Below are 60,948 nucleotides of genomic sequence, written 5' to 3' on the forward strand. Positions count from 1 at the left end.
TGTTGATCAGGGGGAACTTGCCCTGGTTACAGAATGTGCCTGTGAAGTCATCCATGTCAATGGCCCAGACCATGGCACCTCCAAAGTTGTTCTGTTTAAGCCACTCAGCCTGTTTAAGGATAGAGGACACCAGCAGTCATTTTATTTCGGGGGACTCAGGGCTGAGCTCACAGCACATTGGAGGGGCTGACCTTACCTTGATATTAAAGCTCTTGACGTTGTCATAGCCAACCCACTCATTGCCCTTATAGGTGTAGGGCACGTACTGAGAGGCATCCCATGCCTGAGTGGCTCCATCTTTCAGGAAGGTGCAGATCTTTAAAAAGTCAAGAGATTCAAATCCTTTAAGTATGACTCCCCAAAAAGAGAAAACATACAATTTCCTCTTTGATTTTTTTTTCTGTCATGCCTGCAATAGGGGTTTTCCTCAGATTTCTAATTATGGGTTTTTATTTGCAGTAAATAAGATCAAGTTGTTTATGAAATACTCAGATGTTATCCCTATTTTTAGTGCTTGATTTTGAGAACCCATGTTAGTATGGGAGATACAGTTATTTAATTCCCTTAAGTGCTAATATAAATGACCTTAAGTATGTAGTCTGTTGTTTGAAGGGATATTGCACACTACAAATGTTCTTCATACTGGATTAGGTAAATGAATAGGTTACTTAAACACCTGAAGCATTTGGAGTAATATCTGTGTTACAGTAGGTAAGTAGTGGACAAAATGAACATTCAAGCTTTACACAGATTCTAGCCCTAAGGCTACTGTGCAGCACAGGGCATGAAATTCACAGAATTTCAACTGTAAAGCCCAGGCTACCTACCTCATAGTAGGCCAGGAACCCAGCCTGCCTGGTGTAGGGCCCAGCAGGACCAGCACCAGAAGTGGGGGCACCAATGCCATTGTTGGAAGGGTTGCTTAGGATGTAGTTGTGTCCATAGGCAGGGAATCCAACGATGAGCTTCTCAGCTGGAGCCCCATTGTTCTTCCAGTAGTTCATGGCATAATCCTGAAAATGTAGCAGGTGAGTTAGAGGCCCACCCAGCTGATGACCGATTGCTTAGTTATGCTAGTCCACTGTCCTAAAAGGTAAAATTGAATGATGCTAATAGCAGATAGATTAGTTGGTATTTTTGGAAATATTTTGGTGAGGTTATAGTTAATGAAATATGATCAGCCACTTAAGAAGAGAGTTGTCCAAATGAGACTTTTGCAGAATTTATATTTCTTTTGTCTCTGAATCTCCATGTGATTTACAACATCTCTGGTCTGAACCTGCATCTGTGTGGGTACTCACCACATTGAGGTAAGCATTGTTGCCAGTGTCAGTTGGGTATTTGTAGAGGGGGCTGTTCTCTCCAGTGTAGCCCTCCCAGGGGCCATAGAAGTCATAAGTCATGACATGGATGTAGTCTAGGTACCTGAGGTGGGATAAAGCGTTTAAAAGCATTTCCAATTGTTATTTCCCACACCTGTGCAGACAAAAGATACCACTTCCAATGCCTCTTAAACAAAGTCCCTGAGTGGCAAGACAGACTAAGGACGAGTCTGCTTTGCAAAACTGATACCTATAGGAGTTTGAGGATAAGGTGAGTCACTCACTGGGACAGCTGAGGAACCTCATAGCCAGACTGGATGTTGGAGATGCCAGCAGCTACTGCAGCAGTGACCAGCAGCCTGGGCTTGTTGGTTTGGATGGCCTCCTGCTCAAAAGCTTCACGCATTTCCTATAGAATAATCAAGTACAGTAGGACATCTATGAAACTGATTTCACCTCCTTAAATATTAATAAATATATGTTTGTATAATGCTTTTCTTTTTCAAAGTGCTTTCACATATTTTATCTGTAGTTTCTGCATATCCCTATAAAGTAGACAGAATTGATGGTATTCATTTTATAGCTAATATGCATAGAAGTTAGACAATTTCACCGAAGTCTCACAGCAAGTTAGTATCCAGATCATGACGAGAACCCAGGTCCCAGATGACCAGTCAGAGCTCTACTTATATCACTACACTTTGAAGTTATACTTGCTACAGTAACCTATATCCAGCTTTTAGCAATATAGAGATTTGCTTCCCTTTGTCCAGTAAATGAGCTACTTAATAGGACTGACATCCCATCAAATGAAATGCTGAATTGGCCAGTGAGGAAGGTGGTAACAGCCAGGTGATAGGTTCCCGTTCAATGCTAGGGGTTAATCCACTGTTATTTTGTGACTCTAATCTTACCCGGAGCACTGGATTCAGTTTTGTTTTTTGTTGTTTGTTTTTTTTTTTTGTGGTACGCAGGCCTCTCACTGTTGTGGCCTCTCCCGTTGCAGAGCACAGGCTCCGGACGCGCAGGCTCAGCGGCCATGGCTCACGGGTTCACCCGCTCCGCGGCATGTGGGATCTTCCCGGACCAGGGCATGAACCAGCGCCCCCTGCATCGGCAGGCGGACTCTCAACCACTGCGCCACCAGGGAATCCATGGATTCAGTTTTTATAACTGCATTATTAGGGTGTACCAGAGTGTGTTCCAGTGAAGAGTGGGTCTGAAAATTGTTGTATGGGTACTTGTTAAAGGAACTGGTTATTTAACTGGAAGGAGAAAAACTATAGGCAAGATATAGCTGTCTTCAAATATCGAACTAATATATTGCAAAAGGTGCAGCTTCATTCTATGTTACTTCAGTGGGCAGAGCTAGAACCACTAATTGGAAGTTATTAATTATGACTGGACGCATGTATTGACTAAGAATACAGATGTTCTTTTTGATCTCTAGAGCTGTTCAACAAGTAAGTAGGTTTATTTTTCAACCAGTGAATTACTTAATATTGAAACTATTGGAGGCTGCCTGACAATCTGGTATACCAGATGGTATAGGAAAAAACCCTGTCTTGGGGGAGAGTAAATCTAAAAGCCATCCTTGGCTTTTCTCACTCCATTCATTTTTCCTTGGTGATCTCTTAATTATTTACCTTTGCTGATGACATCAATACAGTATATCAAATCAAGTCCTTTGTTCTGAACTCCAGCTTGGCATTCACCCAATATCTATTCATCCAGTGTCTATTAGGCAAAACTATAGGATGTCCTACAGATTCCTCTCACTCAGCATGTTCAAAGACAAATTAATGAGCCCTTTTTCTTGCTCCAAATCTACCTTGTTTCCTGTATTTACCATCTTAGTTAACAGGACCATAGTCAAACTAGTTCTCAAGGTCAGAAAACTGGAAGTTCTCTTTTTCCACTTCCAATTGGTCTCCAAATCCTATTGATTCTACCCTCCTAATATCTCATATACTTCCTTTTTCTGTTCTCACTGTTAGGGTATTCGTTCAGACCCTCAGCATCTCTTGCTGGATTTATTGCAATAGCCTTCTAACTCGATCCCTGACTCCTTACCTTCTAATTCGTCCACCATGGTTAAAGCCAGAGTGATCCTTCTAAAACATGAGCTTTGTCATATCTTTCCATTACTTAAAAATCCTTCAAAGTTGTCTTGAACATAATGTCCAAATTACTTAACATAATATACAAATCCTACATGATCTGATTCTTGTCTCTGGTGCAGCCTCATAATCCATTACTCACATACCTGCTCACACATATCTACATGTCTTCATTTGTGCAATCCCATCGTCACTTAATTGGTTAACACCACTTTCAAGACTAAGCTCTTCTTGATCCTGCCCCAGAGCAGAATTAGGTACCTTCTCTCTGTGCTGCTTTTGCACTCTGAATACCTCTATCATGACATTTACCTAAGTGTACTGTAATTGTTGGTTATTTTTCAGGCTTCCACCTAAGATGGTGTATTTTTTAAAGCCAAGGATTGTGTCTTATTCTCATCTTTAGCCTGACACTTAATGCAGTGTCTGGGATGGTGTAAGTGCTCAGTGATAATAGGCAGCTAGTATAAAGGTTAGAAGCAATGGGCTCTGTAGTCAGACTACTTGGGTAGTTATGACACCTATTAGTTGTGTGATATTAGGCAAGTTCCTTAAACCCGCTATATATTAGCTTCCTCGTCTGTAAAATAAAGGTTATGGTACTTACAGTACCTATATCATAGAGTAGATACGAAGATGAAATGAGTTATGATTCTAAAAACAGCTTGTAGAATTGTGCCTGACACATAGCACACATAATAATATTATTATTATTAAATGCTGTTGAATGTAGGCATGATATCTAAGAATCTTTGCAATGTAAAGTTTCCAAAATTCTAAATTCCAGTTTAGTTTCACTCTGGAACCACCAGGTTCTCCTTGAAAAGAACAGGCTTTGAATTTTCTTGGGCTAAACACTGCCACCTCCCTCCTCACCTGCACCAGGACAGTGAAGAGATGCTTGTCCTGAGAAGGGCTTCCACGAGAGCCAGGGTACTCCCAATCGAAGTCCAGCCCATCAAATCCATACTGACGCAGGAATTTGATGACTGAAGATATGAAAGTCTTGCGATTCTCTGGAGTGGAAACCATGGTAGCGAAACTGAAGGAGATCCAAAGAAGGCAGGGTGAGGCCTTGGTAGTCCCAACACCATGTAGCGAAGTCAAACTCCTATATTTCTGCCTCAGAGCTTTACACCAAGACCCACATCCCAGATAAAACTATGTTCCTGGCTTTCTCCTGTGCTTGCTTTGTAATCACTGCTCTGTCAGCCATGGTACCTCAGTGTTTTCTTTGTTTTGTTATCCACCCAACTCTGATCTTTCTCCCAAATTGTACCTGTTGCTTTGAACACCTGGCTACCTTGGCCCACTGTGTTGTCTCTCCAAATAGTCCCTGATGTTCGTATACCCTCAAAAAATTCTTCTTGTTTATTTGCATGACTTTCTCTTCCCTTCTCCCAGAAGGTAAATAGACAGAAGTGCTATAACACTCTCCTCAGGGGTTGTACTTCTGAAACATTTTGAGAAGAGGTTGTTTTGAAATCTCAGTAACTAAGCTTCTGTGAATGTAGTCCCAGAATATCCAACTAAATGTAAACGTACAAAATAAATGGTGTTCTAATTAATACTGAGATTCTGGTGTAGTAATTTATTTAAGTAGCATATTTGTTTAATGTATATCCTTAATATCCTGTCTTAAGATGTGAAATCTGAAGGAACATAGGTCACATTGGGCTAACTTGTCTTCTGTAACAAATGAACACCAGGCTCTCTCGTAGAGGACTTACGGGGCAGTTCCAAACTTCCAGCCTCCAATGGCCAGGAGAGTTTTCAGCTGGCTGTTCCTTTAAAGCAAAGGATAGAAAAGAAGAACTTCAAAATCCATGAGTCCCTCAATTTAAAATAACATTGCTTCGGTATTGGGCCTGGTCAGAAACTTTGATGTTGCCTTGATAAAATATTCTGTATAATACTTTTCCTTCACTACTGAACACTTTATAAAAATTATTTGTGTTATCATTATGAATGCACTCAGAGTTCTTTAGAAAAATCTAAATTAAGCAACCGGGTTTTTTTAAAAATTGGAATGTATTGGCAATTCTTACATTCTACTCTATCAGATGAAATGGTAAATATTGCTTGAACATAATTACTTTCTCAGACTTTATGATAATTAATATAAATCAGTTGGCTTAAAATCATGCACATTTTCTGGAATAGTGGTTCTCAAACATCAGTTTATATAAGAATGAAGTACAAGGACCAGAGTTGGAGGACAACATTAAAATTCCAGGTTTTTAACCCCTTTCTCAGAGATGGTGATTCAGTTGGATTAGGGAATTGAGATTTTTATCAAGTGACTCATGTGAATTTGTTGCATGGTCAATGGATTACACTTTGAGAAATACCGCTCTGAAGGGGTTTATTTCTTCTTAGGCATCATAACTCAAATTCTAGTGGCTGCATTCAAGATACTGCCACTACTGAAGGTAGCAATGGCCTGTAGCCTGACTTCTCCTGGATTTAACTAACTGAACAAATTAGAAATTAAAAGATACCAGGGTTTTTGTTTGTTTTGTTTCATTTTTACACAGAACAGAACTCTTAAAATACAGCAAACTCTTCTGATTTCTTGGGCTCTTTTATGTCTAATCTTCGGTATCCTCTGCCTCCTGTTCTCTGATGCAAGTAGCTAAGATGGTTTGAAGTTTCCTGAGTCATAAAAAAGATAATTACAGTGAAAGGAAGATACAGAACTATTTTTTAATACTAGCTAGAGCAGGCAACGTGCTACGTTATCTATATCCTCGATACTTAAAGTGTAGCTCCTGGACCAGAAGCATCAGCATCCTAGGGAAGCTTGTTAGAAATACAGAGTCTTGGTTCCCACCTCAGACTCACTGAACCTGAACTGCAGAGATACCAACTTAGAAATCTTCCCGTTCTCTTACTTGTTTTTCAGGCTATTGAAAGATTGGTAGAGAGTCACATCATTCCATTCAATGGTGGTGATCTCGTTGTTTCTCATCCCAGCAAAGGCATAAATCAGGTGAGTACAGAGGCAGGGGTCGATGTTGTCAGGCTTGAAACTTCCCAGGCCTGGTCGGTACTGGGACCAGTTGGTGAAGTAGCACATCAGCTGGTAGGCAGAACCTGAGAGTAGTAAGAAGTAAGAAAAATGGCCTGACTTAGGTGCCACTGAAATATGCTGTAAGTTTTAGCCCTGCTTCTGTTTCCCTCCCTTTGCCTCAGATACCTGATCTCTGTGTAAGGGTGGTTAATAGGAACAATCTTGCATATGATTTCAAAGCTTCTAACTTGGGAACTAGTCACTGACTTTCAAGTTGGTTATTTTTAACTTTGACAGATTCACTTTGGGATCTTGGTGAAGCCTAGGAACCACTGAAGAAAAAATGCCCAGTAGTCCTATGAAGCCCAGTGAATACAACTTACAACTCTCAGGTGGTCATGCTGAAGAGAATAACAGTGGCAGCCAATACAAAATAACAGGTTCTCCCAACATCAAATCCATCTGTCTGTAAAGAAGACAGTAGCTTTCTTTCCTAGCATAGCTTATCTATCTCTTGATATGCTTTTATTTTTATTTATTTATTTTTTGGGTGGTACACGGACCTCTCACTGTTGTGGCCTCTTCCGTTGTGGAGCACAGGCTCCGGACGCGCAGGCTCAGTGGCCATGGCTCACGGGCCTAACCGCTCCGCGGCATGTGGGATCTTCCCAGACCGGGGCACGAACCCATGTCCCCTGCATTGGCAGGCGGACTCTCAACCACTGCACCACCAGGGAAGCCCTTGATATGCTTTTTAAAAAGTAATATTAGAATATGAAAAAATCACATTTAATACATTAAGCAGACAATTGCATTATGAGTAATTTATAAAGATTTTAGGTTTATTGTAGGAAAAAATTATGTCAAGGATATAATACAGAGTCCATGACTTACCTAGCTGAGCACCCAGCAGAAGGGCCAGACCTAGAGAGAAAGAAAACACATGTATTCTGAACCAATTGTCTATATCTTGTAGAATACAATTCTGAGGCCTTCGGTACCATCCTATGGGTCATAGGTTTTTATACCCCAAGTGGCACTTAGGGGTTATGCCAAAGAGTAGGCTTTTCAGTGAAGGCACCAATAAATCTGTACTTCCCTTCTCTTAGTCAAAAATGAGCATGGCTCTCTCTTCTTCCTTCTTCCATGTCAGTAACAAATGTTACGGAAGACAGAGTTGGAAGTCTACCACCTATGGGAGATCTACGTACTGAAACTACCCAAAATTTACTCTACTCAATGACTACACACCCATCCATGCTTCACCACCCTTAACTGGGATGAATACAGCTTCACACACAAAGCATCCTCTAAATCAGTGAATTCAGTATCTCTTGGGGCCTTCGAGTTTTTTTATAACAACTTTAAGGGCCCTTACGGTAGAAGAGAACTAGAAACTGTTAGACAAGGCTCCAGATGCTGTTCCCTGGCTTCTACCAGGACACTTTTGACCTGATTGCTTTATAAATTGAGCTAGAGGTTTCATTTGGAAAAGGTTCTGAAGCTATAAAAACTTTGTAAATCTCAGCTCTAGAGCAACTAATAAGCTATGGATATAAATTGGCTCTAAACAATGTACTGAATCAACCCCTTTAAATGATTGAATTATAACTGATATTTTTATAATACATCAGCAACTCAGTAAGACAGTAAGGGATTAAAGAGAAATAATTCTGAAAACAGTAGAACAAAGATAACTTGCATAACTCTGTCTCAGTTCCCACTGATTTTCATCTCTGAAAAAGATAGACCAAAAACACAAACATGTAAATTAAAATAAGATCAATTAAAATGAGGTGGTGCAGAAAGATGAATAGAGAAATGGGAACAACTCAACAAGGAATGGGAGTGTAAGACAAGCATTGGAAGAAAACTAGCCTTTCTTTTAGGACCATGCTTGTGGCATCAACAAAGGTAGAAATGCTGCCAGAGTCAATTGAGATTAAAAGAATCAGAAGTAGACTCATTTGTGTATGTCTGGATTCTCTTGGAAATTTGAAATAATGAAAGAACAATAGAAAAGCATAGAGGTGTGTGTGAAGACTATTTCATGCCTGTCAGATGCAGAGAGAAAAAGAAATCAGGTAAGAACAAGGCTTTATCTCCAATTACAGACTCACCTGTGAGAATAAGCTTTGCCATGGTTGCCATTGGCTCTGGTCTAGCAGAGCCTGGATTTTCTTTTTATACCATCTGAGTACCAGGTTATCACAAAGGATATCTTCCAAGTGGAGAGCATTTAACCCAAATGTGTATATAGCTAATCAGTAAGTCAACAGATCTCCTCCCCTACAAACACCACTTTGTGTACCTCCAACCCGCACTCCCCTCACCACCACCTTCTCTGCTCAATAAGGACAAAATGTCATGGCTCCTAACAGGGTGGTAGAGACCAATCACCATGAAAAGCACCGGCTTATTAGCTTTTTTGGCAGTTCTCAGGGCTGATAAGCATCTGTTTAAACATTGTGGTTTTCATGAGGTGGACATTTTGTGCCTGGCATCAAAGCATGTTTTTATTGGAAAATAAACAATAAAAACCCTTGGAAGGTATTAGCTGTTCTTAAAACTTTTCTTAACCCTCAGAATGGGAGAAAATATTTGCAAATGAAGCAACTGACAAAGGATTAATCTCCAAAATCTACAAGCAGATCATGCAGCTCAATAACAAAAAAACAAACAACCCAATCCAAAAATGGGCAGAAGACCTAAATAGACATTTCTCCTAAGAAGATATACAGATAGCCAACACACACATGAAAGAATGCTCAACATCATTAATCATTAGAGAAATGCAAATCAAAACTACAATGAGATATCATCTCACACCCGTCAGAATGGCCATCATCAAAAAATCTAGAAACAATAAATGCTGGAGAGGGTGTGGAGAAAAGGGAACACTCTTGCACTGCTGGTGGGAATGTAAATTGATACAGCCACTATGGAGAACAGTATGGAGGTTCCTTTAAAAACTACAAATAGAACTACCATACGACCCAGCAATCCCACTACTGGGCATATACCCTGAGAAAACCATAATTCAAAAAGAGTCATGTACCAAAATGTTCATTGCAGCTCTATTTACAATAACCAGGACATGGAAGCAACCTAAGTGTCCATCATCGGATGAATGGATAAAGAAGATGTGGCACATATATACAATGGAATATTACTCAGCCATAAAAAGAAACGAAATTGAGATATTTGTGGTGAGGTGGATGGACCTAGAGTCTGTCATACAGAGTGAAGTAAGTCAGAAAGAGAAAGACAAATACCGTATGCTAACACATATATATGGAATATAAGAAAAAGAAATGTCATGAAGAACCTAGGGGTAAGACGGGAATAAAGACACAGACCTACTAGAGAATGGACTTGAGGACATGGGGAGGGGGAAGTGTAAGCTGTGACAAAGTGAGAGAGTGGCATGGGCATATGCACACTACCAAACGTAAAATAGATAGCTAGTGGGAAGCAGCCGCATAGCACAGGGAGATCAGCTCGGTGGTTTGTGACCACCTAGAGGTGTGGGATAGGGAAGGTGGGAGGGAGGGAGACACAAGAGGGAAGAGATATGGGAACAAAAGTATATGTATAACTGATTCACTTTGTTATAAAGGAGACACTGACACACCATTGTAAAGCAATTTTACTCCAATAAAGATGTTAACAAAACAAAACAAAACAAAAATTTTCTTTCATGGAATTATTCATATATGATTTGTATAATCAGTGCCTAGGGGCTTTCATCTTCAGGTGCTGTTTTATGAACATTCTATCCATACCTGTTCTTTGGAATGACCTTAGCCATGATTATACGATAATTTTATCTAGGAACGTATGGTTCCCAAAATGTACCCTCTGAAGGTCAATGAGAACTCTCTAATCCATAGTTCCAAATTACATCCAGAAGATGTTTACAAATATTTTGTGCTGCTGATGGATAAAGATGATGCGGATGATATTGAAGAGTTTCTTTTACTAGAAATATTTGCAACTTGACCATTTATAGAATTTTTGTTTAAAGTTAATTCCAACCCACCTTTCCAAACACTATCCACTACTGTTGTCCTATAAAAAAATTCTGCTTCAGCCAAAATGGTCTATTCATTGTCCCCAAACATGTCTTTCATGCCTTGGCTCACACTGTCTCTCCCCCCTTTGCCTGTAATATCTTCTATCCCAGTATTAGAGTTCTTCAAAGTCCAGCTCAGATCCTCTCCTTGAAGCTCAATGATCTCTCCTTCCTCTGAAATACTTTATGTCCTTTAGTACATATCGTCTATTCTTGCTTATATGGTACTGTCTTGTGACAGTAACTGGAAAGCAGTTGGTAGACATATGGGTGCACACCATGGGATGCTGACACCTTAGCAGACTTATTGTAAATATAGACTAATTTTTTATTTTATCTCATTTAGAAACTAAATTGTGTCCATTTACTCAATGATAATTAGATTCTGGGTGTTTGGTTCTCACTCATAGGACCAGAGAGAAAGTCTGGTAGAAGTGCTGCCAGGAAGATTCTCAGTTATAAAAATAATAATATCAACAAACACTACAAGCACCTACTATATGCCAGAGATTGTTCTTGGTTTTTATATTACGAAGGATTACTTTTTTCTAAGTGATTAAAACCAACTCTAACAAGCACAAATCAGTATATTGGGAGAATATGAGGAAGCTCACAGAATCAAAGATAAGAATATAGGACCTGCTTCTGATTATGACAGAAATCACATTTCTTGGGGGAGCAAAGTGGGAGGAGGGCTTAGGATAAGTAAGCTCCAATTTTACTTTTTATCCATGCATCAGTCCATACAAGAATCAAAGTCCTGTGAGAAATAGTCTGATTGTGTAGCTTTGAGCTTGAACCAGTCCCTCACTTAGAGAAAGGACAGGGCACTTGCATTTAAATTTCCATCCAAATTGGCCATAAAAGGAAATTCTAAAAGAATGGAGAGTGAATACTGAGTGACTGGAAAACAATGAATATTCGTCAGAGGGCTCTACTTCCTTATTTTATTTGGCCTATAACAAGAATTATTACTGTCACCTCAACTTTGTAGGTGAGAAAATTGTCAAACAACTCTTAAGTACCAGGTCTGGGATTCAGTGTCAAGAGCAGGAGCATACAGAATGGAAATCTCCTAATATTTACACTGCATTACTTCCTTATATTAAATGAAGTGGGCTAGTTGGTGGCACAGGTTGAACTAGGAAAGACATTTCCATGAGGTACCTAGGAGAATATCGTTGGGACAAAGAGTCAGAATTGTGTCAAATCAAGGGCAGGTCAAAAATATGCAAAAACAAGCAGCAAGGCCGGTAGTCCCAGATTTATCTATTTGGCACTAACATATCTAGATGTTGTTTAAATTTAGTAAGATGTTTTCTATTGAATTTGGCCCTCCTGGCCCTGTACAAAAGACCTGCTGGTAAAACGTCCCTTCTTAATAACTCCTTAGTAGCTCCCACTGAGTCCCTGTCAAACTTGCTTTCCATCTGAGCACTTGAGTGCTGGAAAGAATTATCAGCATGATAAGATTTGTAGAATAATAAAGGTTTAAAAGTGTTGGCGTTGTGTATCTTTCCATATTGCGCATTGTTCTTTCAGTAAGCCTGTATTATTTAGTCTCTATCAATTTTATGGTACCATATATATAAGTTTAGATATACATTTTAAAGAAAGGCATTAAAGTGAAACCGCTGTCCCACCACCCAGTTTGAATAAGATAATATTATCTTTGAATATTATCCTATATTTTCTTCCCCAGAAACGATGAAATCATGTTGATGTTGGTAATGTTAACAAAGCTCAAGCCCATTTAAGAACTCATTATCGACAGTGAAACCATGCTATTTGATTTCACTTTACTAGAAGAAAAGATGGGACTCAAGCCCAGGAACCATATTAATAAGCTCTATTAAGGAATAATTTATATAATTCAAGATGGTTCATATACAGTGGGCTACAATCTGTTTGGAGAGTGAAGCAACTAATTGGCTGTGTCACACACACTCTCTTTGATAGGCAGAAGCATTAACTAACTTTGCTTTTATTTATTGTTTGAATTCATTCATTTATTGTAAGAACAAAGGTCCCTCCTTAAGCAAAGGCATAGAGAGGAGTAACCTACTCTGGTGTTTTGCCCTCCAATTCTTACCTATTTTCTTCCTATTCCTTTTCCTGTTCCTAGTCCTCCTACTTTGTCCCAAACATCTACCCCTCAAGTGGCCCTAGCTTGTTTCCACTCTGCTCAAGCTCCCTCCCACTGTGATACTTCCCTGGGTTCAGCCTTCCTCAGCTGCCCCCAGCATAAGCTGCCTCACCACCAGACCCTGAGCCTAAGGGTGACACTTTCCAGGTGGTTATTTCCCCCAGGCCAGCACCTCTTCCTATTGCTCATATTTCTGTGAATGTTTCCAACATTCTGGTCACCATGGCTCTCACCACAATATCCCTTTTGAATCATCTCTCTACTCTCCACAACCCATTGCTTACTGAGCTCAGTAGCGCTCCTCTCCTTGGTCGCAGAGGGTCCCCTCTCTTCAGTACCCTCCATTCCACTCTCCACCACCACTGCTCTCAGAGCTTATCATCTGTGATGGTTTACAGGCATATCACAGAGATATTGTGGAATCAGTTCCAGACCACTGTAATAAAGCAAATATTACAGCAAAGCAAGTTACACAAATTTTTGGTTTCCCAGTGCATATAAAAGTTATGTTTACACTATACTGTAGTATATCAAGTATGCAATAACATGATGTCTAAAAAAATGTGCATAACTTAATTTTACAATAGTTTATTGTAAAAAAAAAAAAAACCCTAACCATCAACTGAGTTTTCAGAGAGTCTTAATCTTCTTGCTGGTGGAGGGTCTTGCCACGGCATTGATGGCTGCTGATGGATCAGGGTGGTGGTTGCTGAAGGCTGGGATGGCTGCAGCAATTTCTTAAAGTAAGACAACAATGAAGTTTGCTGCATCAATTGACTCTTCTTTTCATGAATGATTTCTCTGTAGCATGCACCGCTGTTTGATAGCATTTTACACACAGTAGGACTTCTTTCAAAATTGGAGTCAATCCTCTCAAACCCTGCCACTGCTTTATCAACTAAGTTTATGTAATATTCTAAATCCTTTGTTGTCATTTCAACAACCTTCAAAGCACTTTCACCGGGGGTAGATTCCATCTCAAGAAACCACTTTCCTTGCTCATCCAAAAGAAGCAACTCCTCATCCATTCATGTTTTATCATGAGATTACAGCAATTCAGTCACATCTTCAGACTCCACTTCTAATTCCAGTTCTCTTGCTATTTCTACCACATCTGCACTTACTTTCTCCACTGAAGTCTTGAATCCCTCAAAGTCATCCATGAGGGTTGAAATAAACTTCTTCTAAACTCCTGTTGATATTTTGACCTCTTTCTATGAATCATGAATGTTCTTAATGTCATCTAGAAAGTTGAATGCTTTCCAGAAGGTTTTCAATTTACTTTGCTTAAATCCATCAGAGGAATCACTATCTACGGCAACAACAGCCTTTAAAAATGTATTTTTTGAATAACAAGTTGAAATTACTCCTTGATCCATGGGCTAACACAGAATGGACGCTGTGTTAGTGGGCATGAAAACAGCATTATCAGGAACAAGACAAGGTTGCCCACTCTCACCACTATTATTCAACATAGTTTTGGAAGTTTTAGCCACAGCAATCAGAGAAGAAAAAGAAATAAAAGGAATCCACATCAGAAAAGAAGAAGTAGAGCTGTCATTGTTTGCAGATAACATGATACTATACATAGAGAATCCTAAAGATGCTACCAGAAAACTACTAGAGCTAATCAATGAATTTGGTAAAGTAGCAGGATACAAAATTAATGTACAGAAATCTCTTGCATTCCTCTACACTAATGATGAAAAATCTGAAAGTGAAATTAAGAAAACACTCCCATTTACCACTGCAACAAAAAGAATAAAATATCTAGGAATAAACCTACCTACGGAGACAAAAGACCTATATGCAAAAAATTATAAGACACTGATGAAAGAAATTAAACATGATACAAACAGATGGAGAGATATACCATGTTTCTGGATTGGAAGAATCGACATTGTGAAAAGGACTATACTACCTAAAGCAATCAACAGCTTCAATGCAATCCCTATCAAACTACCACTGGCATTTTTCACAGAACTAGAACAAAAAATTGCACAATTTGTATGGAAACACAAAAGATCCCGACTAGCCAAAGCAATCTTGAGAAAGAAAAATGAAGCTGGAGGAATCAGGCTCCCTGACTGCAGACTATACTACAAAGCTACAGTAATCAAGACAGTATAGTACTGGTCCCAAAACAGAAATATAGATCAATGGAACAGGATAGAAAGCCCAGAGATAAACCCACATATATATGGTCACCTTATCTTTGATAAAGTAGGCAAGAATATACAGTGGAGAAAAGACAGCCTCTTCATAAATCGTGCTGGAAAAACTGGACAGCTGCATGTAAAAGAATGAAATGAGAACACTCCCTAACACCATACACAAACATAAACTCAAAATGGATTAAAGACCTAAGTGTAAGACCAGACACTATCAAAATCTTAGAATAAAACATAGGCAGAACACTCTATGACATAAATCACAGCAAAATCTTTGTTGATCCACCTCCTAGAGAAATGGAAATAAAAACAAAAATAAACAAATGGGACCTAATGAAACTTAAAAGCTTTTGCACAGCAAAGGAAATCATAAACAAGATGAAAAGACAACCCTCAGAATGGGAGAAAATATTTGCAAATGAAGCAACTGACAAAGGATTAATCTCCAAAATTTACAAGCAGCTCATGCAGCTCAATATCAAAGAAACAAAAACCCAATCCAAAAATGGGCAGAAGACCTAAATAGACATTTCTCCAAAGAAGATATACAGATTGCCAACAATCACATGAAAGGATGCTCAACATCACTAATCATTAGAGAAATGCAAATCAAAACTACAATGAGATATCACCTCACACCAGTCAGAATGGCCATCATCAAAAAATCTGCAAACAATAAATGCTGGAGAGGGTGTGGAGAAAAGGGAACCCTCTTGCACTGTTTGTGGGAATGTAAATTCGTACAGCCACTATGGAGAACAGTATGGAGGCTACTTAAAAAGCTAAAAATAGAACTACCATATGACCCAGCAATCCCACTACTGGGCATATACCCTGAGAAAACTATAATTCAAAAAGAGTCATGTACCACAATGTTCATTGCAGCTCTATTTACAATAGCCAGGACATGGAAGCAACCTAAGTGTCCATCAACAGATGAATGGATAAAGAAGATGTGGCACATATATACAATGGAATATTACTCAGCCATAAAAAGAAATGAAATTGAGTTATTTGTTGTGAGGTGCATGGACCTAGAGTCTGTCATATAGAGTGAAGTAAGTCAGAAAGAGAAAAACAAATACCGTATACTAACACGTATATATGGAATTAAAATAAATGGTTCTGATGAACCTAGGGCCAGGACAGGAATAAAGATGCAGACATAGAGAATTGACTTAAGGACATGGGGAGGGGGAAGGGTAAGTTGGGATGAAGTGAGAGAGTGACATGGACATATATACACTACCAAATGTAAAATAGATAGCTAGTTGGAAGCAGCTGCATAACACAGGGAGATCAGCTCGGTGCTTTGTGACCACCTAGAGCGGTGGGATAGGGAGGATGGGAGGGAGACTCAAGAGCAAGGGGATATGGGGATATACGTATACATGTAACTGATTCACTTTGTTATGCAGCAGAAACTAACACAGCATTGTAAAGAAGTTATACTCCAATAAAGATGTTAAAAAATATTTTAAATAAAAAAGAATCACTGATCACAGATTACCATAACACATACAATAACAATGAAAATGTTTGAAATATTGGGAGAATTTTTTAAATGTAAGACAGAGACCCAATGTAAAAGAATGTTATTGGAAAAATGGTTCCGATAGACTTGTTCAACACAGAGTTGCCATAAACTTTCAATTTGTAAGAAATACAGTATCTGCGAAGTGAAATAAAACAAAGTGCAATAAAATGAGGTATAAGTCTTCTGTGGCCTCATTTTCCTTTTAAATTTAATGTATATATATATCCCCAATTCCCTGGGTCTGAGAGGGGGGCTTTAATGGCTCCTATTGCCTCATAGCATCTTTTCTTCTTCACCTGTCAGCAAGACTCCACAATCTGGCCTGAACTCACATTTCTAGCCTTGCCTACCGCTTGCCCCTCAGTATACACCTTGGGTATTAAATTATACTATTCCCCATTATGAGATCCAAATCAGTCTCACCTCTATGCTTTTTCTGAAGCCATTCCCTCTATCTAGAATTTAGAATATATTCCTCCTGTATCTATTGCTATCATTAAAGGCCCAGCTCAAATGGTTTCTGCCATGATACCTTCCCCAATCATCACAGCTGGAAGTGAGCATCTTTGCTCCCTGGCATTTTTTTTTTTTTTTTTTTTTTTGTGGTACGCGGGCCTCTCACTGTTGTTGCCTCTCCCGTTGCGGAGCACAGGCTCCGGACGTGCAGGCTAAGCGGCCATGGCTCACAGGCCTAGCTTCTCCGCGGCATGTGGGATCTTCCCTGATCAGGGCACGAACCCGTGTCCCCTGCATCGGCAGGCGGACTCTCAACCACTGCACCACCAGGGAAGCCCGCTCCCTGACATTTTTTTTGCACCTTTCAGATAACTCATTGCTTATTTTATGGACCATTTGGGAAGAAGTGTGGAACTAGTAGAAGGGCCACACAGATTGAGGTTCGAGTCCTTTCTACCACTTCTTAGATGTGGGAAATTTGGAAAATTCCTTAATCTCAGTTTCCTACTTTGTAAAAGTGGGACATAAATGCTTACTTTTCAAAGCAGTTCTCAGCATTAAACAAAATATATGTAAAAAATCAAGAGCACAATGAGTACTCCACAAATGATAATTGTCATTATAGAATATTGCACATGTGCCTTATCTTCCTTGCTTGACTTAATGCTCCTTAAGAACACCAACCAAACCAATGTTGCTTCCCATATCACACCTAAAATCTACTTCCTATGCAAAATAGGCCACATGGATAAACATTCACTGAATACCAAATGAATTAATTTCAGTAAGAGTAACTATTATGCATATTTTATATACGAGAACTGGTTGGCCCAAGGGCATACATTTGGGCAGGGATGTTCTGATCTCTTTCAAATCACATGTTGTAGAAGGCTGTCCAGACATACCACCTGCCTTAGTACAAGCACTAGGAAATGCAGGATGGATTTTAGCTGAGCCTTTTTGCAGTCTGAGAAGGGTTGCTGTAAAACTCGTAGCCGTAAGAGTGAGGCACTGAGGTAGTGTGCACACCAGGTACACCTGGATGAAAGGCAAGTATGGTTTCTCTCATCTTGTACTCCAGCCCTCCCAGATCATCATTAGTTCCTACTATGTCTCCGGAGCTATGTTTTGGAATGCTCAAAGCATTCTTCTCCCTTAAAAGTAAAACAGGTGAGCTAGGGAGTTCTAGCAGTGTAGCATATGAAGCACTTTGCTGGTGCCTGTGGGTCTGGACTCAGTCCTATCTCTGATTTATTTTGGGTTTCCAATCTGTAGAATGGCGTTGAGGTCCTGACCCTGTTCTTCCTACCAGATCTTAAGTCTCTCAGGTGAGTTTAAGAAAGTTCACAACCATCTGTGCTAGTTCAGATGGTTTGTTTGAAAGTCTCCCAACCCTACTGTGGGCTCCTGGAAAGCCCTACAGGGCTATTAATATTCCTTTGTTCTGGCCTCTTTTTCAACAGTAAGGACAGACCCCAGCCTATGATTCTAGAGCAGCGGTATGCTGCCCATACCTCTCAAAGGACAGTAAGAACTGGGATTACAGCAGTGATGGGGACAGGGTGAGGGAGGAGGGTGAGACTGGACTTGGAAGTCAGGAGAAGTCTAGTGCGAGCTCTACCACTAATAAGCTGAGGGGCTTGGGAAAGTCACTTAATCTCTCTGGCTTCCTATCTCATGTGTTAGTAGCAAACGATTTCCAGAAGCAGATTAACATGCTATTACTCTCTCTTTCCCCTGTGCCTTCACACCTGATGCTAGAATATCTAACAACACTTTTGAATAGAATAAATGTCCAGATTCTCAAATTTCCTATGTACTCTCTGCTAGAGTTCATCTGCCTGAAAACTAGTCTGCAGTCTGAAGATTTTCCTTCCTTGCTTCACTTTTCACAATTGTTATTTCTTCAATGGGGAGAGAAAACAATATAAATCAGGCAGGTCAAAAAAGATTGTAGATTTAGCTCTTTCTCTTCAATGAGGCAGCCAATAAGAAGATGTAGAGATACAGATCTTTGTGAGACCCTGATGGGGTCTTTGCTCTTGAGGTTGAGCCCAGTGACCATGTCAAAGATGTCAAAGGAATGTCAAAGGCAAAATTCAAGACGAGGAGGGCATCCCACCTAGCCAGCACCTTCTGATTTTCACGGGTAAGCAGCTAGAGGGTGGCTATACTCACTCAGACTATAACATCCAGGAAAAATCCACACTGAACTTGGTGCTGCACCTACCAGGTGGCATTACTGAGGCTTCCTCCCACAAGCTAGACCAGAAATACAACTTCGACAAGATAAGCTCTCCCAAGAGTTTCCCTCACCTGCACCCCTATGCTGTCAAATGTTACAAGCCACACAAACAACATGCACCCGAAGAAGAAGGTCAAATACAGTCCCTCCTGCTCTGCAGGGTCATACCCCCATGGTCCTGGGAGTGTCAATAAAGTTTCCCTTTAGTTGACTGGAACAGTGAAAAAAAAAAGAAAAAGATTGTAGATTTAAGCCTAAATATACTAGTAATTACAGTAAATGTAAATGGGCTAAATACTCTAGGCATAAGTCAAAGATTGGCAATCTATTTTCTTGTTTAAATACTGCTTAAGTGTATGCTGCTTACAAGATACATACCACAAAGCTACAGCAAGATTGAAGTAAAAGGTTGGGAAAAATATACCATGTAAACACTAGCCAAAAGAAAGTTGATGTAGCTATACTGATATTAGACAAAGCAGACTTTAAGATAAGAAGTATTCCTTGAGATAAAGAAGGGCATTTTGTAATAATAAGGGGTTGATCCAACAAGAAGATATCAAAATTCAAAGTCTCTATAATATGTAAATTGACAAAACCGAAAGGAAAAACAGACAACTTCAAAATCACAGAGGGAGATTTTAAAGTACCTCTCCACAGTAAGAAGAAAAAGAAAAGTCAGTGTCTAGATCTGAGAAGATGATTAATAAATTTGACCTAATTGACATACATAAAATACTGTATCCACAGTTGCACAATCATTCTTTTCAAGTGCACAAGAAGGAGTGAGGAGGGTAGGGGCCCTTGTTTCCAGAGAGTTCCCATCACTTAAAGTACACACAAAGAAGAAATACTCTGATAAAGAGGCAGAATCTAACAGGTAGTACTCATAGATGTATACACAGAAATCTGAGAGTGTTGCCATAGTAATGAGCATATGGGAAACCAGGGTAGTGGTATTAAAAGAAGGCATTCTTAAAAAAAAAAAAAAAAAGAAGGCATTCTTCCAGTAAAATGTGAGTCACAAGTTGGAAGAAATAAAGGGAGGAGGTACAGTTCCCATCCCTTATAACCTTGTGGACAGATACCGTACTCACAGTAAAGAAAACCATGGGAATGCACCTGCATTGAACTATTTATTCATTAATGTTCATTTATTTATTTAATAATGACCTAGTGGGGCTTCCCTGGTGGCGCAGTGGTTGAGAGTCCGCCTGCCAGTGCAGGGGACACGGGTTCGTGCCCCGGTCCAGGAGGATCCCGCGTGACGCAGAGCGGCTGCTCCCGTGAGCCATGGCCGCTGAGCCTGCGCGTCCGGAGCCTGTGCTCCGCGACAGGAGAGGCCGCGGCAGTGAGAGGCCCGCGTACCGCAAAAACAAACAAACAAACAAACAAACAAACAAAAAATAACGACCTAGTGAATGCCTACATTGTGCCAGGTACCATGAGGATGCTGGGTTGTATGAGTAAACAAGACACAGGGCTCACCATCACTGGTACAGATAGGTAAATAAGTGGAAAATTATGATCTGGTGAATTAAGTGCTACAGGACAAGTTGGTCCAGAGTAACCACTAGAGCCAAGCAAAAAGGAGTTCAGCTTGAGGAGCGGGCAGCTATGCACCTGGGGTTAAAGATTCCAAAGAAAATGGTCAGAGGTAGGTGGAAGGACTCAAAAAATGTATTTGGAAAATATCATATTGAGAATATCCTGCATTTAGTATTGAGATACAATAAAGACAATGGAGAGACAGGGGGCAAGGGAAGCCTAGCAATGTGATAATGCAAAAATTCACCACTAAACAAAATAAAATAGCTCTGATCTGCTGATGATATGTATCTGAGAAAGTGAAAAAAGTGAAGTACAAAAGAGTCTGCTTCTGACATTGTGCTGAAATAGGAAGTTTTATTATATCAAGTAAAAGTTTATACACTATGTTTGGTTGTACATTATATAAAATAAACAGGAAGGTAGCCTCATAAAAAAAAAGTATGTTTCTGTACATATCAAAGATAAGAAACCGATTATAATGGATTGTTCTGGAAAATGGGACTACAGAACATGTGTGGACCATTGTAAAAACAGTCACTCGGCTTTTTAGCCCTTTGCATCAGGAGATAGAGATACTTACCCCACCCTTTGAATCTGAGCTGGCCTTGTTATTTGCTTTGATAGAAAGCAGCAAGAGGGATGACATTGTGTGAGTTCCTGGTCTAGTTTTGAAGAGGCTGTGCGGCTTTTGCTCTCACAGTCTTAGAGTGCTGAGACTGCCATGTGAGCAGAGTTAGCCTGAGGGAGGACAAGAAGCATGTGGCCAGTCACCCTAATGGCCCTAGCTGAGAGCCAGGCAACCCCAGGAGCAGTGTTAGCCAGATGACTGCCAGCTGACCATAGAGGCATGCTTCAGCCCAGCCAAGACCTGTAGAAGGAGTGCCCAGCTCATCCTAGCCCAAATTGCTGATCTACAGAATTGCAAACTAAATTTATTGTTGCTGGTTTTTTTTTAATTTAACTTGTTAAAATTGTGATAGAAAACACATGCTGTAATATTCATCTTCTTAACCATTTTTAAGGGTCCAGTTCAGTAGTGTTTACTATAATCACATTGCTGTGTAACAGCTCTCTAGAACTTTTTCATCGTCCTAAGCTGAAACTCTATACCTACTGAACAACAACTCCCCATTTCCCAGTAAGCACCGTCTACTTTCTGTATCCGTGCTTGTGACTACTCTAGATACCTCCTGTAAGCAGAATCATATAGTATTTGTCATTTTGTGATGGGTTTATTTCACTCAGCAAAGTTCACCCATGGCATAGCATGTAAAATTGTCACTATTATAAGCCACTGTATTTGGGGGAGGTTTATCATGCAGCAAAAGTTAATTGATATAAAAAGGGTAGTCTCAAAGGGTCTGATTCATTAAGTATGGGGTGAAGACTTGAAATCTAGTGAAAATATTAGATATTAACTGGAGGAAATAGCAAGAGAAAAGATTTTGGAGCCAAACCACAAGCCACACAAGAGCCTTAGGGACCAAGGTAAGTCCTGTGAGACTTATCCTCTAGGCCAGTGTTCCCTAAACTGCCCTTCAGAGTTATGTCAATGAGTGCTGTGTTCATGATAAAAGGAGTTCTTTGGTTGAAGATGTTGGGAAAATGCTGCATCTGAGAAGCATCTCTTGGAAAATCACAATTCTCATGGTATTGAAAGCCCCAAGAAGTCCTCTATGCTTAACCTGGCATTTCCCAAATATGTTTAATTCATGAATTTTTTCCCCAAGTTTTCCACATTACTGTCCTACAGAACACACCAAGAAGGGGATACAGTAGACAGTGTTTCCCAAATTATTATATATGAAATCTTTTTGTCATGCATACTTGATATTTATAGTTTATATATAGTTTTATATGGTATATAGTTTAAGTAACACTGCAGCTGTGTTAAGTAGAAATATATAACTCTAAAATTTTTAACAGCTACATTTAGAAAACCGGTGACGTTAATTTAATAATATTTTATTTAATCTAATTTATCTATAATAACATTTCATCATGTGATACTCATTTATACAATTTATATAAAAGTTATTGAGATATTTAACTTTTTTTCCCTTTAGTGAGTCTTCAAAAGTTGGTGTGTATTTCATACTTAAATATACGTTTCAGTTTGGATGAGCCATGTTTCAAGTGCTCAGTAACCACCTGTGACTAGTGGCTACTGTTTTGGACAGCCCAGCTCTAGAGAGCCCAGCGGAGAACTCAGATTTGGCTCTTATGTTATAGGCTCCCCAGAGTTTTGCTTTGATTGACATGCATTTTGGACTTAGGACCTCCCTTTCTTTTGAGGGATGCTATAGGGAGCATCCATTTATAAAATATGCCTTGTGTGTACTGGGAGGATGTTCATCCTCACATTATACAGTGTTCTCTTTATGAAAATCCTGGGGAGAAGTTTATTTCTCTTCTTAGAATCTAAACTAGTTGGATCTGTCTTGTTGGTTTGCTCTGATCTTCTGGATATTATATATTGTGTAACTAATTTCTTTTCCTATTTTTTACTGGCTACCTGAAATGTAGAATCAAATTTGTGGCCCACACATAGTATGCATATAGGATACATTTCCCAAATGTGTTTCATTTATTACCAGCTTGCAAAATCCTGCAGCTGATGGAACAACAACCTGTCAGATCCAAATGATAGCTCTGATAGTGATGTTTGAGAAAAAAAAATGGTGATGGAGTGAGGAACTAGAGACAGCAGGACAAGAGTGGAGCAGGTGAGTGTCAATGTGTAGGAATAACGAGCAAGGTCTGGGCACCTGGTCCCACAGACTTGCCTGCCTCCCATCTGGGCTCTCAGAGCTTCCAGCCAGGAGGTTTTAAAGACCCAGGGCGTGGCCCACCTGCTCCTTGTTGCTGGGAATGGTGGCCACCGCTCCTGGCTAGACTGTGGTGGCCCAGGTCGGCTGGTGGGAAGGGAACTCCCACAGCCAGAGCCAAGCGGCCTTAGGAGTCCAGGCGGCCTGCGCTTGAGAGGGTCCTCACTTCCCTGATGATTTTCCCGGGGCAGAACCCAACATGGAATGCTCCTTCCAGCCAAGAATCCAGCCTTGGATTCTGGCCTTGACAGCTCAAGCCAACTCAGGACGCCCCTACAGAGGTTCTGAAAAAAAAAAAAAAAAAAAAAGTCAATCTTTAGCAATGGATCACACAGCCTGTGCGTGTGGATGAAGGGCGCAGGTAGCTGCGAGAATTGTGAAGTGCAGGAGGTGTGGATCACTGACACCTCCAGCGCACTGTCACTTGACCTTCAATTGTCTCCTTCCAGGAACAGGGATGGGGATTTCCTCATTGGGCTCACTCCTCCCTGTGGCTTCCCGTCCAGTCCAGCCGTGACAGCAAACCGGCTCTCTTCATCACCCTAAGAGATTCTGGCTCCTCTGCCCTTAACTTCTGCTCTGAGCTCGACAACCCTCGCGAAGGAGGGGGAAGGGGGCGTGGAAGATAGGGAGAGGGGACGCGGGTAGAAAAGGGGACAGAGTGCCGAGGGGCCAGCAAGTGCGCTTGCCGGGGGAAGCGGCTTGGGGTCGCTCTGGCTGGGATCCAGTGCCCCCGCGGGAGGGAAAAGAGGGACAGTCGCTGTCTCGGCCCCGCACGCGGGACGGATCATTCCGTGCAAGTGATGAGGATGCTGGTGGTTCCTAGCGACCCCTTCGAGGTCCCTGCCCCGCCGGGAGGGCGATCAGTCAGGGGCAGCATGACTCAGATTCCTGGATGGGGTGTGCTGAAGTCAGAGAAGCGGGTCCTAAAACACTGGGTACTGCCCCCTGACCCGCTCCACTTCACTTTCCCCTCAGTTCTGAGTATGATCCAAAGACTGGAGCCCGGGCTGTCAATGAGGAGTGGCCTCCGGGTGTGGATGGGCCAGAGGGCAGCACGGAGTGTGGGTTAAGATGGAAGCCACACTACCAGCTTTGAAATGCATTTTCCAGCCCTTTGACCTTAGGCAAGTCTCTCAGCCTCTCCGTGCAGGTGTCCTGTAAAGTGGGAATAATCACCATGACTACCACAGAGGGGTCCTAATGAAAATCCAGTGAGTGGATGTTTAGAGTGCTGAGGACAGGGCTGTTCATAGCGTGCTATATAAATGTTGGTTAAATAAACAAAGCAGCAGGAAGGAACTTGGAGCGAGGACTGGGGGAATATGGAGGGTGACTTCCTTCTTGGCAGAGCCAGGACAATGAGATAAGGAGCCATGAGGGTGTGTGGACTCCCAGGATAAAGACAGCAATCCAGACACATGTGCAAATGGCTAAAAGTGCAAGCCACAGGGATCGCAGGGAGATGGGGAAACCCTGGGCCAGAGATGTTGTAATGGCTCTGAAATATGTCAAATACACAAGAAATTAAGTTCAAGCTTTCTCTTTGTAGTTAGTTTACAAAATGGCTGGGTCAGCACTTTGTGCAAATCTGGGGTCTTCTTTTCTGCGGATGTATGAGTACATTCAGTATATAATGGAATATCTGATCAACAATTCTGAGTCCTTTCACATAATTTATCATCCAAACCCAGACACGTTTGAGTGAAAGGGGCATTAGAAATATGTAATTTTTGAAATGTTTATTTTTGATTGATGTTATGTTATACAAATGGACTTACCAAATAGTCCTGTTAAAATTTTTTTCAAAAAATTATTTTTCTAAAAAGTAAATATATATATGCCCAGTAAATCAAAATTTTAAATTCTGAATATTATTGCTACAATATTCACAAACTTCAATCAATTTCTTAGCCATATTTCTAGTAAGATGTCACTGGCATTTTTCTGAAGAATAAAGGTTTTTCAATGTGGTTTTACTATTTAAAATTTTTTTTATAATGTTGCCTGAAATCTTCAAAATTGCTTTTCATGGTTAATCATTTCAAAGATGCTGATACCTTTTGTGTTACTTTGCTAGGGCTGCCATAAAAGAACAGAAATTTATTTCCTCACAGTTCTAGAGGCTGGAAATCTGAGATCAAGGTGTCTGCTGGGTTGGCTTCTTCTGAGGCCTCTCTCTGTGGCTTGTAGATGTCCATCATTTCCATGTGTCTTTACACAGTCTTCCCTCTGTTTGTCTGTGTGTGTGCGTGCATGTGTGTGTGTGTGTGTGTGCACGTGTGTCTGTATTCTAATCTTCTCTTCTTATAAGGACACCAATCATACTGAATTAGGGGCTACCCTAATGACCTCATTTTACCTCAGTTACCTTCTTAAAGGCCCTGTCTCCAAATACAGTCACATTCTGACGTACTCAGGGTTAGCACTTCAATGTATGCATTTTAGAGGGACACAATTCAGTCCATAAAACTTCTGTTGATTTTTCTTTGTAGGCCAGACAATTTTTAATTGAGAAAAACTCTCTCTACAGATGCTCAGAGGAAATTCTGCTAAATGGGGGATATTCTCAATTCTACTTTTTTCTATTAAAATGTTTAAATATTTTAACTCAAATATTTTCACAGATGTTATCTTTTTGCTTCCATCCAGAGAAGCTTTCTTCAACAAATATCTTCATTATTCCTTTGAATGTTTCCCCAAATTTAGATGCCGCAAGATTGTATGCCTCTTCGGTTTCTTTCTAATCTAATATAGCCATAAATATATCCAATTAAAAACTGTAGCTAAGAATAGTGGCTCAGTCAAAATATTCTTCCTACAAATTGAGATATTTGAAAATGCAGTTTTAAAATTTCAAAACTGTATGTCATATACATTTGAGCACTTATCATTTAATTTGTTCACTTCTCATTTAATTTGTTAGATGCCTCTTTCAGAGTCTTCCTATTTGCAAAATTCATTTTTTTTAATAATATTAACTTATTAAAACTTCAAAAGTTAAAGTGCTTTAGAGTTTCTTCATTGAATACTTTGATAAAATATTTATAATCGTTTTGGAATAAAATGCAATCAAAACGTAGAAGATATCTAAAATTTTTTTTTAAAAGTTCAGTACCACTGTGGAACACTTTGAATTAAGACATAATTCTTCAATGGTCCAAACATTTCTAAAATCCAACAGACAATAGGCAGCAAAGAGAGGAATCTTGTACTGACACATTGATGTGTATTTTCTTGTACTCAGCATCAGCATTGTCCAAAAATTATAGATCAGTTACTCTATGTACGTAAAAATATTTGAAAATTTTACAACTTTTATTTTGAATGATATAATGTCACTTTTTTTTAAACACATTAATGAGTGACTTGTGGCCTACAGCTGATTCCCAGGATATTTCTGCTCTGTGGGTTTTTTAATTTAGAAAGAATATTCTTTTACATAATGCTGTGTTCCATTGATATTTAAATTCATCACCACAAATATTATCACTGCAAAAATAATTTTCAATGTTGAAATTTTTAACTGAATTTACAGCAACATTTACAATAATGTCAGAGGTTTCACCTTTGACGAAATGAACCGCCAAAAACTTTACTTTGATTTCATGAACTGAGTGCAAAAAAATTCAACTATTACTAGAATTAGCTTATGTGACTTTCTATTTAAAGCACCTGGTGACAGCGATATAAATTTGGCGTCACTTAAAAGCTTGTGAAGCAAGCAGAGCTTCACTCTTATAAACATGTGCGCGTGCGCACACACACACACACAGATTAGAAAAAGAGAGGAATGAACTTGGCACATCTATTCTAATATCTGCCTAAATGAAATTTACGTTTCACCAAGTGATATAAAACACCTTGGGCAACTACCTTTGTTAAATCAGCATCTTTAAGTAAAATTCTCTTAAAATAGTAATTTAGACATAGATGCTGATGCTTGCTCAGCGGATTTGTGACCTCAGGTTTTCATGCAATACCCAACAGTCCCATGGGAGATAGTGGATGTCAACTAACATCTAACGCAAGTTATACATTCTGCTCAACTTTCTTGGAAAATGGAAATTCAGTACTTAATTTTTCATTATATAGTCACTTTAATTGTATATAGCTTATTGCTGACAAAAGCATTTACTTGAAAAATAGAAAGTGTTGTCAGACAATAAAATAAGTGGTTGTAGATTTATTCCACACAATAAATGACAAACCCTGTAGCAAGAGCATTTAGACTACTCTTTATAAGTTCAATGGTCCGATTGCTTGGTTTCTCTTTCCCTGTTCACATTACACATCATTCTAACCTATATTTTCCCACATTTCCCACTGATCCCACCCTTGGTGGCCTGATGACTTTGTGATTCTTGCAGGCCGTGGTTCAGGCCACAGCACAGTGGGTGGCCCACCAAGGAGCAGCAGTGTCAGTACCTCCCCCATCAGCCTTGCAGACCAAGAGGAGATAGCTGTCCTTAGCCACTTCCATCCGAGCGCACGTCCGTTTCTCAGTGAGCATCTGCAGGCAGTTGCAAGGGGCTATAATTTAAGATTTGTCAGAAAAGAATCAGGAAAAGAGAGACGGGTTATTACCAGTGAACGTTTACATTTAACCATGTGTTAAAGTAAGAATGCTGTGTACAGACCATGGCAGAAATTGGAAGTAGTATAAAGTAGAGGTGTGTCACATCTACTCCAGATAACTTTGATACAACTAGTAAAAAACAAAACAAAACAAAAAAACTTTTAATAAAATTCTTAAACCAGTAAAATTGCTAAATGAATGGGAAGCTGGGACAATAGTTAACAACCAGGACTACCTCAGGCAAACTGAGATGGGTAGAAACCCTGCTCATATTCCAGCTGATGAGACAGGAGGGAACAAAATTAACTTCTGCTTGTTGTTTGTATTGGTTTTGTCAAAATAGCATAATCTCCAGAACCAGTCCTCCCTGAGCTCCTAAACGAGCTGGTTAGTGCGGAAGCTTCCTTGCTTGGTGAGCTGCACGCTTCCTCAGCTTCTTCAGAGCAGGGGCCATGCTGTCCTGAAGATGGTAAGAGCGAAACCTCCCACCCTGCTGTAAGCTGCCTTTTCTTTCCACTTTCTTGGTACCTTCTCTGAGGGTACATTCAGGTGTAGTGTGGCAATAAAGATGAAAATGAACTAATATTGTTTTAAGTTAGCTAATTTTGCAATTGTGCCAATGGCCTTTGTTTCTAGCCTCACAGGTGTGGAAGTGGAGTGTGTGGACCATCCTACAGGTGGCCCTCATGCTCTGTCTTCAAACAAGTATGGTTTGCTTGGGTTGTTTAGCCCTGGAGTTGGGAGATGAGTTAACCTGGTAAAGGAAGAGTTCCTGAAGGAGGTGATGCAGTAAATTGTGTTCTGAGTCCAACCATTTTTCTAGGTTCTTCTGCAAGACACTTTGGAGGCATATTTGTGGGAAAGAACAAAATGAGAGATCAAATCTCCCTTGATCTCTCTTGACCCTAGAGCCTCTCATTTCTTCTCCCCTTCTGCCTCAAGAGGAGCCCAGAACACCAGAACTTCTCACGGAAATGCTCAGAGAGGTCCCAGACACTACCCATCCTTGTCTCCCAGCCCCAACCTCTGGAGACCTCTGGGAAGCAAGAAGGTAAGTCTTCTGTTTTACACACAGGGGAGTATCACGTAGATTTACAAATCAGAGTAGACAACTTGGTAGTCTGAGGCAAAACTTCCATTTAATCATCCTTCTGTCCTACAGTCCCCAATGGATCCCACAAGCAGATGGCTTAAATCCAGTTACAGCAAGAGCAGCTGGTGTCAAAGACCAGGCCTGTCTGACAAGCCTCCTTGTAGGTACATCCATCCACACAGTTGTAGAAGGTGCACTTGCTGGTGGGGCTGGGATAGAGACCGTTGGACTTTCCAGCACAGAATCCACTCTCGCCAGTGCTGCCACTCCCGGGAGCCACAGTGTTGGTGGGGGAGCCCATGGTAGAGGTGGGCACTTTGCAACCTGAGAGAGTAAGAAAAGGGCCCCATAGGTTCTGGGGTGGACTAATTTCCCAGCATGAGTGTTGTGTCTGTAGTGTCACTGGGGGTTCCTCATCTTATCTGAACCAGTGGTTAAATGCTCTGGGCCTGAATCAGTGATACCCAAGTTCACAGCCCAGCTCTGCTATGAGCTATGTGACCACAAACAAGTCACTAACTTCTCTGAGCCTCAATTTCCTCCCTTAAATGATGGAATACTAGTACTATCTCTTAGAATTATTACATAAAGCATTTTCCCATGTGTATGCTGTATAAAATAGTAAGTGCTACAGAATAATTAGCTTTGTTTTTATTTTATTTTTAAGAGGAAAGTAATGTTTATTTATCACCTAAATGCTTGTCCAAATACTATGTTCCATAACCCCCCAAAATCCTACAAAGTGGAAGAATTTTAAAGATTATTTTATTCATGTCAGCTAAGGTGAGAACTGAGATTCAAAACTAGTTCTAACTTGAGTTCAGAGCCTGTGTTATGCCTACTACACTGTTGTCTTTCTTTTTTAAACCACTTTATTAGGTATGATTGATGTACAAAGTGTTTACATACAACTTGATGGGTTTGGAGATAAGTACACATTGCGGTTATCACAATCAATGTCGTAAACATACCCATCACCTCCAGAAGTCTCCTCCTGTCCTCTTTATTTATTATTATTTTTTGTGGTAAGAATACAAGATCTACCCTTCCAGCAAATTTTTAAGTATACAATATAGTATTCTTAACTACAGGTACTATGTTATACAGTAGATCTCTAGGATTTATCCATATTGTAAAACTGAAACTTGCACCCTTTGACTAATACCTCCCTGTTTCTCCCTCCCTAGTTTTTATGTTTAAGTAGACTACACCTGTCTCCAAGAGCACCTGTGAGGATAACTTGAAATCTGAAAGAACCAGCAGAATTGACATGGTCCAGCAGTCAGCACTGGCTGTCCGCATGTCTTCCTGGCCCCTTCTGCTTTCTGCACTTGCCCAGGCCTTTGGGTCTCGGGCAAAGCTGTGTGCTGAGACTAATCGTATTCTGCTCCTCACTTCAGGGAATGGGCCAGCTGGACCCCTTCAGGGTTCTCCTTCTCTCTTCCCTCTCCTCACCACCTAACTTTGTCATCCCTCCCTTGCCTTGTCTTCTCTGCTCCACAAAGTTCCTAAAGGCTGGAGCTGGACAGACAGGGAAAGGAACAAGGCCTTTGTGGTCCTCTCTCTACCCAGGCTCCGGAATGTTCTCCAGGAGCTCCCTGAACAGCTCTACAAGGAAAGCCCTTGGGAACAGGGATGGGCCTTTCTCTCTCACTCAGGGGCTGTCCCTTAGCAGCCACCTGAGTCTCTCTTTCTGGGTCCCAAATGCCAGTTTCCTGTGGACATGCTAGGACAGGTGGAAGATCTGAAGGAGGCTTTCTTTGAGGCCAGACTGGGAGGAGCTCTGGATAGTCTTTTCTTCCTCCTTAATGTCTAGTTTGTTACCTCGTGGCTGGTAGGTTGTGCTTCACTACTTACTGGGAGTGGAGACGCTGAGTGCAGACTTGAGGGCATGCATGAAAGGGTATTTGCCTTGTCCACAGAAAGTACCCGTGAAGTCATCCAAGCCAATGTTCCAGACCATGGACCCCCAACTTGTTATTCAGCAGCCACTCACCCTGTGGGAGAGAATCGGGGGCACTGTGGGATGTCCTTGCACAAGCGCAAGGAGTGACTCCAGCAGGATGACGGGGAAGGCCACGATCCAGTCATGGAGAGGAGGGAATGGGAGAGTGGCTTTCCCACAGAGACTCTGAGGGACTCATGGACATATTTGTAGACAAGGAGAGATCTTAGGACTACCAAGTCAGGGAGAATGAGTCTCTCCCCTGCTCTCTGTTATCACCAACCACCTTCTGAGAAGGCTTGTCTGAGTTGGAGCTTGGGTGGGTTGTGATGTCAAAAGAGATACAGGGCCCCTCACCTGGCAAGTGTCTGGGCAGAGAGACAGGGCTCCTGATGGGGAGGTATAGGGTGAAGGGCTTTGGGGCTGGTAAATAGTAACCACCCAGATATGAGCATGTAAAGGCCAGTGGGCAGAAGCCTAATGGCTCCAAGGATCTCTTGCCTCCTGATGTGGGTTCCTCCTGTATGAAGTTACTGTATGCAGGAGAGGAGCAAAGGAGAGGAAGAAACTGATCTACACCATGGCCCTCGGGGTGGAAGAGTGCCTAATTCAGGAAGCACGAATCAGAGCGCTGGATCAGGAGCAGAGCAGAGCAGGGAAAGGGGCCAAAAGGGAGTCTCCAGGAGTGGGCGTGGGGGCCGAGGACGGGAAGGCACAGGAGCTGAGGGAAGGGAGGAACTAGCTGCAACTTCCCGGAAGCAGAGGGGCTGTTCCAACCGCCGAGCTCTACAGCTGGGCCACCAGCTCCCTTGAGACCTCAGGGCCACCCTGGGTCTTGCCTTACCTCTCTTCGGTGTTTTCTTATAATTCAAATGCACTTGGAGGGCAGGTTCCCTACCTCTCCCAACTGTGCAGAAGGAAGGGCGTGGAGGGCCTTACCTTGAGGGTGAAGCTCTTGGGATTGGCATATCCAATCCACTGATTCCCCTTGTAGGCATAGGGCACCTCCTGGGGAGCGTTCCACACCTCGGTGGCTCCTTTCAAGAAGGAGCAGACCTGGGGCAGGAGGACAAATCACGGCTCAGATGCACCTGCCTATGTTTGGCTCACATCTCCCTCCTCCCTCCCTTTATTTTCTGGAATACACTCCTCTCCCCACCTCTCTTTGCTGGAAATAAGAGCTCATGGTTCCAGTTTCACCCCAGCTCCCCTGCTTTCCCTCTTGTGGGTGGCACAGTGGAAAGGGCGCTGGCTGGAAAGACAAGACCTAAATCCCAGTCCTGTGTCTGCCAATACCCATCTGTGAGACAAGGGACAGGGCAGCTTCTTTGTGCCTTGTGGCCCAGTTTCCCTTTGAAACGAGTTTTCCTGTTTCTCTTATTTGAAAGAATCTTTGCCAAAAAGAGCCAAAAGCCAACAAGGGGGTGATAACACATAATGTTTAGGGTCTGAGATTCTGGTGCTGGACAATTTTAGTTTGAATCTTAGCTCTGCCACTTACAAGTTCTGTGACCCTGAGCAAGTTTCTTAATCCCTCTGTGCCTCTGTGTCTTCTTGTGTAAGAGGATAAAATCAGCACCTCACTGTTGTGAGGGTTAAATAGGATGATATATAAAAATCACTGAGAACAGAGCCTGGCTATACATTTGGACTCGGTTAATGTTAACCACTACTAGCATGAAAGATGCACATTTACTCTAAAAGGTTAAAATTTGAGATGTTTTATCAATAGTTCATTCTACCCTTCCCTCCCTACCACATACACTCAGAGCTGGCAACAATGGGGTACCCTGTATTAGAAATCAGAGTATAAATTCTTTCTCTTTGGAAGTATCTATGATCCTTTAGAACAGAAAGTGAATTTCTCTGCTCCTCCGGCCCTCTGGGACATTACCTCAAAGTAGGCAAGACTCCCAGCCTCCTGAGTGTAGGACCTGGCAGTCCCAGGGCCAGAGGTTGGAGCATCCAGGCCATGGCTGGCAGGGTTAGTGAGAGTGAAGGTACTGGCATAAGCCCCAAAGCCCACCATCAGCTCCTCAGCAGGGGCACCTTGATTCTTCCAGTAGCTCATTGCATAATCCTAGAGGCAAGGTAAGGAACATATTACTGAACTAAAAAGTAGCTGAGAATGTGCCCAGAGGCCTGTGGAATAGCCAACACTTTCTACCCAATTTCCTGGCCACTTCAGACATAGCCTGCAGTCCAGACCCTTCCACAGCCCAACCTCACAGGAAGGAAAGTGGTACCCTTCCTTCTGGAACTGGGTGTTAGAGGCAGTGTCAGTCAAGAGGTATAGTACTTAGGTAGCAGGGCCCAGTGTCAACTGGGAATGAAATGTTCCACTGTCCTCCTTCCCCTCATACTGGACTTGGCATTTGGGATGGGACTGGAGTTCAGCTATGCATCCTCTTGTTTTCCCAACTTGTGAAATATAGCAGCTCAGAATTGTTTGAGCATGGGGTATGCTCCTGGGAGACTTTCCCATGCCAATTTTTATATCTCTGGTTGCATTCTACACTGAAATCACATCTAGCCAACTTACACACCTACTAATCATTAAGAAGATTTATTATTACAGCTGCCTATGCCATACAAGTTAAGAAGATAAATCTTATGGGATGGGGAGAAAGCGGAAGGGAGGTGAGGAAGATTAGGGGCAAGATAGATCATGAAATGTGCTCCTAGAATCAATGACAATGATAGTTAAATTATTTTTTCAATGTTTGGGGTTATCGCAAGCCACTATTCTGCTTCCTTTGGTGTGAAAGATGAATGGGTACAATTAATCATAGGAAAAAGGAAGCAGGCAACATGAACTTGGTTAAAAAAGATCACCATCTTTAGCTTGTCCATCAAGCTTCCTCAGCCTCCCTTTTGGTCCTTGGCCAGGGATCCCATGACATGCTTTGAAAATATCCATCAGAATTAGCTGTCCCAAACCCTTACTCACCACACTGAAGTATTTGTAGTCTCCCTTGTCATTGGGTCCGGCAAACAGGGGGCTGTCCTCTCCTGTGAAGCCATCCCAGGAGCCCCTGAGGTCATAGGTCATCACGTTGATGAGGTCCATGTACCTTGGGTTGTTGGGGGTAGGATACAAGAGAAGAAAAATGATCCAGAGGAAATCATAGTCTTTATCCCACTCCCCCTAAAGCTCCTAGTCCCTACTGAATGTGTTGTTTGTAATTACATCATGAGGGAATATGCTTTATTGTTCTTTATTTCATTCTCTCTCACCTTTATTTGAAAAATTGATATATAGAAGGCATACAATCCATAATCAATATCTGGCTGCACTCAGACCTTCAGGTCTTGTAGAAATTTGAAACTCAACTAACCTTTTCCAAATAGCCTTTTATCATTGAGAATTTTGGCTGGCTTCCCAAGTCTCTCTCTCAGGCTTTGGGGTCATCTTATTCTTTTGGGACAGAGCCCTCTCTCTCCAAGGTACCTGAGCATTGGCTAATCTATGGGGCAGGTCTCAGAGTTACTTAGCTCTAAATTTGGGTTCCTGGGCTTGGAGTTTACTTACTTCGACATCTCGGGGATCTGGTAGGCAGTTTCAATGGTACCTTTTCCAGCTGACACAGCAGCAGAAATCAACAACCTAGGCTTGTTGCTCTGGGTGGCTTCGTGCTCAAAAGCCTCATACATTTCCTGTGAAACAGAGGACACTGGACTCAGGCTGCAAGGACCAATGAACATTTGACGAGGTCATGATTCTTACAAAGAAAGCTGAAAAGCGTTCAGCTTAGAGTTCTTTGCTTCAAAAACTGTTGTTGGGGGGCTTCCCTGGTGGCGCAGTGGTTGAGAATCTGCCTGCCAATGCAGGGGACACGGGTTCGAGCCCTGGTCTGGGAGGATACCACATGCCGCGGAGCAACTGGGCCCGTGAGCCACAACTACTGAGCCTGCGCGTCTGGAGCCTGTGCTCTGCAGCAAGAGAGGCTGCAACAGTGAGAGACCTGTGCACCGTGATGAAGAGTGGCCCCGGCTTGCCACAACTAGATAAAGCCCTCGCACAGAAACGAAGACCCAACATGGACAAAAATAAAAATAAATAAAAAAACAAAACAAAACAAAACAAAAAAACTGTTATTAGTCTCTGGGAACAACAATGAGTTGTCTCCCCAAAACTTGTACTGAGGGAAATTTGGTGACCCTCTAAGAGTCACAAATAATGTCCAGAGCAGAAAAATTAAAAAAGAAAGCTTATATATGGACAAAAAATAAAAATGGCTCTTAGCTTTACAGACTATATATGATTAAATCTAACAATTGGAAAAATCAATCATGGAAGAAGAGGAAATAAGAGTAACGACGCAATCATTGGTGCTCAATCAAGCTGCCCAGGGGAGAGGACACTCTGGACCAACAACTTTATGTCTGGCCCTGGTGGCAGGAGTACCTCCTCGCTGGAAGCACCTGCTTCTACTTACCAGAGTGAAGGGCCATCGAACATCTCAGTCTATAACTAGCTCACCTTGCCCTACATGCTGCCCCCAAGGAAGGACCTGTTTGAGGACTATTTGACTTCCCATAGCTGTGCTTAGAACATGAATGTTTCAGACTCCTTGGCAGATTTCTTACTGTAAATAAATTAACTTTCATGCTCCCCTATACTAGTCTCTATAACTTGGCCCTACAAGTTTTCCCTGAAAGAAAAATCTGATCTTACACTAAAGAAATCAGGCTTTGAGCCAGAAGAGCTGAGATTCACACCCTCAGGTGTATTTAGCCTCTCTCAGAACCCCTCATCATATAGAGGTCTTCTCCCCGTCCATTGTGGACCAGATCCTATGTTCTTTGGACACAGGGAAGGTGAGTCACCTTCAACAGGACAGTGAAGAGCTGCTTGGTGTCAGCTGGGCTGCCACAGTTGACAGGATACTCCCAATCAACGTCCAGCCCATGGAAGGTGTACTTCCTCAGAAACCATATGGCTGACTGGATGAAGGTCTGGTGGTTCTCAGCAGTGGCCACCATGTTGGAGAATCTGGAGTCAGCAAGTCATTATGATCTTAGTGGCAGTGATGGGCTTCAACGTGGACTCTCTCAAGGGCAGGATTCTATTATGCGACACTTGGGGCTGGGGTAGGGGTGGGGTGGGGGGACACAGGAGGAAACAATAGTGGTCTAAGCTCCTGGGTCCTCTGTCTTGTCACTTAGCCCCCTATTTGTCCAGATGCATATTCAGTTATTCAGACATTCATTTGACATTTGGTAGTGCTGGGATATAGTGGTGAATACAATAGAGTTTCTGCCCTGGAGGAGCTCCTATAAAGGAAGGTATAGATAAGTAGATAGGCAGGTGGTAAGAGCTGTGATAAAGGAAGGACAGACTTCAAAGAGAGCCCTGACCAGAAGGTTATAGGGTATCTAAATTGATACCTGAAGCCAGAGGCCACCCACTTCAGAGAATTCAGAGCCCTTGGAGTTTGGAAGAGACTGAGTAATCTGGGAGCGATTCCTCTGTGAATGCAAAGTCTTACCCCTGGGTTCCAAAGTTCCAGCCCCAACAGATAGCAGGGTTTTCAGTCCCCTGTTGCTGGAGATAGAAAGATCCCAATGTAAATAAAATTCCACAGGCAAGGAGATGTCATCTGCTGGTCAGTCTCTCCACCCTCGTATCCCACACCTGAGCAGCGCCAGGCCTACCCCGTTACCAGTCTCTGATCTCACACTGGGAGCAGAGCTCTCTGTAGGAGCAAAGTACTGTCTTACTCTGGGTACCTCCAGGACACAGTATAAATGCTCATTGAACAGGTTCCTGTTCCTGGCCTTGCCAGTGGGCTGGTGGATCCTGATTCAACAGGAAGCTTCAGGGGAAGACAAGGCAGGGCATCCTAGGGAGGATGGAAAAACCTAAAAGTAGTCCCTTAGCACAGATGGTAGAGGGGCTGGAGCTGCCAGGATACACTAGGCCAGAAAGCTGAAAGTCTGAGACTCTTAAAGGAAAGAACAAGGAATAGAGGCAGTAGAAGTGTCTACCATTTACTGAGTGACTACCAAATGCCAGGTACTTTTACATGCATTGCTTCTGTCACCCTTACAATCCCAATAGGCAGGAACTATTAATCTCACTTTGCCCTTTAAGTGATATTCAGAGAGCTTAAGCAATCTGTTCCAGATCACCCAGCTACTAAGGTTGGCAGAGCCAGGATTTCAACCTAACTCCTCTATTCCATGGTGTCTCCCAGCAGGCACCCAGGTCCTGTGAGCTTGATCTTAAAAACTACCCACTGGATTCCCAACTGGACCAAAGTGTCAATTAACCTATCTGATAAACTGATCAGGCATTCCTGAGTTCTGCCACTTACTAGTTCTGTGGGCAAGGGAAAGCTTTTAACCTCTCTACAGTGCAGTTTCCTCAAGCTTAAAATATCTTTTAAACTTTAACATGCCTACTTCCTAGTGTTTGTCGTGGGGGTTACATAAATAATAAATGAAAAGCACCTAGCGTAATGTCTGGCTTGCCCAATTCATTGGTAGTCACTCAGTACATGTGCTAAGTGTTTAACTGGCATGAGAACCATCTCAGGTTAAATTGGCAGCTAGCCCATAGGTTGGTGTGGGTCTGTACTGCAACATGGCAACCTCCAGGGGACTGTATTCACAATGAATCCCTTGTGGATGGCAACTCATGGGACACATAACATTCAATGCGAAGGATCTGCTGAGAAAATAATCCAGACAAATGACAGCAACCTGCCTCTCCTAGGGAGAATGATGCCAATAGCTCTGCCAATGAGGCATGAGAGTGATTGCAAACAGGACTCAAAGACTAGGCATTCTGGTGTTGGTGTCTCTAAGAACTTCTGAAAGACCCATGTGAAAACCTCCAACCCAGCCCAGAGCCCAAGCCCAGAACTCACTAGTGCTTGAGGCCATTGATGCTGGCATAGAGGGTCTCATCATTCCACTCAATGGTTGTCATCTGGTTGTTGGTCATGCCAGTGAAAGCAAAGATGATGTGTGTGCAGAGACAAGGGTCCACATTCTCGGGCATGTAGCGGGCAATCCCAGGACGGTACTGGCTCCAATTGGTGAAGTAACAGACACTTTTGGTTGCTGTGCCTGGAACGGCAGGGAAATAAGAGGTGGCCCCTTCCCTGACTAATATCCCTTGTCCCCAGGGCACCCTGGTACACCCCATCCTCACATGGGGCAATTACCCAGCTGCAGCAAGAGGGCCAGCCCTAAAGAAGAAAAGAGATCTTGGTCAGAGGGTAGCAGGGTCATTCTTTCCCTGGCTGACCTGGGACAGCACTCGGCAGTAAATGGAGAAGGGGAGCTGGGGCCTGGTGCCCCCTCTGCTCTATAAATCCTTTCCCAGCATGGACCCCTGCATGATGATTTCAGGGAAAGTAGCTAATGCAGGCACTCGGTGAGCTGCCTGGGAGCTCAGATGATAGTGAGCAGTTCAGGAACCAGGAACACATGTTGTTATTCATTCAACAAACTCATATTAAGTACTGAGTTCTGAAGACAAAAAGAAAAACTAGACAAACTCCCTGCCCTCAGAGAACTCTGAGCCTGGTGGGGAAGTCAAACCTGTAAGCACAACCAAACCTCAGCTCAATGCAATGAGACAAGTGTTAACATTGAGATATGCACAGGATATTATAGAAAACAAGTCAGGGAAGACTTCCCAAGAGAGGTGACATTGGGACTGGGCTCTCTGTTCTCCCTCTAGGCTCCTTTGGGATTTGTGCTTTCTTATCCCTATCACAGCATGTTTCACCCTGAAAGCACTAATTGTTTATTGGTCTGCCCACTAGAATATGAACTCCCTGAGGGCAGGGACTGTGCTTACACCGCTGAATCCCCACTACCCAGCCCAGTGCCTGGCACATGGTCAACTCTCTGTCCATATGTATTGAATGAACAGACCCTAAAGATAAACCAAAGTGGTGGAGAAGGGCAGAGGAGGCACCAGAGGTGGAGTAGGGGAGGGCAGGCAGAGGGCCCCCTCAGGTAGCCATACCCTTCACACTAAGGACTAGAACTCACTTTTCCAGAACCAGTTTCACTCTACTTCTCAACGGAAATTATGCTCCTAAATTTTATTTCCATCCAAGCTACCCAGTTGTACCCAGGATGCGCTGTGCTATCTGACTCAGTGACCATTCTCATTGGGCTCCTACCCACAGTTGTGACGTCATCTCTAGGGATGAGTTAGCACTGGAGGAACTGCATTAGCTCTTTAAGGTCTTGTCTGCCTCTCTCCCTGGAACCCTCACACCTATCCCCAAAGTACACAATCAGAAAAACCTCTGCCCCATCCAGTTTTCTGCTAACTGTTCCTGTTAGTTGATTAATCCTTGGTCAAGTGTATGCACTGAGTTTCCGCTCTGTGGCTGGCAGCGAGGAGGCATCACAGAGCATCAGAACTAGAATGGCTAGCCCAGGAGTTGAGGAAGATGGTGGAAGAGTAAGACGCGGAGATCACCTTCCTCCCCACAGGTACATCAGAACTAGAATGGCTAGCCCAGGAGTTGAGGAAGATGGTGGAAGAGTAAGACGTGGAGATCACCTTCCTCCCCACAGGTACATCAGAACTAGAATGGCTAGCCCAAGTCTTCCATCACCCTACATGGGGAAATGGCCTTGTCCTGCTTCACCAGAGTTATCCATTTTCTTTCCCATCTGAAGCCCTTGGGTGATTAGCGGGCCCTTCCTTCCTCTTCCTCTCCCTCTCTTCCTTCCTTCCCTCCCCACTATTTCATGAACCCAAGGAATCTGCAAGAGAGAAAGGGGACAAGGAAGCCTTGGAGCATAGAGAGTGAGGGTGGAGGTAGAATAAATAGAGGAGAAAAAGCAGATACTCTGAAAGCTCAACTGGGCCACCTGGGACAGACTCACCGGCAAGAATCAGCAATTTCCCCTTTTTGATGGGAAGTGCTCATTGCGAGTTCCAGGGCTGAATGGGCACTCGACAGCTTTTTATAGGGAACACTGGAGGCCTTCCCACCCCGCACCTGGCTCCCTTCCGCAAGCAAGGCTCCCTTCCTCTGACCCAGGAATAAAGGGGTAGCAGGGGACACATGGCTCCCATTTATCCTCTGAACCTTATCTGTGTTTTCCTTCTTAGGTAATCAACCCCAAGACACAATGGAGACTCGGTAAGAACAGCCTTAAAAGGTTATTGACTGAAGGTACGTTTAGGAAAATGGTATATCTGGCACAGGTATAAGGCTGCCCTAGGGTTCAAAGTCATTACAGGTCACAGTAGGCCCTACATGTCCAAAGAGACCATCTGGACTCTAGGGGAGGAGTATGGACAAGGGAAGTGAGGCTGCCATTTGACTAGGATTTATCACTGGCTAGACAATGGTAGGCAGCCCTGCCCAGCCTCCAACTCCTTGATTCCATCGTAACAATAGATGTCAGGTAATGGCTACCAGTTTGTGAGGTTTCACCAAGTTTGCAGTGAGAAAGCATCACTTTTCAAACTTGCTTCCGTTTAACTGAAGGTTGCTCGGTTTTCAGAGGATGGAGGAAATTCACGGGGTGCAGACATTTATAGTTAGGCTTTGCTTCAGACGGGAGAAGCAGCAAGTCCTGGGACAAGGCCCCAGGGAGCCATAAAAATCAGAGCAAAGACAGCAGCAAAAATGTCCGTGGATCGAGGCACTGAGAATCACAATGTTTTAGGACCTGCCTCCCTCCCTCCACTCCACTCCCAGGCTAACTGCCCAGACAGAAGGGGATGCACCTACAGGAAGCCCACTGTGAGGCCATATCACAGATGTCCAGACCGCGTCTCAGGGTCACTCAGCCTCAGAAGGCAATGAGAGGAGCAAAGGTGTGGTTTTACCTCTGGCATTGACACCAGCCCCAGGACACACACTGAGTCTGACTAAAATCCCAGTTGGGGGCTTCGCTGGTGGCGCAGTGGTTGAGAGTCCGCCTGCCGATGCAGGGGACACGGGTTCGTGCCCTGATCAGGGAAGGTCCCACATGCCGCGGAGCGGCTGGGCCCGTGAGCCATGGCCGCTGAGCCTGCGCGCCCGGAGCCTGTGCTCCGCAACGGGAGAGGCCACAACAGTGAGAGGCCCGCGTACCGCAAAATAAATAAATAGATAAAATAAAATAAAATAAAATCCCAGTTGGGACGGGTGGCACTGCTGGCTGCACTCCAGGCAACACCTGCTGCTTAGAGACCTGCTAGGTGAGTGTTCAAGGTCTGCTGAAAGATGCTGATCAGACCTTTGGGAACTTCTAATCCAGACCCATTGAAGGGCAATCTGGGTTCACAGAGAATACAGGAATGGCTCCTACAGATTTCAATATAAGTATGATGGGCTGCTGGCAATCCCATGGCTGTTATCCTTCCCAGGCCTTTGACTCAGTTGGCCTCTAGTCATTGACTGCCAAGCACTTGAGGCATTAACTAACTGGAATTGGCCCAGTCTTGAAAATAGTAATAACAGCTCACATTCATTCAGCACGTGCAATGTGAGAGATGATTAAGTCATTTAATCCTCAAATCAACCCTTTGAGGCAGATTATTGTCATCCCTTTTACAGACTGGGGAAACTGAGATTTAAGGGAAATTAATTAACTGTCTAAGGTCACACTGAGAATAAGTAGAGCTGAGACCCAAGCAGAGACAGCCTGCCTCTGGGACCTGGGTTCTCTTGCTCCACCATCCCTCACCCACACCACCCTATACAACCGGCACATACGGCTCCTCTTTGGCAGAGGACTCCTAGCCTTAAAAAGTCTCCTGAGAGAAGTTGTCTGGGGTGGGGGGTGGGTAGGAGGTTGTTCAGAGTTCCTCTCCAATCTCAGCTAAACAGAAGGCCCTAATCTCCTTAATCTACTCCTGGATATTTGCAAAGCAAAGGGTTCTCTCCTCACAGCAGGTGTGAGAAAGGAATCCATAGAGTTCAGGGCTTGGAGCCCAAGACATAGACCTTTGATGGACGCTTGGGCTCCATGCGAGGCCAAGGTAACTGTGTTGGACAGCTGTCCATGATAATCCAAGTAACAACAGACACAAATAATGTTTTTGATGTGTCACGTACTAGCATAAATTCTTTGCAAATATTACCTTACTTACCCCTCATATCTCCGGCAGCAGGCACGCTTATTATCCCCATTTTACAGAGAAGAGTGGAGCACAGAGAAGGTAAGTAACTTGACCAAAGTCACACAGTAAGTTAGTGACAAAGCCAGGATGTGAATCCACGCAGTCTGACTCCTGACTGTGCTCTTAATCATTTCACTCTTCTGCTTCTCAAGAACGCAACAACCTGAGGAAGCAAAGGACTGAGCCAGAGTTAGAAAACCAGAGAGGTACCCCAAACAATGTATACCTTATAGTAAGAAGACCTGAGCTCTGGGGCAGCATTTAGGGGGCCTTGGGCACAAAGTTCCCCCTAGTCTCCAGCAGCGTTTGCCACCCCTGTTTTTTCATATGTACATCTAATGTTTTCTCAACCATAAAGGAATAAATCCCCTAGTACTCCCGCTCTCACTCACCTTCGGATCATGTAGCCACCTCTAAGCCCCTTCATCTGCAGAAATTCTGGTGCTGAGGCAGGAGATAGACGGGTTCCAGGCTAAGCATTTACAACTAGCCTCCTGTTTACATTTCTTGAGGAAGGAGGCATGTGGGCTCTAGACTAGATACTTGCAACCAGCCTCCTGTTTGCCCTTCGAGATGGAAATAACAACAGGAACAGGGTAAATAGCTGGACTTTGCCTCCTGTGGACACTTTAAGATAACAGTTATGGCAGGGACAGAGAGGGTTAAACCCTGCTTGAGTAAAAGATCAAGAGGTCACATATTTACCATCCTTGGGTCAAGGGAGATACTGCATATACACAGAAAGACTCCTTGTTGGTCAAACAGGAGGGGGCACCACCCCAGAATAGGTGCTGCCAAGGCCCCCCTTAGGCCTCTTGGCTGGAATCCATCTTGGAAAAAGTAGTGCACACCTGTTGGGGAGGGTCCTAGGACAGGTCAGGTGTGGAAAAAGAAACCAGGTAGTTGGCCACAGGTAAACAAAGACCTGGAAGAACTGCCCGATATAAATGGCTTAACCGCCTCTTTACTGCACTCCTCATTAAGGAGGACGCCCACACCCTTTCTCTCCTGGTGTGTATCTTTGCCCTGCTTCTTTCTTAACTAAACAAACTGTTTCTCTGTGGGCTCTCCTATTTGTTGTACTGTGTCTCTAATAATAAACTTTGTACCTGGTTTTACAGTTTTTCCTCCTTGAGAAATACATTTTTCAGTGGGAGCAAGGGCCAGGGGAATTTTGCTTCTAGCCTGTAGCCCCTGGTGGTCTAGGGGCTAGGATTCCTTGTTTTCATCCAGGTTACCCAGGTTCAATTCCTGGTCAGGGAACTAAGATCTCGCTTCAAGCCACCGTTCACTGCTGTCTCTCCGAGATCAGTGCTGCCACCACTTAGATATATGATCTTACATTCCCTGAGCCCCAGTCAGCTCATCTGCAAATTGGGCTTAAATACCTCCTTCATAAGCCATGAGGTTTAAATATGCAAATGAAAGTCTTGTTCAAAGTTTAGGATAAGGGACTTCCCTGGCAGTCCAGTAGTTAATACTCTGCGATTCCACTGCAGGGGACACTGGTTCAATCCCCGGTTGGAGAAATAAGATCCCTTATGCCGCGCAGCCAAAAAAAAGAAAGTTTAGAATAAAAATCATTTTTCAATAAGGAAAGGATTGGAAGAGTAGTGGGAGAATGAGGGGAAACACAATTTATCCTGAAATTTATTCTGAACTCAGAAACAGCCTTAGACTTCAAGCAGCCTTACTCCCTGCTTCGAGCACCATGCTTTAGAGGAAGAATTGCAAACTTTTCCATAAAGGGCCAGATAGTAATACTTTAGGCTTTGTAGGCCATACCGAATCTGTTGCAAGTTCTTGACCTTGCCACTGTAGAGAGAAAGCAGCCATAGACAATACGTAAACAAAAATGGGCACAGCTATGTTCCCATAAAATCTGATTTACAAAAAAAATCAGTGCGTTAGATTTGACCCATCGGCCGCAGTTTGCTACCCCCTGCTTTTGATGGCTCCATTCTTGTCCTCTTCCAGCTGCACCCCTCACCGTGAGGTGAGAAGACTGCAGGGCTAAGGGCACATCCACCTGAAGCCCACATCCCTGCTCTTTTAAACCCTAATCCAGATACCCAGGACTCCTGCTCAAATAGCCCAAACAGCCTGTGCCCACTTTCAGGGCCTGCACAGCCCTGTTTCCTGGTCCCATGATCCTGAGTGTGAACCACAATGCTAGTGTGAACACACCTGCTAGAGGATGTGTGTGTGTGTGTGTGTGTGTGTGTGTGTGTGTGTTGGGGTGGGGTGGGGTGTAGACAAACCTTGGATGCAAAGTGTGTATGTGAGGTCCTTGCTCTGTGGGACAGGGATGGAGATGGGAAGAGAAGGGTGTTGCACATGGGCTGGGAACCAAGAGCACAAGCTGCCGCTTGCTGGTGCAGAATTCCGAGGAGTCGGAGAATTCTAAATTCAAACCTGCTCTTTTAGGTCATTGTGAAATCATCCTTGTTAAGAATACAAACCATATTTTAATACTTGGCTCATTTAAATATTTAGACATACGATATGCAGGCCTCCATTTGTACCCCAGCCCTGGGTGCCACAAATGGTGAGACAGGACAACCTTATACCAGAAGGTCAAAGATTGCACAAATGAGGCCACACTGACTGGAGCAAATGCTTCTTTTATTGTGCTTCAGGACAACAAGTGAGCAGCTGCAGGAGAACAAAGCCAGGCCCAGTCTGAAGTCTGAGAGAAAGTCAAGGGGTGGCTTGGAGGAGAGACATCTGGAGAGCGTCTTCTAACCTCTGAGAATCTCACTCAGGAATTCCTGCAGAGGAGGGGCAGGCAGCTCCTTGCCTGCTCAGCTACGAGTTAAATCTGGGTACAAAAGAAAGACTATTTCAAAGCCCAAGTCAGTAACCTGAGGCCTGAGTCAATTTACTAAGCCATAGATGTTCAGAGTTGGAAAGCTGCTGCCCAGTCATATAGTCTAGGAGATTTCAAACTGTTCTGGGCCTTTCTCCAGAACAACATGGCCAGTCCTCTCCAGTTGTCTGTCTGCAGTGATTCCCAGTCTCCTGCTCCTCCATTGCAATGGATGTCAGCACAGCTGGTTGGTCAGCAACTGGCTCTCACCTGCACAAGAGGATATGTGTACGATTCACCTGGGGAACCAGGCACCCCGGGATGGAGCAGAGCCAAACCACCTGCCGTTAAGGCAATAGTGGGCTTGGTCATCAATGATGACCATGAGACCTCCTGAATGTCTAAAGTAAGGTCAACTGTGGATGTGGAGAGGGAGGGAGCTTTACTAACGACTGAGATTGGCTTTCTTAGCAGTGAGTGGGGGACATAAAATCAGATTTATTCTGATTTAGAAAATTAAAACAGGCTGATAATTTTGTGGTGGAGTCAATGTTTATTTCCACTCTACATGAAAAGAAAGCCCTTAGCGCAGACTGTTCTCAATAAATAGTAACCAAATTATTACTGTTATATTTTTAAAATCTATGGGAAGCCCACCAAAAGGACAGAACCAGCCTAATCAATAAGGAAACAAGGCAGAAGGTCCAAAGGACATAAGAATGGATCAATCCAAATATGTGAAGATGATCTCCCCCAGTCTCCTGTGTCCCACTCTGCCCAGCTCTCTGCCCACTCCCAGCCTGTCCTGGACTCTGTTATCTTCCTAGGGAGCCAAGGTTTCTCTTGACAGCTTGAAAGAGGGGGTAGGAGCCCTGGCTGCAGGATTTGCTGGTAAAGTCATCCATGTCAATGGACCAGATCATGGCCCCTCCCAGGTTTAGATTCTTTAGGAACTGAACCTGAGGGTGGCACAGAAGGGCATACAGAGGTTAGAAGAGACTGTTAAAGGCCCAAGACCCAAGTCAGGTTCAGATGAGGGTTTGAGGTTAGAGTGCAGAAGTAGACTTATAGCCTATGGAGTCATGGATTCCCTGAAGGGAAAGGTCACTTAGGGAGGCTTATAAAATGAAGAGAAGGCCACCCACTATTAACCACTTCTCATGGAATAACCACACCCTAGGTTCAGTGTTCTTGGAGGCTCTGAAACACTAGAGGCTCTGGTATGAGGAGTGGGAACTAGGAAGCCACTAGCAAGATTTGAATTACAATTGGGTTGTCAATTACATTGATGCCTTTGTCCTGCTCTAAGCCTGGAAGGCAAAGGTCTTAGCAAGATCTAAGAACTGGTAGGCTCAGAAATTTGGAGTCTCCTAGAGAGGTAATCCATGAGAAGGACGGAAGGGTTTGTCCTGAGATGATCAACTGGGTGGGTAACTACTCTATATAGGCACCAATGTCTCCTTTGTTCCCTCTCCCTTCTCCTCCTACCTCCTCTCCACTCCTCGCTTCTCCCCTTATTCTCTTAATTCTTCCTTGCGTCCTTTCCACCTCTCCCACATGTACCATAGGTGCTCCCAGGTGTGGCTTAGAGTCACTACTAGGTTTGAGCCACAGAGGCCACTGGATCCCATCCAAGAATGGAGCCCCAGAGGCCTCTTTCCTTCCACACAGACTACTAAGGCATTTGATCTCACACCCCATTCCCACCCGCATGAGTGTTCTGCTGTCCCAGAGCCTCTTGCCTACCTACCTTGGTCTCCACGCTCTCCACATCATCATAGCTCACCCACTGGTTTCCCTTGACTGCATAGGGAACCTGATGATCCTGGAGCCTCGTGATCTTGACTCCTTTCAGGAAGTGGCAGATCTGTCAGGGGAAGGAGGAACAAGAGGGTCAGTAATGGGTTCTTCTTGAAATTTAGAAATAGAAGGGACAGGTAAGACACTAGGGTCTTGGGGACAACAGAATCTTCACTCCAGGGATCAATGAGAGAAATGACCAGATACAGCATACAGAATGGATGGTCCAAGGTGAACCTTTGGGAATTGTTTGTGCTAAGTCCTCATCAGGAGGAGCCACAAACGGCTAGAGGGCAGACAGTACTTGAGTTCCACATCAGACCTCAGCACTGACCAGTAAATCTTCCCATGTCTTCATTTGCAGAATGGAAACTATTATAATTATGTCTCCTATACACCTATCTTACAATATTGTTGTTAGGATCAAATGAACTAACACTCGTTAGGAAAAAAACAACTTTGAAAACAGTAAAGTGCTTTATAAATATGTAGCATTACAATGACAATCACCATCATTCCCCCCACCTTGTAGATTATCCCTGCTTCAATCCTGCTGCTCTCCCTCTCCCCTCTCCCCTTCCCAATATGCCTGTGTTGGGATCCCCACTTTTATCATCAGCTATTTTCTCTTTCTGTTAGCATAAGTAAGAGCTACTAAAAGAGATAAATCTTCAGTGGAAAAAAATGTATTTTAAGGTCATGTAGAAAACTCATTTTGGACCTTGCTTACATTTTTTAGATTATTTACACTCACGTTTGCCTCAAAGAGGGTAGAAAATGGAAAGTTGAATATTTAAGCAAATACCAGTTTGTCAAAATTATAATGATCTAGCGTGGTAAACTGAACAATCAAATTAAATTTTCCATGAAATAGGGAACTGTGTATCCAGTGGTCCGTACTAAAATCCTACCAGCAGATTCTGAGCACTGACTTCTCTTATCCCTTATATTAAATGATTCAGTGAGGACTACCATGGTGACCCATGCCCCTTTCCCCCTGCCAACTGAACAAGGTGCCTCAATCATTCCCCTGTGTGAGAAGAGAGGAAAAATTGAACATTACACTCACTGAGTACCTCAGTGGATGCCAAGTCCCTCAGTAGGGGTTTATAGCTTGCCCACGCCAGTGACAAGAGGCTAGACTAGGACTCCAAGGGGAAACCAAGATGTAAGATATTATACTTTCCTTACCTGATCCAACTCCTTCCCATCCTTCAAGGGCCAGCATGTATCTCTCTTCCCCTGTTACCCATCTTTGAACTCATGACCCTCCACATTGGCCACTTAATCACATCTCATTTTGCAATACCTACATAATTTTATTAACTATTATAGTTATCTTTGGGTTTCTTTTTAAGTTTTTTTTTTTTTGGCCACACTACGCAGCTTACAGGATCTTAGTTCCCCAACCAGGGATTGAACCTGGGCCCTCAGCAGTGACAGCACGGAGTCCTAACCACTGGACCGCCAGGGAATTCCCCATAGTTATCCTGTTTTTAAACCCTTATTTAACTCGTTATATTATGAATGCACTCTACATTCTTTCCACCTTGACAGTAAGCCCTTTGAGACAAGGATGAAGAATTACTTATTTCTAGCTCTCACAGTACCCAGTCTTTGTGATATGGCAGGGTCCCAAGAGTTTCTGTTGGTTGAATTATTGTTTGATTCTTAGTGTTTCCTATACATTTAAAAAAACTTTTTTTTTTTTTTCAGATTGAGGGGCAGAAAGAAATGATGGTCCAATCAGCCGAACACCTTTGACTGCTATCTCTGTGATGTTAAGTCTGTCTGACTTCTGGACAGAATCGGACACATTTGACCACTCCTCTCTTCTTGAAACACCCTCTTCTCTAAGGTCTTTGGTACAGAACAGTATGGGTTCTGCCAAGCTTCTGTTGATCTTGTCAGTTTCCTTAGTGGGCTCCTCTTCTGCCTATGTCTTAGGTGCAGGAGGTCCTTGAGTTTTGTCACATCTCACGCTTTGGCTTCAAATACCGTCTTTATGCTGATGATTTTAGAATCTACATCTCTAGCACAGAAGGACCTCCTGTGATCCAAACCCATATACCTAACCACTCACTTTTTATCTATATGTCCCACAGGCATTTGGATGTCCCACTTGCTCCTCAAACTCAGAATGACCAAAACTGATCTCATGATTGAGACCAATGCCCACTCTGCTCCTTCCTAACCCAACTCAGTAAAAATGGCATTACCATCCACATAATTGCCCAAGTCAGAAACCTAGGACAGTCTCCCTTTTCAATCTCCCATACCTGCTCTACACATCCCCACTCCTCACTTGTTCCACCTCCTCTCCAGATGTCAGCTAACCTCACTTCCTCCAGGAAGCATTCACCGACTCCCTCCCAAGTCAGAGGGAGGAGCTTCTCTTACATGCTCCAATAGTACTCCATACTTCCCTTCCCAGCATTCAGGATGTGATACTTTATTATTGTCAGATTGAAGCTGGAACTCCTACCCAGAGACAGGGGGCAGCTGAAGGCACAGGGTGGTTCCAGGTACCTCATAATAAGCCAGGAAGCCTGAAAACTTGGTGATGGGGCCAGCAGCTCCAGGACCAGGGGCAGGGGCCCCCGAGTGTTTTCTGCAGAGGCCAGTGTAGAGGAACGTCCATACATTGGGATGCCTATGACCACCTTCTCCACAGGCATCCCTTTGTTTATCCAGTATCCCACAGCATATTCCTAGAAAGAGAAGTAGACTGAGGCACAGTGTGTATGGGAAAGAAAGGTGTCAGACCTTTCTGAGCCTCCAGCCCAAATTCACAGAAGTGACTCCTTGATTCCCTTTCTACATCAGTGGCTATGGAGGGTCCCACCAGAACCAGAGTGCTTATTCTAATGCACTTAATGCTTTTCAGCACTGAGACCAATTCAGCTTTTTCTAATCGTGAAAGAAAACTGAACAATGGGTCACGAAAGAAATCAGGCAAGTGACCTAGAAAACATGAAATCAAAGTTGTCGCCATCTTTCTTTCCCCTTTGAGTCAATTGCCTATGGAGTTTGTCTACACTATGGCTAGTTGTGTTACTGATGAAAGCGGGCGTGGGGAGAGGTGGCCGTCAGACCCTAGTCTGTGGGGCCTCACAATGACATCAGACCCAAGAGGCTAGGTAAGAGGTCAGAGGCTAGTTGGGGCCTTACTGTCCTCCAGAACAGAATAAGGGGTTAGAGAAGATGAAGATATGTCTCCTTACCCTTAAAGATAATCAATGGAGAGGAAAGAATGAAGGGAACTTGATGTGACACAATCATACGGAGTTCTAGAAAACCCCAGACTAGAAATCAGAATACCTAGCTTTGGACTGGCCCATTTTTTAATTTTAAACATGAAGGCCTGGAAATATGCAACCTAGACAACATTTTCTCTCACCCAATTTTAAGAATACACATCTCTATATATGTACCACAACAATAAAATTGTTTGGTTAATGACATTTTTCCCTTGCATTTTTCATTTGCCAGCACTTTTCAGGACCTTCACATCAGCATGACCTTGAACAGCCAATTAATTTGCCAGGCTTCCATTTCATCATCTGTGGAGTGAGAGTAATGCTTCCTGACCAGCCAACCTCAGAGGATTATGTTGAAGATCAAATTAATGGGGAGTGTGGACAGACACAGCAGAGTACCAAGTCCTGTACATCCATGTGGGCACTAGGAAATGTATCAAAGATGGAGAATTAAGAGAAGACTGGGGTGGCTGACACCTTGGGCCAGAGACAAAGCTTAGGGCGCTTCAAATATGAGGTCCTCTGACATTTTACTGTGCCTGGTCAAAGCATTTTCCCCGTTCTCACCAGCTTCCAGGGTTACCTGAGTCCCTCTGGCAACACATCCCCTCCTCAGTTCAAGACAGAAATAACTCTGGACAAGCTGCACTGTCCTCAGCTTGCCCCACAGCCAGTGTCCCACCACCCTTCCTCCTTATAACTCTCCACATTGTAGTAAGAGCTTGTCCCTCTGTCCAGCTGCTACTTTCTCAGAGGGCTATTATGGTCAGTGATGAGGGGCTTTTCCCAAGACCCATGGAAGTCAAAGGAAAGGAGGTTGATGAAATCCAGTTCTCTAGATTGCCAAAAGCAAAGGAAAAGATTCTGTGATGAGCAGAGGTGGGAGCAACTACTGTTGACCCTTGAAACATTGTGGGTTTGAATTGCACAGTCCACTTATACAAGGGTATTTTTCAACAGTAAATACTGCAGTACTACATGGTCTGTGGTTGGCTGAATCCACAGATTTGGAGGAAACATGGATACAAGGGGCTAACTATAAATTACATGTGGGTTAACTCTCGCTTTGTTCAAGGGTCAACTGTATACATATTTGTTTTGGGCTTTGGATGCTGTTAGAAGGATTGAAATTAGCCACAGAGGAAAAGTTCCTGCCCAGATGATGTGGTTAGGATAGTGACCTTCATGCTCTCCCTCGTCCCTTCATCCCTCAGACATACTGGCATGCATCACTTGCATGGGCCAGGCTGGAGGCAGAGAGATGGAGGGGGTGCTCCAATGCACTTACTTTACCAATTCCTTGATCTGATAGCTGTTGTCAATCATATGTCTCCCTGCGGAAACTCCTGCAGTCAAGAGAAGCCTTTCTTTGGTGGATTTTACAAAGTCCTGCTGAAAGGCTTCTGCTAACTCCTATGAAAACAAACAAACAAAAAAAACCCAGAAGAGGTCAATTTTCCCTCCCAGAGGAAAGCGCTAAAGTTCTTGCTTGATAGGACATTTCTAGATGGAAACAGCATTAGATGGAAAGATCAAATCTTTTCTCCCCATTCCCACATGGGGATGCCTCCTGCCTTGTGGTCAGGAAATCTCCACATTAGGTAGGAGGACAACCAGTCACATTGTACCCAGGAAAAACTGAGTTTCCTCCTAATGGATTCTCTAATCTATCTGATAGAACATCTATCTGTGAGACTCTTTCAGTGCTCAGGAGATTCTATGGTCCCACAATCTTTTATGTGGGTGTTGCTTTGTTTCAGTGTTGTTTATTGTATAAGGAGGCTCTGTTCTCTGATGTTGTCCTTGCCCTAAACTAGGACCAAGGGCTTTTCCTTCATCAGTGGGGGCTTCTGGAAGAAAGGGACTGTCTTCAAGCCAGAGCCAATCTCTTCCTTTTTTTCTCCTGGTGTGGCCATGGGTTCCACTTGTTAAGGTACTAAGGGTACCACAGAGTTTGCCTTACAAGAGTCAGCACAGTGAAACAAGTGTTGTCTTTCAGATATGGGTAAATACAGCTATGTCCAGCCCATCAAAGTTATGGTTCCTCAGAAACAGGATTACAGAGTTGATAAATTCCAAGCGTAATGTAGAAGAATCAACCATGCGGTGGAACCTGGGTAGAAGCAATACAGGTGCTTTTGGCAAGAGGAAATAATTACCATTGCACAACATATTTTTCACAGAAATCCTGAAATAGTCTTCCGTTCCCCAATATATTCTCACCACTTATCTATCCCAACCCCTGCCTCTTTTGGAACAAAAGAGGAAGGATTGTTGGGCCAGAAAATTGATTGGATTGGGCAGAGGACAATTGGGTTCTCTGCAGACCTTTCTGCAGGGTAATGGAGCTGCCTTTAACAAAGACGCTCCTTGACCAAACTTTAGCCAGACTCCTCTGAACCCTCTTCTCAACTAGTCTTTGACCTTGGACTTCTGTGCCTATCTTTGCAGAGTGCAGTTTTAGCAAGAATCCTAAGTCATGGACTTGAGGGCACGGGGAGGGGGAAGGATAAGCTGGGATGAAGTGAGAGAGAGGCATGGACATATACACACTGCCAAATGTAAAATAGACAGCTAGTGGGAAGCAGCCGCACAGCACAGGGAGATCAGCTCGGTGCTTTGTGACCACCTGGTGGTGGGGGATAGGGATGGTGGGAGGGAGACACAAGGGGGAGGGGATATGGGGATATGTGTATACAGTACAACTGATTCACTTTGTTATACAGCAGGAACTAACACAACAATATAAAGCAATTATACTCCAATAAAGATGTTTAAAAAGAGAATCCTAAGTCAGTTTAATGAGACTGCCCCACCCTTGATATCAGATCTTCTTCAATATCTGATCAAATTCCTCCTCCCCTACCATCCCCCAGGTGATATCTGTTCACCCTGGCCTGCCTTCAGCAAGAGTTCTGTTGAGTCAGTTTAGCAAGAATCTCCCTACCTCTAATGTTCCCTCTTTTCCCATCCACCAACCCGCACCTGCAACCTGTTCCTTGGCTATACCTCCCCACTTGCCCCTGCTGTATCCAGAATTGAGCCCAGTACTATAGTGAGGTCTCCTTTCCCCTCTTATAATATTTCCTGAATAAAAGCTATTTTTACCTCTTTAATTACTGTCCAGCTCTGGTTTTCTTTAACATCTTACACCCTTGAGAAAGCAGTTTGCATTGCGGTGGGTTTAGGATTGGGAAATCTGCGTAGTCCTGGGAAGTCCCAGGTCACAGTCATTTCTAGTGACATTTTGTTCACTAACCAGCTCTCTGGCTTCAGTCTGGCCATCTCTAAATTGGGATTGAAGATACTGATCCTGCCTCATCTATCTCAAAGTAATCACGTTTTGGCAAGCTTCATGAAAGCAGAGCTGGACTTCACATTCCCCAAACAATAAACCCAGGCACGAATTAGCAACCCAGATCTCCCCAGTCCCAGGGCTTCTGGTGAAAAGCCAGGAGGACCCTGAAAGCAGCAGCCCCTCAAGAGCTTTTATCTGAACTAGAATTCTTAAGCCAGGAAGTTGATTCTTAGCTGCCCACACAGAGGGCACCAACAGTATTTAAAATCCAAAGCTATAGACAAGATATTGGTATTTTCCAGAGGACATATCCTTTGACTTGTATCACTTCCCACCTCTCACAACACCTCCCATCCCCAGACAGATTTAGAGTCTTGAATTCATTTGTTTCAATCAATATTAAATTAAGCTGCTTGTAAATTTTGGAGATTAATCCTTTGCCAGTTGCTTCATTTGCAAATATTTTCTCCCATTCTGAGGGTTGTCTTTTGGTCTTGTTTATGGTTTCCTTTGCTGTGCAAAAGCTTTTAAGTTTCATTAGGTCCCATTTGTTTATTTTTATTTCCATTTCTCAAGCAGCTCATGCAGCTCAATAACAAAAAAAAACCAAACAACCCAATCCAAAAATGGGCAGGAGACCTAAATAGACATTTCTCCTAAGAAGATATACAGATTGCCAACAAACACATGAAAGAATGCTCAACATCATTAATCATTAGAGAAATGCAAATCAAAACTACAATGAGATATCATCTCACACAGGTCAGAATGGCCATCATCAAAAAATCTAGAAACAATAAGCGCTGGAGAGGGTGTGGAGAAAAGGGAACACTCTTGCACTGCTGGTGGGAATGTAAATTGATACAGCCACTATGGAGAACAGTATGGAGGTTCCTTTAAAAACTACAAATAGAACTACCATACGACCCAGCAATCCCACTATTGGGCATATACCCTGAGAAAACCATCATTCAAAAAGAGTCATGGGGCTTCCCTGGTGGCGCAGTGGTTGAGAGTCTGCCTGCCGATGCAGGGGACACGGGTTCGTGCCCCGGTCTGGGAAGATCCCACATGCCGCGGAGCAGCTAGGCCCGTGAGCCATGGCCACTGAGCCTGTGCGTCCGGAACCTGTGGTCTGCAACGGGAGAGGCCACAACAGTGAGAGGCCCGCGTACCACAAAAAAAATAAAATAAAATAAGTTATGTACCAAAATGTTCATTGCAGCTCTATTTACAATAGCCAGGAGATGGAAGCAACCTAAGTGTCCATCATCGGATGAATGGATAAAGAAGATGTGGCACATATATACAATGGAATATTACTCAGCCATAAAAAGAAACGAAATTGAGTTATTTGTAGTGAGGTGGATGGACCTAGAGTCTGTCATACAGAGTGAAGTAAGTCAGAAAGAGAAAGACAAATACCGTATGCTAACACGTATATATGGAATTTAAGAAAAAAAAAATGTCATGAAGAACCTAGGGGTAAGACAGGAATAAAGACGCAGACCTACTGGAGAACAGACTTGAGGATATGGGGAGGGGGAAGGGTGAGCTGTGACAGGGCGAGAGAGAGTCAGGGACATATACACACTAACAAACGTAGTAAGGTAGATAGCTAGTGGGAAGCAGCTGCATAGCACAGGGAGATCAGCTCGGTGGTTTGTGACCACCTAGAGGGGTGGGATAGGGAGGGTGGGAGGGAGGGAGACGCAAGAAGGAAGAGATATGGGAACATATGTATATGCATAACTGATTCACTTTGTTATAAAGCAGAAACTAACACACCATTGTAAAGTAATTATACTCCAATAAAGACGTTAAAAAAAAAAAGAAAAAAAATTAAATTGAGGATTTGGTTCCTGCATGTATCTCAGCAGCACAGTGGAGGAGATAGCAAAACTTGGACTATTATCTGAAAAACATGGTAGAAGTAGGTTTGTAACTTTATTCTTATATTTCAGAAGTGCTCACAGTGATTAGAAGAAAAGCAAGGATACCTCTTTTAGGGAGCAGTTGCATCTGATGTTCTGGGCAGAAACCTCCAATTTTAGGAAAGACAAACATTCTTTAGAAATTTAGAAGCAAGTCTGTGCATTACATATTTTTAAGTATTGCTGCATAGCACCTGGCACAAAGCCTGGCATTTACCTAATAATAATGACAACGTTAATATACAACAATAATTATTGCAACCATTAGGTCCTTTTTGCACATCAGCACTACCTAAACAGTTTGCTTGCATTGCCTGCCCTCACAACTTCATCCTTAGGTTGATTCTGTTATTTGCCTCATTGTGTAGTTTTTTTTTTTTTTAATTGAAGCATAGAGACATTTAAAAAATTGCCTAAAGGAAAGAAAAAAGAAAAAAAGAAATTGCCTGAAGTTAAACAACTTGCATGCAGCTTGCATATAGCTAAAGAGAAAGCCAAACCAAATTGGTTTATCTCCAAAGTCCTACTTTTAACCACTACACTAATATACAATAAGTACTCAATAAATTATTTATTGAATAAATGAATGCGTGCATGTAAGAATGAATGAATGAAGATATTTTTAATTGAATCAAAGATAAGCAGGTATTATGAATGAGAGAGAATTTGGGAATCAGATGGATAATTGCCATGAAAACCCATTAATAATTAAAAGGAGTTCATGGTGAGGTTAATGCAGAACCAGATAAGTTAGGTAGGTTGATCTTTTTTCTTTATGTGTGTAGAAATTGCTTTACTAAGTATTCTACAAGTTGAGCTGGTAGAGACTTTAGAAATTAATTAGGTCAGCCCTCTTATTTCATAGATGAAAATATTCAGTATAAAAAAAGGAGAAGAAAAAGTTGACACTTACTGGTCGATAACTAAGTCAGGCACATGACATACGTTACCTCATTCGAAGTCTTTGCACGCACCTTATGAAGTAGATGTTGTGATGTACATCTTACAGATGGGTAAACTGAGCTCAGAGAGGTGAGTTAACTTTCCCTAGGTCACTCATCTACATAGGTCTTCTAATGCTACTTCTTTCCTCTGCTTACTCCAGCTGTAAGGAGTACTGACCTGCTACACGAGAAAGATGTCTTATCAGACTTCTCGTGAAAGCGGAAAGCCTCTGCTGACTGAGATTAAGATCTCTGGACTTTTTAAAATGTTGGCACTTTAAAAAAAAATTAAAGCAGAAGAAATTCAAAATTAGATTAACTGCATTTAAAAATTGCAAAAAAAGGTGCCTCTCTTCCTTACATATTTGTATTTATTTAGCTTGATGCAAATGGAGTATCATTTTCCTGTGAATAGGAATTATAATTTATAATAGATGTCTCATATTAATAACTATTTTGTTTTTAAGCAAAACAGACCTGATTGCCCCTATGCTGCTTTGCACTTCCAGGCCATCCAGCTGTACAACAATGACCCAGGAAATCGGGGTCCACTGATGGCTGCTAAGGACTTGGTTTTATGTGGAAGTCACCTACATGACCCACCCCCATGGTACAAAGTCAAACCTTCAAAACCCTTAAAAAAATTGCATCTCCCCATAGTCCATTAGGTGAAAAACCTTCGTGTAAATAATTGAAAGTTTACCAAATACTGCTTCCAGTTCAGTTTCTCCCACGACTTAAGTATCTGAGCTTGTGTTAAGCTCCTGCAGAGTTCCTTCCAAGACACAAGCAAACATAGTGCTATGCCTCAACTTGTGACAAAATTCAGATCAGTTTTGCCATCTAAGCCAAGGGAGGACCTTTCTAAAGCCTAATTCAATGTCTCTTTTCAAGAGGAGGAAAAGCAGTGATGATTAGAAATTACACGGCAGAATAAACAAAAAATAGAGATATTGTGGTCTTACCCTTTGGAACCAAACAGATACCTTCCAACGGACAAGAGAATTTTCAGTTTGGGATTCCTGGAGTAGAAGAATAAGTTGATTATTTCTTTACTGGCTGCCAGGGAAAACTTTGCCTAAAGGGTTAGGACTAGATTATGGGTAAGTGGGCTCCAGCTATTTAGCAACTAAGTTCAGTGAAGGGATGAGGCATGGGGGAGAAAATCAGGAAGCATCAGGATTATACCCAAGGAAAAACACTTGAATAAACACACAAATGAATGAATGGAGCTAGAAGGCCTTAGGCCCAGTTTAGAACTATCTTCTCTCCCCCAAAACCCACCCTGGATGCTCCCCACTCCTATCCTACTGACTTGGTTTTGAGACTGCTGATGGTCTGGGAAAGCATCGCATCATTCTTGTCCTTGATGATGACCTTGTTGTTACTGATGCTGGCGAATGAGTAGATGAGGTGAGAACATAGGAAGGGGTCAGTGCTCTCAAGGGTGAACTTTCCTGGTTCCTGCCTGTCCCGTGACCAGTTGGTAAAGTAGCAAACCAGTTTGTAGGCAGATCCTGGAGTAGAGGGAAGAGAGCCAATGGGGAACCTAGTGCGGTGGCCTCAGAGCCCAGAATGCCACAAGTTTCTCCCCCAAAAACCATGGCCTCCTTTGCTTATTCAGCCAGAGCCTCTGAGGGTCATTCAACCTGGGCCCTCAGTGCTGGCTCTTGAGCATCCAGACCCCAGTTAAGAGATACAATGAGAGAAAGAGATATTATCCATAAGGAACTCATCCCCAGAGCACTGAGATTCAATGTGGATGGATGGATGAATGACACAGAAATATCAGTGGATAAAAAAACAGATGATACACACAACATTGAAGTGGGTGAGAGAGACAGAAACAGAGAGACAGAGAGAGAGGCTCAAAAGATAGAAGCAGAGCCATGCATGCACAAAGAGACACACAGGACAAAACCTCAGAGTCATCAATATGTTAGTGTCAGAACCTGGCAGAGTCATCAAGAGAAACAAAATGAAGCAGAGATATAAACCAAACATCAGAAGGGACACAGCCCAGGGGACCCAGGCAGTGGTAACTCATTGACTACTTGACTTCCTGAAGCAACAAGACCACTAAAACTGTTAAGAGGTGGGTGAGAAGGAAATCTGCTAAGCCACAGCTGGTTCTCTGTCTCAGACTGTGGCAGTGAGTGTGTGGGTGTGCCTACATGCAAAATATAGCTACACTTCCTCTGGACACTGCAGGCATAGCTACTGAGGTCTTTTTATAGGGCCTTGAGGTCCCCAGCACCTGGGTGCCTTGTGGAGTCTACAGCCCTACAGAGAAACATTTTCCAGACTGGGAATTCATTTGCTCATTCATTTATCCAATAGAAATTAATTGAACCACCTGCTCTGTGCCAAGTGTTGTCCTGGATATTGGGAAAGCTAAAATGAGGTTGATGCTGTCCCTGTACTCAGGGAGCTCACAGCCTTGTCTGGAATTGAATATAGTTAAGGTGACCAAATAGTTTATCATCCAATGGGACAGTTTGGAGGGTGAAAAGGAGCATTATTAATAATTTCCCTGGGGCACCAGCTTGAACCAGAACTCTCCTGGGTGAATTGAAATGAATAGTCACCGTGTGTACACACAACTAACTCTTAAAACAAGGCAAGGTGAATTGAGGAGTGTGAGCTGCCTCTGGAAGTGCGCTAGGCCTTCATGACTGAGGTCACGTCCAGCCTCTTCTCCATAGGACACCTCCCCTGGGAGGACTGATGAGGCCATTCTATCCTTAATTCACCCTCCGAAAGGGAAGGAAAGGGCAGGACCCTGATGCTGGAAACCTCACCCAAAAGGCAAGACTCCTTGAACTATGACCCCCACCCTGCGGACATTGTCTAGATTTACCCACACTAAGACATTTGGGGGGTATGAAAATGGAGAAAAGGGCAGTTAAAAATGAGATAAAACTTTGGATGACAGCTGTTGGGGCTTGTGCCTTCTCCACAGACTTTGGGGCTGGGAAACTGGATTCAAGGGTTCTGTTCTCCTGATTCACATGACTCTTAGGGAACTGGCCCTCCACACACCAGCTAAGTGGGTAGGAGAATTCTGGTTGCCGCATCTGCTGTTAAGTCAGCCTCCAGGCCCTTCTTCAAAGTGCCAGCTTCCTGTGGGCTGCTCCCCCAAGGGCTCAGAGCGGAGACCTTCAACAGGGAACTTAAAATGCTCTTGCCATTTCCAAGTGGGCGGGCTTGCCTTGAGACCATAGGCAGGAAGAAAGAGGGAAAGACACGATGAAATGGCTCCTTTTCCTCCGTAAGACATAATCCATCTCGGCCCAGCAAACTTCCCTCCTTCACCCATAGCCCTATTTATTTAGTGTCATCCTCACCTTCATCCAAATTCCCAGCCACCATGAAAGCCAGAGTTTTGGATCAGAACTTTAGAGTTGAAAGGGGGATTTTAGAAAACATTTACCCCAACAGATCATTCTGAAGACAAGAAGTGGTGAGGCTCCCTAAAGTTTTAACATGTGCAGAAAGCAGAGCCCATGAAACGTGGGACTCCCAAGACAGTGCTCGTATATCACAATCTGGATAAGAGGCGGCTCTGTGAAAATGCAGACTGAAAACACTCCTGATGGTCTGAAGGGCTCTGGCCACGGCTGCTCCCTTGCCCATCTAGGAAAGATCAGATGGTCCCCTAGGGCAGTCGCCTTGACTCGATAGGTTTTGATAAGGAGGTGAACAGAGAGACTGGTGTCCCAGGAGGAGAAGACGACCGCTTCTTCCATAGGTCTATGTTACCTATGTTACCCTTTCTCTCCTCATTAACTTCCTTCTGAATTATCAGCCCAGAGCTCACCTGCCCAGAGAGACAGACTTCTGGTCCACGGTGATTTCTCCCATATCCCTGGTCAGCTTCCCTGGGATGCCTCTGGGCCTTTTATGCCCTAGAGGCTTCAACAGCCTCTCTTATGGGAAGGAAGCAGGAAGAAGTCCAGGAGATTCCGGGGACTTCCCTTGGCAAATCTGCCTTGTGAAACTTCCTGGCAATGAGACCCAGATTTGTGCAATGCCAAGTGTCAAAAAAAAAGCTGCAGTGGAGACAACCACTGAGAGGTCCTTTTCCTCCAGTCTCACCCTGAAGGGATCTGGTCCCTGAGAAGGGAAGAAGATGGTACTTTGGGTTGCCTCTTCATACTGCTTTCTGGCTCCCAAATCCCCTTTCTCCACCACCCAGGATCTGTTTCCTTCTTCTTTCCCTGACCTCCCTCCATATTCACGTCACTTGTGGCCTGCATATTCTTGATGATCTAAACAGACAGTGCTACCATCCCAGGTGGTCCTACCCTACAGCTCTTCTTCACCTGATAACATCCAATGACGCCTTCTCTATGGAACCTTTTTTGCTTCTCCCTGAGCCCAGGGTAGCTGGCTCCTCTGCTCACAGAACGTTGTATTTCTTCTCATGTGTCCACACCGTACTGTAGTGCACCGGTGTATGTGTCCATCTCCCCAACTTGACTGTGTAGTTCTTAAGTACAAGAACTGAGTGAAACAAGAAAAACAAAAACCTCAACAAATATTTATTGAAGATTAGAATTGAATTGTACCCCAGATTCTAAGGTGCAGACAGACTCTCAAGGCCCTACACGATCTGCTCCCTGACTACCTCTCCAGTCTCCTGGCTTTCTCTGTGGGTGTGTCTCTGTCTCTCACTTTTCCTGACTCTGTTCTCTTGCTCTGTGTTAGTCCCAGGATACTTC

General features: G+C 43.1%; 3 protein-coding genes across 5 annotated transcripts in view; all 3 read right to left on the minus strand.

Annotated features, from left to right (window-relative positions):
- Positions 1-8,699, minus strand: part of LOC114898786 (acidic mammalian chitinase-like) — a 9,828-nt gene extending 1,129 nt beyond the window's left edge. The window contains exons 1-10 of one of the 3 annotated variants that reach the window (XM_029228860.1): positions 8,576-8,699; positions 7,350-7,379; positions 6,337-6,538; positions 5,173-5,229; positions 4,319-4,484; positions 1,607-1,731; positions 1,302-1,425; positions 828-1,013; positions 197-316; positions 1-109 (exon numbers count right to left, since the gene is read on the minus strand). The exon at positions 1-109 is cut by the window's left edge and continues 33 nt beyond it. In XM_029228860.1, coding sequence (XP_029084693.1) covers positions 1-109; positions 197-316; positions 828-1,013; positions 1,302-1,425; positions 1,607-1,731; positions 4,319-4,484; positions 5,173-5,229; positions 6,337-6,538; positions 7,350-7,379; positions 8,576-8,606 — 1,150 coding nt within the window. In that variant the 5' untranslated portion in view covers positions 8,607-8,699. Of the gene's footprint in view, positions 110-196; positions 317-827; positions 1,014-1,301; positions 1,426-1,606; positions 1,732-3,886; positions 4,023-4,318; positions 4,485-5,172; positions 5,230-6,336; positions 6,539-7,349; positions 7,380-8,575 lie in introns of those variants that run through there. The other 2 variants (XM_029228862.1, XM_029228861.1) reach the window with 2 other exon arrangements.
- A 20,471-nt stretch (positions 8,700-29,170) lies between these two features.
- Positions 29,171-42,156, minus strand: LOC114897911 (acidic mammalian chitinase-like). Its single transcript, XM_029226968.1, is given in 13 exon segments — positions 29,171-29,460; positions 30,994-31,106; positions 31,108-31,133; positions 32,021-32,137; positions 32,976-33,161; positions 34,032-34,155; positions 34,614-34,738; positions 35,912-36,077; positions 36,574-36,598; positions 36,601-36,629; positions 37,957-38,158; positions 38,257-38,280; positions 42,150-42,156. Coding segments are annotated over 13 exon segments (1,371 nt in total). The 3' UTR covers positions 29,171-29,233.
- A 3,647-nt stretch (positions 42,157-45,803) lies between these two features.
- On the minus strand, positions 45,804-60,088 carry CHI3L2 (chitinase 3 like 2). The gene is given in 11 exon segments (XM_029226969.1): positions 45,804-45,947; positions 46,739-46,855; positions 49,318-49,391; positions 49,394-49,499; positions 50,757-50,883; positions 51,337-51,461; positions 52,012-52,061; positions 52,064-52,161; positions 57,190-57,246; positions 57,540-57,741; positions 60,049-60,088. Coding segments are annotated over 11 exon segments (1,140 nt in total).
- Positions 60,089-60,948: the final 860 nt, after the last annotated feature.

This window comes from Monodon monoceros, unplaced genomic scaffold, assembly GCF_005190385.1.
Source record: "Monodon monoceros isolate NGI ecotype Baffin Bay Population unplaced genomic scaffold, NGI_Narwhal_1 Super_Scaffold_18, whole genome shotgun sequence".
In the NCBI taxonomy this organism is placed as follows: Eukaryota; Metazoa; Chordata; class Mammalia; order Artiodactyla; family Monodontidae; genus Monodon; species Monodon monoceros.